Raw genomic sequence first — 72,089 nt, forward strand, 5'->3', positions numbered from 1 at the left:
TCCTCCCCCTCCTCCTGGAGCTGATGGTGTCACTGTCTCTCCTCCTCCTCCTCCTGTAGCTGATGATGTCACTGTCTCCTCCTCCTCCTCCTGTAGCTGATGATGTCACTGTCTCTCCTCCTCCTCCTGGAGCTGATGATGTCACTGTCTCTCCTCCTCCTCCTGGAGCTGATGATGTCACTGTCTCTCCTCCTCCTCCTGGAGCTGATGATGTCACTGTCTCCTCCTCCTCCTCCTCCTGGAGCTGATGATGTCACTGTCTCCTCCTCCTCCTCCTGGAGCTGATGATGTCACTGTCTCTCCTCCTCCTCCTGGAGCTGATGATGTCACTGTCTCCTCCTCCTCCTCCTGGAGCTGATGATGTCACTGTCTCCTCCTCCTCCTCCTGGAGCTGATGATGTCACTGTCTCTCCTCCTCCTCCTCCTGGAGCTGATGATGTCACTGTCTCCTCCTACTCCTCCTGTAGCTGATGATGTCACTGTCTCTCCTCCTCCTCCTGGAGCTGATGGTGTCACTGTCTCTCCTCCTGTAGCTGATGATGTCACTGTCTCTCCTCCCCCTCCTCCTGGAGCTGATGGTGTCACTGTCTCTCCTCCTGTAGCTGATGATGTCACTGTCTCTCCTCCTCCTGTAGCTGATGATGTCACTGTCTCTCCTCCTCTTCCTCCTCCTGTAGCTGATGGTGTCACTGTCTCTCCTCCTCCTCCTCCTGGAGCTGATGATGTCACTGTCTCTCCTCCTCTTCCTGTAGCTGATGATGTCACTGTCTCTCCTCCTCCTCCTGTAGCTGATGATGTCACTGTCTCTCCTCCTCCTCCTGTAGCTGATGATGTCACTGTCTCTCCTCCTCCTGTAGCTGATGATGTCACTGTCTCTCCTCCTCCTCCTCCTCCTGTAGCTGATGATGTCACTGTCTCTCCTCCTCCTCCTGTAGCTGATGATGTCACTGTCTCTCCTCCTCCTCCTCCTGTAGCTGATGATGTCACTGTCTCTCCTCCTCCTGTAGCTGATGATGTCACTGTCTCTCCTCCTCCTGTAGCTGATGATGTCACTGTCTCTCCTCCTCCTGTAGCTGATGATGTCACTGTCTCTCCTCCTCCTCCTGTAGCTGATGATGTCACTGTCTCTCCTCCTCCTCCTCCTCCTGTAGCTGATGATGTCACTGTCTCTCCTCCTCCTCCTGTAGCTGATGATGTCACTGTCTTTCCTCCTCCTCCTGTAGCTGATGATGTCACTGTCTCTCCTCCTCCTCCTCCTGTAGCTGATGATGTCACTGTCTCTCCTCCTCCTCCTCCTGTAGCTGATGATGTCACTGTCTCTCCTCCTCCTCCTCCTGTAGCTGATGTCACTGTCTCTCCTCCTCCTCCTCCTGTAGCTGATGATGTCACTGTCTCTCCTCCTCCTGTAGCTGATGATGTCACTGTCTCTCCTCCTCCTGTAGCTGATGATGTCACTGTCTCTCCTCCTCCTCCTCCTGTAGCTGATGATGTCACTGTCTCTCCTCCTCCTCCTCCTCCTGTAGCTGATGATGTCACTGTCTCTCCTCCTCGTCCTCCTGTAGCTGATGATGTCACTGTCTCTCCTCCTCCTCCTCCTGTAGCTGATGATGTCACTGTCTCTCCTCCTCCTCCTCCTGTAGCTGATGATGTCACTGTCTCTCCTCCTCCTGTAGCTGATGATGTCACTGTCTCTCCTCCTCTTCCTCCTCCTGGAGCTGATGGTGTCACTGTCTCTCCTCCTCCTCCTCCTGGAGCTGATGATGTCACTGTCTCTCCTCCTCTTCCTGTAGCTGATGATGTCACTGTCTCTCCTCCTTCTCCTGGAGCTGATGATGTCACTGTCTCCTCCTCCTCCTCCTGGAGCTGATGATGTCACTGTCTCCTCCTCCTCCTCCTGTAGCTGATGATGTCACTGTCTCTCCTCCTCCTCCTCCTGTAGCTGATGATGTCACTGTCTCCTCCTCCTCCTCCTGTAGCTGATGATGTCACTGTCTCCTCCTCCTCCTCCTGTAGCTGATGATGTCACTGTCTCTCCTCCTCCTGTAGCTGATGATGTCACTGTCTCTCCTCCTCCTCCTGGAGCTGATGGTGTCACTGTCTCTCCTCCCCCTCCTCCTGGAGCTGATGGTGTCACTGTCTCTCCTCCCCCTCCTCCTGGAGCTGATGGTGTCACTGTCTCTCCTCCTCCTCCTCCTGTAGCTGATGATGTCACTGTCTCTCCTCCTCCTCCTGGAGCTGATGGTGTCACTGTCTCTCCTCCTCCTCCTCCTGTAGCTGATGATGTCACTGTCTCTCCTCCTCCTCCTGGAGCTGATGGTGTCACTGTCTCTCCTCCTCCTCCTGTAGCTGATGGTGTCACTGTCTCTCCTCCTCCTCCTCCTGTAGCTGATGATGTCACTGTCTCTCCTCCTCCTCCTCCTCCTCCTGTAGCTGATGATGTCACTGTCTCTCCTCCTCCTGTAGCTGATGATGTCACTGTCTCTCCTCCTCCTGTAGCTGATGATGTCACTGTCTCTCCTCCTCCTGTAGCTGATGATGTCACTGTCTCTCCTCCTCCTCCTCCTGTAGCTGATGATGTCACTGTCTCTCCTCCTCCTCCTCCTGTAGCTGATGATGTCACTGTCTCTCCTCCTCCTGTAGCTGATGATGTCACTGTCTCTCCTCCTCTTCCTCCTCCTGTAGCTGATGGTGTCACTGTCTCTCCTCCTCCTCCTCCTGGAGCTAATGATGTCAATGTCTCTCCTCCTCTTCCTGTAGCTGATGATGTCACTGTCTCTCCTCCTCCTCTTGGAGCTGATGATGTCATTGTCTCTCCTCCTCCTCCTGGAGCTGATGATGTCACTGTCTCTCCTCCTCCTCCTCCTGTAGCTGATGATGTCACTGTCTCTCCTCCTCCTCCTGTAGCTGATGGTGTCACTGTCTCTCCTCCTGTAGCTGATGATGTCACTGTCTCTCCTCCCCCTCCTCCTGGAGCTGATGGTGTCACTGTCTCTCCTCCTCCTCCTCCTGTAGCTGATGATGTCACTGTCTCCTCCTCCTCCTCCTGTAGCTGATGATGTCACTGTCTCTCCTCCTCCTCCTGGAGCTGATGATGTCACTGTCTCTCCTCCAACTCCTGGAGCTGATGATGTCACTGTCTCTCCTCCTCCTCCTGGAGCTGATGATGTCACTGTCTCCTCCTCCTCCTCCTCCTGGAGCTGATGATGTCACTGTCTCCTCCTCCTCCTCCTGGAGCTGATGATGTCACTGTCTCTCCTCCTCCTCCTGGAGCTGATGATGTCACTGTCTCTCCTCCTCCTCCTGGAGCTGATGATGTCACTGTCTCCTCCTCCTCCTCCTGGAGCTGATGATGTCACTGTCTCCTCCTCCTCCTCCTGGAGCTGATGATGTCACTGTCTCTCCTCCTCCTCCTCCTGTAGCTGATGATGTCACTGTCTCCTCCTACTCCTCCTGTAGCTGATGATGTCACTGTCTCTCCTCCTCCTCCTGGAGCTGATGGTGTCACTGTCTCTCCTCCTGTAGCTGATGATGTCACTGTCTCTCCTCCCCCTCCTCCTGGAGCTGATGGTGTCACTGTCTCTCCTCCTGTAGCTGATGATGTCACTGTCTCTCCTCCTCCTGTAGCTGATGATGTCACTGTCACTCCTCCTCTTCCTCCTCCTGTAGCTGATGGTGTCACTGTCTCTCCTCCTCCTCCTCCTGGAGCTGATGATGTCACTGTCTCTCCTCCTCTTCCTGTAGCTGATGATGTCACTGTCTCTCCTCCTCCTCCTGTAGCTGATGATGTCACTGTCTCTCCTCCTCCTCCTGTAGCTGATGATGTCACTGTCTCTCCTCCTCCTCCTGTAGCTGATGATGTCACTGTCTCTCCTCCTCCTCCTCCTCCTGTAGCTGATGATGTCACTGTCTCTCCTCCTCCTCCTGTAGCTGATGATGTCACTGTCTCTCCTCCTCCTCCTCCTGTAGCTGATGATGTCACTGTCTCTCCTCCTCCTGTAGCTGATGATGTCACTGTCTCTCCTCCTCCTGTAGCTGATGATGTCACTGTCTCTCCTCCTCCTCCTCCTGTAGCTGATGATGTCACTGTCTCTCCTCCTCCTCCTGTAGCTGATGATGTCACTGTCTCTCCTCCTCCTCCTCCTGTAGCTGATGATGTCACTGTCTCTCCTCCTCCTCCTGTAGCTGATGATGTCACTGTCTTTCCTCCTCCTCCTGTAGCTGATGATGTCACTGTCTCTCCTCCTCCTCCTCCTCCTGTAGCTGATGTCACTGTCTCTCCTCCTCCTCCTCCTGTAGCTGATGATGTCACTGTCTCTCCTCCTCCTCCTCCTGTAGCTGATGATGTCACTGTCTCTCCTCCTCCTCCTCCTGTAGCTGATGATGTCACTGTCTCTCCTCCTCCTGTAGCTGATGATGTCACTGTCTCTCCTCCTCCTCCTCCTGTAGCTGATGATGTCACTGTCTCTCCTCCTCCTCCTCCTCCTGTAGCTGATGATGTCACTGTCTCTCCTCCTCCTCCTCCTCCTGTAGCTGATGATGTCACTGTCTCTCCTCCTCCTCCTCCTCCTGTAGCTGATGATGTCACTGTCTCTCCTCCTCCTCCTCCTCCTGTAGCTGATGATGTCACTGTCTCTCCTCCTCCTGTAGCTGATGATGTCACTGTCTCTCCTCCTCCTCCTCCTGTAGCTGATGATGTCACTGTCTCTCCTCCTCCTGTAGCTGATGATGTCACTGTCTCTCCTCCTCGTCCTCCTGTAGCTGATGATGTCACTGTCTCTCCTCCTCCTCCTCCTGTAGCTGATGATGTCACTGTCTCTCCTCCTCCTCCTCCTGTAGCTGATGATGTCACTGTCTCTCCTCCTCCTGTAGCTGATGATGTCACTGTCTCTCCTCCTCTTCCTCCTCCTGTAGCTGATGGTGTCACTGTCTCTCCTCCTCCTCCTCCTGGAGCTGATGATGTCACTGTCTCTCCTCCTCTTCCTGTAGCTGATGATGTCACTGTCTCTCCTCCTTCTCCTGGAGCTGATGATGTCACTGTCTCCTCCTCCTCCTCCTGGAGCTGATGATGTCACTGTCTCCTCCTCCTCCTCCTGTAGCTGATGATGTCACTGTCTCTCCTCCTCCTCCTCCTGTAGCTGATGATGTCACTGTCTCCTCCTCCTCCTCCTGTAGCTGATGATGTCACTGTCTCCTCCTCCTCCTCCTGTAGCTGATGATGTCACTGTCTCTCCTCCTCCTGTAGCTGATGATGTCACTGTCTCTCCTCCTCCTCCTGGAGCTGATGGTGTCACTGTCTCTCCTCCCTCTCCTCCTGAAGCTGATGGTGTCACTGTCTCTCCTCCTCCTCCTCCTGTAGCTGATGATGTCACTGTCTCTCCTCCTCCTCCTGGAGCTGATGGTGTCACTGTCTCTCCTCCTCCTCCTCCTGTAGCTGATGATGTCACTGTCTCTCCTCCTCCTCCTGGAGCTGATGGTGTCACTGTCTCTCCTCCTCCTGTAGCTGATGATGTCACTGTCTCTCCTCCTCCTCCTGGAGCTGATGGTGTCACTGTCTCTCCTCCCCCTCCTCCTGGAGCTGATGGTGTCACTGTCTCTCCTCCTCCTCCTCCTGTAGCTGATGATGTCACTGTCTCTCCTCCTCCTGTTGCTGATGGTGTCACTGTCTCTCCTCCTGTAGCTGATGATGTCACTGTCTCTCCTCCTCTTCCTCCTCCTGTAGCTGATGGTGTCACTGTCTCTCCTCCTCCTCCTCCTGGAGCTGATGATGTCACTGTCTCTCCTCCTCTTCCTGTAGCTGATGATGTCACTGTCTCTCCTCCTCCTCCTGTAGCTGATGATGTCACTGTCTCTCCTCCTCCTCCTGTAGCTGATGATGTCACTGTCTCTCCTCCTCCTGTAGCTGATGATGTCACTGTCTCTCCTCCTCCTCCTCCTCCTCCTGTAGCTGATGATGTCACTGTCTCTCCTCCTCCTGTAGCTGATGATGTCACTGTCTCTCCTCCTCCTCCTCCTGTAGCTGATGATGTCACTGTCTCTCCTCCTCCTCCTGTAGCTGATGATGTCACTGTCTCTCCTCCTCCTCCTCCTCCTGTAGCTGATGATGTCACTGTCTCTCCTCCTCCTCCTGTAGCTGATGATGTCACTGTCTCTCCTCCTCCTCCTCCTGTAGCTGATGATGTCACTGTCTCTCCTCCTCCTGTAGCTGATGATGTCACTGTCTCTCCTCCTCCTGTAGCTGATGATGTCACTGTCTCTCCTCCTCCTCCTCCTGTAGCTGATGATGTCACTGTCTCTCCTCCTCCTCCTCCTGTAGCTGATGTCACTGTCTCTCCTCCTCCTCCTCCTGTAGCTGATATCACTGTCTCTCCTCCTCCTCCTCCTGTAGCTGATGTCACTGTCTCTCCTCCTCCTCCTGTAGCTGATGATGTCACTGTCTCTCCTCCTCCTCCTCCTGTAGCTGATGATGTCACTGTCTTTCCTCCTCCTCCTGTAGCTGATGATGTCACTGTCTCTCCTCCTCCTCCTCCTGTAGCTGATGATGTCACTGTCTCTCCTCCTCCTCCTCCTGTAGCTGATGATGTCACTGTCTCTCCTCCTCCTCCTCCTGTAGCTGATGATGTCACTGTCTCTCCTCCTCCTGTAGCTGATGATGTCACTGTCTCTCCTCCTCCTGTAGCTGATGATGTCACTGTCTCTCCTCCTCCTGTAGCTGATGATGTCACTGTCTCTCCTCCTCCTCCTCCTGTAGCTGATGATGTCACTGTCTCTCCTCCTCCTCCTCCTGTAGCTGATGATGTCACTGTCTCTCCTCCTCGTCCTCCTGTAGCTGATGATGTCACTGTCTCTCCTCCTCCTCCTCCTGTAGCTGATGATGTCACTGTCTCTCCTCCTCCTCCTCCTGTAGCTGATGATGTCACTGTCTCTCCTCCTCCTGTAGCTGATGATGTCACTGTCTCTCCTCCTCTTCCTCCTCCTGTAGCTGATGGTGTCACTGTCTCTCCTCCTCCTGGAGCTGATGATGTCACTGTCTCTCCTCCTCTTCCTGTAGCTGATGATGTCACTGTCTCTCCTCCTCCTCCTCCTGTAGCTGATGATGTCACTGTCTCTCCTCCTCCTCCTCCTGTAGCTGATGATGTCACTGTCTCCTCCTCCTCCTCCTGTAGCTGATGATGTCACTGTCTCTCCTCGTCCTCCTGTAGCTGATGATGTCACTGTCTCTCCTCCTCCTCCTGGAGCTGATGGTGTCACTGTCTCTCCTCCCACTCCTCCTGGAGCTGATGGTGTCACTGTCTCTCCTCCTCCTCCTCCTGTAGCTGATGATGTCACTGTCTCTCCTCCTCCTGTAGCTGATGGTGTCACTGTCTCTCCTCCTGTAGCTGATGATGTCACTGTCTCTCCTCCCCCTCCTCCTGGAGCTGATGGTGTCACTATCTCTCCTCCTCCTCCTCCTGTAGCTGATGATGTCACTGTCTCCTCCTCCTCCTCCTGTAGCTGATGATGTCACTGTCTCTCCTCCTCCTCCTGTAGCTGATGATGTCACTGTCTCTCCTCCTCCTCCTGGAGCTGATGATGTCACTGTCTCTCCTCCTCCTCCTGGAGCTGATGATGTCACTGTCTCTCCTCCTCCTCCTGGAGCTGAAGATGTCACTGTCTCCTCCTCCTCCTCCTGGAGCTGATGGTGTCACTGTCTCTCCCCCTCCTCCTCCTGTAGCTGATGATGTCACTGTCTCTCCTCCTCCTGTAGCTGATGATGTCACTGTCTCTCCTCCTCCTGTAGCTGATGAGGTCACTGTCTCTCCTCCTCCTGTAGCTGATGATGTCACTGTCTCTCCTCCTGTAGCTGATGATGTCACTGTCTCTCCTCCTGTAGCTGATGATGTCACTGTCTCTCCTCCTCCTCCTCCTGTAGCTGATGATGTCACTGTCTCTCCTCCTCCTCCTCCTGTAGCTGATGATGTCACTGTCTCTCCTCCTCCTCCTCCTCCTGTAGCTGATGATGTCACTGTCTCTCCTCCTCCTCCTCCTGTAGCTGATGATGTCACTGTCTCTCCTCCTCCTCCTGTAGCTGATGATGTCACTGTCTCTCCTCCTCCTCCTGTAGCTGATGATGTCACTGTCTCTCCTCCTCCTCCTGTAGCTGATGATGTCACTGTCTCTCCTCCTCCTCCTCCTGTAGCTGATGATGTCACTGTCTCTCCTCCTCCTCTTCCTGTAGCTGATGATGTCACTGTCTCTCCTCCTCCTCTTCCTGTAGCTGATGATGTCACTGTCTCTCCTCCTCCTGTAGCTGATGATGTCACTGTCTCTCCTCCTCCTCCTCCTGTAGCTGATGATGTCACTGTCTCTCCTCCTCCTCCTCCTGTAGCTGATGATGTCACTGTCTCTCCTCCTCCTCCTCCTCCTGTAGCTGATGATGTCACTGTCTCTCCTCCTCCTCCTCCTCCTGTAGCTGATGATGTCACTGTCTCTCCTCCTCCTCCTCCTGTAGCTGATGATGTCACTGTCTCTCCTCCTCCTCCTCCTCCTGTAGCTGATGATGTCACTGTCTCTCCTCCTCCTCCTGTAGCTGATGATGTCACTGTCTCTCCTCCTCCTGTAGCTGATGATGTCACTGTCTCTCCTCCTCTTCCTCCTCCTGTAGCTGATGGTGTCACTGTCTCTCCTCCTCCTCCTCCTGGAGCTGATGATGTCACTGTCTCTCCTCCTCCTCCTCCTGGAGCTGATGATGTCACTGTCTCTCCTCCTCTTCCTGTAGCTGATGATGTCACTGTCTCTCCTCCTCCTCCTGGAGCTGATGATGTCACTGTCTCTCCTCCTCCTCCTCCTGTAGCTGATGATGTCACTGTCTCTCCTCCTCCTGTAGCTGATGATGTCACTGTCTCTCCTCCTCCTCCTCCTGTAGCTGATGATGTCACTGTCTCTCCTCCTCCTCCTGTAGCTGATGATGTCACTGTCTCTCCTCCTCCTCCTCCTGTAGCTGATGATGTCACTGTCTCTCCTCCTCCTCCTCCTGTAGCTGATGATGTCACTGTCTCTCCTCCTCCTCCTCCTGTAGCTGATGATGTCACTGTCTCTCCTCCTCCTGTAGCTGATGATGTCACTGTCTCTCCTCCTCTTCCTCCTCCTGTAGCTGATGGTGTCACTGTCTCTCCTCCTCCTCCTCCTGGAGCTGATGATGTCACTGTCTCTCCTCCTCCTCCTCCTGGAGCTGATGATGTCACTGTCTCTCCTCCTCTTCCTGTAGCTGATGATGTCACTGTCTCTCCTCCTCCTCCTGGAGCTGATGATGTCACTGTCTCTCCTCCTCCTCCTGGAGCTGATGATGTCACTGTCTCTCCTCCTCCTGGAGCTGATGATGTCACTGTCTCTCCTCCTCCTCCTGGAGCTGATGATGTCACTGTCTCTCCTCCTCCTCCTGGAGCTGATGATGTCACTGTCTCTCCTCCTGTAGCTGATGATGTCACTGTCTCTCCTCCCCCTCCTCCTGGAGCTGATGGTGTCACTGTCTCTCCTCCTCCTGCTCCTGTAGCTGATGATGTCACTGTCTCTCCTCCTGTAGCTGATGATGTCACTGTCTCTCCTCCCCCTCCTCCTGGAGCTGATGGTGTCACTGTCTCTCCTCCTCCTGCTCCTGTAGCTGATGATGTCACTGTCTCCTCCTCCTCCTCCTGGAGCTGATGATGTCACTGTCTCTCCTCCTCCTCCTGGAGCTGATGATGTCACTGTCTCTCCTCCTCCTCCTGTAGCTGATGATGTCACTGTCTCTCCTCCTCCTCCTGTAGCTGATGATGTCACTGTCTCTCCTCCTCCTCCTGTAGCTGATGATTTCACTGTCTCTCCTCCTCCTCCTCCTCCTGTAGCTGATGATGTCACTGTCTCTCCTCCTCCTCCTCCTCCTGTAGCTGATGATGTCACTGTCTCTCCTCCTCCTCCTCCTGTAGCTGATGTCACTGTCTCTCCTCCTCCTCCTGTAGCTGATGATGTCACTGTCTCTCCTCCTCCTGTAGCTGATGATGTCACTGTCTCTCCTCCTCCTCCTCCTGTAGCTGATGATGTCACTGTCTCTCCTCCTCCTCCTGTAGCTGATGATGTCACTGTCTCTCCTCCTCCTCCTCCTGTAGCTGATGATGTCACTGTCTCTCCTCCTCCTCCTCCTGTAGCTGATGATGTCACTGTCTCTCCTCCTCCTCCTCCTGTAGCTGATGATGTCACTGTCTCTCCTCCTCCTGTAGCTGATGATGTCACTGTCTCTCCTCCTCTTCCTCCTCCTGTAGCTGATGGTGTCACTGTCTCTCCTCCTCCTCCTCCTGGAGCTGATGATGTCACTGTCTCTCCTCCTCCTCCTCCTGGAGCTGATGATGTCACTGTCTCTCCTCCTCTTCCTGTAGCTGATGATGTCACTGTCTCTCCTCCTCCTCCTGGAGCTGATGATGTCACTGTCTCTCCTCCTCCTCCTGGAGCTGATGATGTCACTGTCTCTCCTCCTCCTGGAGCTGATGATGTCACTGTCTCTCCTCCTCCTCCTGGAGCTGATGATGTCACTGTCTCTCCTCCTGTAGCTGATGATGTCACTGTCTCTCCTCCCCCTCCTCCTGGAGCTGATGGTGTCACTGTCTCTCCTCCTCCTGCTCCTGTAGCTGATGATGTCACTGTCTCCTCCTCCTCCTCCTGGAGCTGATGATGTCACTGTCTCTCCTCCTCCTCCTGGAGCTGATGATGTCACTGTCTCTCCTCCTCCTCCTGGAGCTGATGATGTCACTGTCTCCTCCTCCTCCTCCTGGAGCTGATGATGTCACTGTCTCTCCTCCTCCTCCTGGAGCTGATGATGTCACTGTCTCCTCCTCCTCCTCCTGGACCTGATGATGTCACTGTCTCCTCCTCCTCCTCCTGGAGCTGATGATGTCACTGTCTCTCCTCCTCCTCCTCCTGTAGCTGATGTCACTGTCTCCTCCTCCTCCTCCTGGACCTGATGATGTCACTGTCTCTCCTCCTCCTCCTGGAGCTGATGGTGTCACTGTCTCTCCTCCTGTAGCTGATGATGTCACTGTCTCTCCTCCCCCTCCTCCTGGAGCTGATGGTGTCACTGTCTCTCCTCCTCCTCCTCCTGTAGCTGATGAAGTCACTGTCTCTCCTCCTCCTGTAGCTGATGATGTCACTGTCTCTCCTCCTCCTGTAGCTGATGAGGTCACTGTCTCTCCTCCTCTTCCTCCTCCTGTAGCTGATGATGTCACTGTCTCTCCTCCTCCTCCTCCTGGAGCTGATGATGTCACTGTCTCTCCTCCTCTTCCTGTAGCTGATGATGTCACTGTCTCTCCTCCTCCTCCTGTAGCTGATGATGTCACTGTCTCTCCTCCTCCTCCTGTAGCTGATGATGTCACTGTCTCTCCTCCTCCTGTAGCTGATGATGTCTCCGTCTCTCCTCCTCCTGTAGCTGATGATGTCACTGTCTCTCCTCCTCCTCCTGTAGCTGATGATGTCACTGTCTCTCCTCCTCCTCCTGTAGCTGATGATGTCACTGTCTCTCCTCCTCCTCCTGTAGCTGATGATGTCACTGTCTCTCCTCCTCCTCCTGTAGCTGATGATGTCACTGTCTCTCCTCCTCCTCCTGTAGCTGATGATGTCACTGTCTCTCCTCCTCCTCCTATAGCTGATGATGTCACTCTCTCTCCTCCTCCTCCTGTAGCTGATGATGTCACTCTCTCTCCTCCTCCTCCTGTAGCTGATGATGTCACTCTCTCTCCTCCTCCTCCTGTAGCTGATGATGTCACTCTCTCTCCTCCTCCTCCTGTAGCTGATGATGTCACTCTCTCTCCTCCTCCTCCTGTAGCTGATGATGTCACTCTCTCTCCTCCTCCTCCTGTAGCTGATGATGTCACTCTCTCTCCTCCTCCTCCTGTAGCTGATGATGTCACTGTCTCTCCTCCTCCTCCTCCTGTAGCTGATGATGTCACTGTCTTTCCTCCCCCTCCTGTAGCTGATGATGTCATTGTCTCCTCCTCCTCCTGTAGCTGATGTCACTGTCTCTCCTCCTCCTCCTGTAGCTGATGATGTCACTGTCTCCTCCTCCTCCTCCTGTAGCTGATGGTGTCACTGTCTCTCCTCCTGTAGCTGATGATGTCACTGTCTCTCCTCCTCCTGTAGCTGATGATGTCACTGTCTCTCCTCCTCTTCCTCCTCCTGTAGCTGATGGTGTCACTGTCTCTCCTCCTCCTCCTCCTGGAGCTGATGATGTCACTGTCTCTCCTCCTCTTCCTGTAGCTGATGATGTCACTGTCTCTCCTCCTCCTCCTGGAGCGGATGATGTCACTGTCTCTCCTCCTCCTCCTCCTGTAGCTGATGATGTCACTGTCTCTCCTCCTCCTCCTGTAGCTGATGATGTCACTGTCTCTCCTCCTCCTCCTGTAGCTGATGATGTCACTGTCTCTCCTCCTGTAGCTGATGATGTCACTGTCTCTCCTCCTCCTCCTCCTGTAGCTGATGATGTCACTGTCTCTCCTCCTCCTCCTGTAGCTGATGATGTCACTGTCTCTCCTCCTCCTCCTGTAGCTGATGATGTCACTGTCTCTCCTCCTCCTGTAGCTGATGATGTCTCCGTCTCTCCTCCTCCTGTAGCTGATGATGTCACTGTCTCTCCTCCTCCTCCTGTAGCTGATGTCACTGTCTCTCCTCCTCCTCCTGTAGCTGATGATGTCACTCTCTCTCCTCCTCCTCCTCCTCCTGTAGCTGATGATGTCACTGTCTCTCCTCCTCCTCCTCCTGTAGCTGATGATGTCACTGTCTCTCCTCCTCCTCCTGTAGCTGATGATGTCACTGTCTCTCCTCCTCCTCCTGTAGCTGATGATGTCACTGTCTCTCCTCCTCCTCCTCCTGTAGCTGATGATGTCACTGTCTCTCCTCCTCCTCCTCCTCCTGTAGCTGATGATGTCACTGTCTCTCCTCCTCCTCCTCCTGTAGCTGATGATGTCACTGTCTCTTCTCCTCCTCCTGTAGCTGATGATGTCACTGTCTCTCCTCCTCCTGTAGCTGATTATGTCACTGTCTCTCCTCCTCCTGTAGCTGATGATGTCACTGTCTCTCCTCCTCCTCCTCCTGTAGCTGATGATGTCACTGTCTCTCCTCCTCCTCCTCCTGTAGCTGATGATGTCACTGTCTCTCCTCCTCCTCCTCCTGTAGCTGATGATGTCACTGTCTCTCCTCCTCCTCCTCCTGTAGCTGATGATGTCACTGTCTCTCCTCCTCCTGTAGCTGATGATGTCACTGTCTCTCCTCCTCTTCCTCCTCCTGTAGCTGATGGTGTCACTGTCTCTCCTCCTCCTCCTCCTGGAGCTGATGATGTCACTGTCTCTCCTCCTCTTCCTGTAGCTGATGATGTCACTGTCTCTCCTCCTTCTCCTGGAGCTGATGATGTCACTGTCTCCTCCTCCTCCTCCTGTAGCTGATGATGTCACTGTCTCTCCTCCTCCTCCTGTAGCTGATGATGTCACTGTCTCTCCTCCTCCTCCTGGAGCTGATGATGTCACTGTCTCTCCTCCTCCTCCTGGAGCTGATGGTGTCACTGTCTCTCCTCCTGTAGCTGATGATGTCACTGTCTCTCCTCCCCCTCCTCCTGGAGCTGATGGTGTCACTGTCTCTCCTCCTCCTCCTCCTGTAGCTGATGTCACTGTCTCTCCTCCTCCTGTAGCTGATGGTGTCACTGTCTCTCCTCCTGTAGCTGATGATGTCACTGTCTCTCCTCCCCCTCCTCCTGGAGCTGATGGTGTCACTGTCTCTCCTCCTCCTCCTCCTGTAGCTGATGATGTCACTGTCTCCTCCTCCTCCTCCTGTAGCTGATGATGTCACTGTCTCTCCTCCTCCTCCTGTAGCTGATGATGTCACTGTCTCTCCTCCTCCTCCTGGAGCTGATGATGTCACTGTCTCTCCTCCTCCTCCTGGAGCTGATGATGTCACTGTCTCTCCTCCTCCTCCTGGAGCTGATGATGTCACTGTCTCCTCCTCCTCCTCCTGTAGCTGATGATGTCACTGTCTCTCCTCCTCCTCCTGTAGCTGATGATGTCACTGTCTCTCCTCCTCCTCCTGGAGCTGATGATGTCACTGTCTCTCCTCCTCCTCCTGTAGCTGATGATGTCACTGTCTCCTCCTCCTCCTCATGTAGCTGATGATGTCACTGTCTCTCCTCCTCCTCCTGGAGCTGATGGTGTCACTGTCTCTCCTCCTGTAGCTGATGATGTCACTGTCTCTCCTCCCCCTCCTCCTGGAGCTGATGGTGTCACTGTCTCTCCTCCTCCTGTAGCTGATGATGTCACTGTCTCTTTTCCTCCTGTAGCTGATGATGTCACTGTCTCTCCTCCTCCTGTAGCTGATGAGGTCACTGTCTCTCCTCCTCTTCCTCCTCCTGTAGCTGATGGTGTCACTGTCTCTCCTCCTCCTCCTCCTGGAGCTGATGATGTCACTGTCTCTCCTCCTCTTCCTGTAGCTGATGATGTCACTGTCTCTCCTCCTCCTCCTGTAGCTGATGATGTCACTGTCTCTCCTCCTCCTCCTCCTCCTGTAGCTGATGATGTCACCATCTCTCCTCCTCCTGTAGCTGATGATGTCACTGTCTCTCTTCCTCCTCCTGTAGCTGATGTCACTGTCTCTCCTCCTCCTCCTGTAGCTGATGATGTCACTGTCTCTCCTCCTCCTCCTGTAGCTGATGATGTCACTGTCTCTCCTCCTCCTCCTGTAGCTGATGATGTCACTGTCTCTCCTCCTCCTCCTGTAGCTGATGATGTCACTGTCTCTCCTCCTCCTCCTGTAGCTGATGATGTCACTTTCTCTCCTCCTCCTGTAGCTGATGATGTCACTCTCTCCTCCTCCTCCTGTAGCTGATGATGTCACTGTCTCTCCTCCTCCTCCTGTAGCTGATGATGTCACTGTCTCCTCCTCCTCCTCCTGTAGCTGATGATGTCACTGTCTCTCCTCCTCCTCCTGTAGCTGATGGTGTCACTGTCTCTCCTCCTGTAGCTGATGATGTCACTGTCTCTCCTCCTCCTGTAGCTGATGATGTCACTGTCTCTCCTCCTCTTCCTCCTCCTGTAGCTGATGGTGTCACTGTCTCTCCTCCTCCTCCTCCTGGAGCTGATGATGTCACTGTCTCTCCTCCTCTTCCTGTAGCTGATGATGTCACTGTCTCTCCTCCTCCTCCTCCTGTAGCTGATGATGTCACTGTCTCTCCTCCTCCTCCTGTAGCTGATGATGTCACTGTCTCTCCTCCTCCTCCTCCTGTAGCTGATGTCACCGTCTCTCCTCCTGTAGCTGATGATGTCTCTGTCTCTCCTCCTCCTGTAGCTGATGATGTCACTGTCTCTCCTCCTCCTCCTCCTGTAGCTGATGATGTCACTGTCTCTCCTCCTCCTGTAGCTGATGATGTCACTGTCTCTCCTCCTCCTGTAGCTGATGATGTCACTGTCTCTCCTCCTCCTCCTGTAGCTGATGATGTCACTGTCTCTCCTCCTCCTGTAGCTGATGATGTCACTGTCTCTCCTCCTCCTCCTCCTGGAGCTGATGATGTCACTGTCTCTCCTCCTCCTCCTCCTGTAGCTGATGATGTCACTGTCTCTCCTCCTCCTCCTGTAGCTGATGATGTCACTGTCTCCTCCTCCTCCTCCTGTAGCTGATGATGTCACTGTCTCTCCTCCTCCTGTAGCTGATGATGTCACTGTCTCTCCTCCTCCTCCTCCTGTAGCTGATGATGTCACTGTCTCTCCTCCTCCTCCTCCTGTAGCTGATGATGTCACTGTCTCTCCTCCTCCTCCTGTAGCTGATGATGTCACTGTCTCTCCTCCTCCTCCTCCTGTAGCTGATGATGTCACGGTCTCCTCCTCCTGTAGCTGATGATGTCACTGTCTCTCCTCCTCCTCCTGTAGCTGATGATGTCACTGTCTCTCCTCCTCCTCCTGTAGCTGATGATGTCACTGTCTTTCCTCCTCCTCCTGTAGCTGATGATGTCACTGTCTCTCCTCCTCCTGTAGCTGATGATGTCACTGTCTCTTCCTCCTCCTCCTGTAGCTGATGATGTCACTGTCTCTCCTCCTCCTCCTGTGGCTGATGATGTCACTGTCTCTCCTCCTCCTCCTGTGGCTGATGATGTCACTGTCTCTCCTCCTCCTCCTGTGGCTGATGATGTCACTGTCTCTCCTCCTCCTCCTGTAGCTGATGGTGTCACTGTCTCTCCTCCTCCTCCTCCTGTAGCTGATGATGTCACTGTCTCTCCTCCTCCTGTAGCTGATGATGTCACTGTCTCTCCTCCTCCTGTAGCTGATGATGTCACTGTCTCTCCTCCTCCTGTAGCTGATGATGTCACTGTCTCTCCTCCTCCTCCTGTAGCTGATGATGTCACTGTCTCTCCTCCTCCTGTAGCTGATGATGTCACTGTCTCTCCTCCTCCTCCTCCTGTAGCTGATGATGTCACTGTCTCTCCTCCTCCTCCTCCTGGAGCTGATGATGTCACTGTCTCTCCTCCTCCTCCTGTAGCTGATGGTGTCACTGTCTCTCCTCCTCCTGTAGCTGATGATGTCACTGTCTCTCCTCCTCCTCCTCCTGGAGCTGATGATGTCACTGTCTCTCCTCCTCCTCCTGTAGCTGATAGTGTCACTGTCTCTCCTCCTCCTCCTCCTGTAGCTGATGATGTCACTGTCTCTCCTCCTCCTCCTGTAGCTGATGATGTCACTGTCTTTCCTCCTCCTGTAGCTGATGATGTCACTGTCTCTCCTCCTCCTCCTCCTGGAGCTGATGATGTCACTGTCTCTCCTCCTCCTCCTGTAGCTGATGGTGTCACTGTCTCTCCTCCTCCTCCTCCTGTAGCTGATGATGTCACTGTCTCTCCTCCTCCTCCTGTAGCTGATGATGTCACTGTCTCTCCTCCTCCTCCTGTAGCTGATGATGTCACTGTCTCTCCTCCTCCTGTAGCTGATGATGTCACTGTCTCCTCCTCCTCCTCCTGTAGCTGATGATGTCACTGTCTCCTCCTCCTCCTCCTGTAGCTGATGGTCTTTCTTGTCTTTTCCCCCAGGCGATCACTGCAGGACGTATCGCTTGCTCCTTTGGGGGGGTTGCTCTCGGGGACTCGTGGATCTCCCCCATCGGTGGGTGGTTGTAGTTTTGCTTCTTTGGTGATGAGTTGGGATTTCTGCAGGTGATGTATGTTCCTGCGGGGGGCGCCAGTGACTCCTGTGCTCTCTTACAGATTCGGTTCTGTCCTGGGGACCTTACCTGTACAGTATTGTGAGTAGGCTTGTGGGTTATCGGGGGGCTGCTTGTGCCTGCTGTGGGGCTGCTGACCATTTGGGGTCTCTTCTAGTCTCTTCTGGATGACACGGGGCTGCAGGAGGTTCAGGCAGCGGCCAGCGCTGTGCAGGACGCCCTCACTAAGGAGCAGTTCACACTGGCCACCGAATTATGGTCCAAGACTGAGGACGTCATTGAAGAGGTGAGACAGATGCAGTACTCAATGTGTCCACCAGAGGCCAGGGGTTCACTGTCACAAGATCATATCAAGATAAAGGGGCGGGGCTGACAACCTCTCACCAGATATACGGGCTGGTTGTCAGTAATAGGGGCGGGGCTGACTACCTCTCACCAGATATACAGGCTGGTTATCAGTAATAGGGGCGGGGCTGATAACCTCCCACCAGATATACAGGCTGGTTATCAGTAATAGGGGCGGGGCTGACTACCTCTCACCAGATATACGGGCTGGTTATCAGTAATAGGGGCGGGGCTGATAACCTCCCACCAGATATACAGGCTGGTTATCAGTAATAGGGGCGGGGCTGATAACCTCTCACCAGATATACAGGCTGGTTATCAGTAATAGGGGCGGGGCTGATAACCTCTCACCAGATATACAGGCTGGTTGTCAGTAATAGGGGCGGGGCTGATAACCAGCCTATATATCTGGCGAGAGGTTATCAGTAATAGGGGCGGGGCTGATAACCACTCACCAGATATACAGGCTGGTTTTCAGTAATAGGGGCGGGGCTGATAACCTCTCACCAGATATACAGGCTGGTTATCAGTAATAGGGGCGGGGCTGATAACCACTCACCAGATATACAGGCTGGTTTTCAGTAATAGGGGCGGGGCTGATAACCTCTCACCAGATATACAGGCTGGTTATCAGTAATAGGGGCGGGGCTGATAACCACTCACCAGATATACAGGCTGGTTTTCAGTAATAGGGGCGGGGCTGATAACCTCTCACCAGATATACAGGCTGGTTATCAGTAATAGGGGCGGGGCTGATAACCTCTCACCAGATATACGGGCTGGTTGTCAGTAATAGGGGCGGGGCTGATAACCTCTCACCAGATATACAGGCTGGTTGTCAGTAATAGGGGCGGGGCTGATAACCTCTCACCAGATATACAGGCTGGTTGTCAGTAATAGGGGCGGGGCTGATAACCTCTCACCAGATATACGGGCTGGTTGTCAGTAATAGGGGCGGGGCTGACAACCTCCCACCAGATATACGGGCTGGTTGTCAGTAATAGGGGCGGGGCTGACAACCTCCCACCAGATATACGGGCTGGTTGTCAGTAATAGGGGCGGGGCTGACAACCTCCCACCAGATATACGGGCTGGTTGTCAGTAATAGGGGCGGGGCTGACAACCTCCCACCAGATATACGGGCTGGTTGTCAGTAATAGGGGCGGGGCTGACAACCTCCCACCAGATATACGGGCTGGTTGTCAGTAATAGGGGCGGGGCTGACAACCTCCCACCGGATATACGGGCTGGTTGTCAGTAATAGGGGCGGGGCTGACAACCTCCCACCAGATATACGGGCTGGTTGTCAGTAATAGGGGCGGGGCTGACAACCTCTCACCAGATATACAGGCTGGTTGTCAGTAATAGGGGCGGGGCTGACAACCTCCCACCAGATATACGGGCTGGTTGTCAGTAATAGGGGCGGGGCTGACAACCTCCCACCAGATATACAGGCTGGTTATCAGTAATAGGGGCGGGGCTGACAACCTCCCACCAGATATACAGGCTGGTTGTCAGTAATAGGGGCGGGGCTGACAACCTCCCACCAGATATACGGGCTGGTTGTCAGTAATAGGGGCGGGGCTGACAACCTCTCACCAGATATACGGGCTGGTTGTCAGTAATAGGGGCGGGGCTGACAACCTCCCACCAGATATACGGGCTGGTTGTCAGTAATAGGGGCGGGGCTGACAACCTCCCACCAGATATACGGGCTGGTTGTCAGTAATAGGGGCGGGGCTGACAACCTCCCACCAGATATACGGGCTGGTTGTCAGTAATAGGGGCGGGGCTGACAACCTCCCACCAGATATACGGGCTGGTTGTCAGTAATAGGGGCGGGGCTGACAACCTCCCACCAGATATACAGGCTGGTTGTCAGTAATAGGGGCGGGGCTGACAACCTCCCACCAGATATAGGGGCTGGTTGTCAGTAATAGGGGCGGGGCTGACAACCTCCCACCAGATATACGGGCTGGTTGTCAGTAATAGGGGCGGGGCTGACAACCTCCCACCAGATATACGGGCTGGTTGTCAGTAATAGGGGCGGGGCTGACAACCTCCCACCAGATATACGGGCTGGTTGTCAGTAATAGGGGCGGGGCTGACAACCTCCCACCGGATATACGGGCTGGTTGTCAGTAATAGGGGCGGGGCTGACAACCTCCCACCAGATATACGGGCTGGTTGTCAGTAATAGGGGCGGGGCTGACAACCTCTCACCAGATATACAGGCTGGTTGTCAGTAATAGGGGCGGGGCTGACAACCTCCCACCAGATATACGGGCTGGTTGTCAGTAATAGGGGCGGGGCTGACAACCTCCCACCAGATATACAGGCTGGTTATCAGTAATAGGGGCGGGGCTGACAACCTCCCACCAGATATACAGGCTGGTTGTCAGTAATAGGGGCGGGGCTGACAACCTCCCACCAGATATACGGGCTGGTTGTCAGTAATAGGGGCGGGGCTGACAACCTCTCACCAGATATACGGGCTGGTTGTCAGTAATAGGGGCGGGGCTGACAACCTCCCACCAGATATACGGGCTGGTTGTCAGTAATAGGGGCGGGGCTGACAACCTCCCACCAGATATACGGGCTGGTTGTCAGTAATAGGGGCGGGGCTGACAACCTCCCACCAGATATACGGGCTGGTTGTCAGTAATAGGGGCGGGGCTGACAACCTCCCACCAGATATACGGGCTGGTTGTCAGTAATAGGGGCGGGGCTGACAACCTCCCACCAGATATACAGGCTGGTTGTCAGTAATAGGGGCGGGGCTGACAACCTCCCACCAGATATAGGGGCGGGGCTGACAACCTCCCACCAGATATACAGGCTGGTTGTCAGTAATAGGGGCGGGGCTGACAACCTCCCACCAGATATACAGGCTGGTTGTCGGTAGTGATAGATGATGATTTGGTACTTTCGTATAAGATGTGTAGACGTAGGCCTCTCCCGTCCCTCCCCCTGCCGGCCCCTGTCCCGTCCCTCCGCCAGCCGGCCTCAGCCCCATGGCCCAGTCCCATATCCCCATCGCCCGACCCTCCGCCCACCGGCCCTTGTCTCGTCCCTCCACCTGCCGGCCCCTGTCCCGTCCCTCTGCCTGCCGGCCCCTGTCCCGTCCCGTCCCGTCCCTCCACCTGCCATTCCTGTACCTCCGCCAGCCTGCCTCGGCCCCATGGCCCAGTCCCATACCCCCAGCGCCCGTCCCTTTGCTCGCCGGCCCCGGTGCTCGTCCCTCCACCTGCCGGCCCCTCTCCCGTCCCTCTGCCTGCCGGCCGGTCCTGTACCTCCGCCAGCCGGCCTTGGCCCCATGGCCCAGTCCCTTACCCCCGGCGCCCGTCCCTTTGCTCGCCGGCCCCGGTGCTCGTCCCTCCACCTGCCGGCCCCTCTCCCGTCCCTCTGCCGGCCGGTCCTGTACCTCCGCCAGCCGGCCTTCGCCCCATGGCCCAGTCCCTTACCCCCGGCGCCCGTCCCTTTGCCCGCCGGCCCCGGTGCTCGTCCCTCCGCCTGCCGGCCCTTGTCCCGTCCCTCCGCCTGCGGATCCTGTCCCTCTGCCAGTCGGCCTCGGCCCCATGGCCCAGTCCCATACCCCCGGCGCCCTTCCCTTTGCCCGCCGGCCCCTATGCTCGTCCCTCCACCCACCATCCCTCTGATCTGGGGATTCCAACCACAGGACATGTTTTCTTATCATTTCAGAATACGGACGGCGTGAACTTCTACAATATCCTGAGCCATGAGTCGCTGATGAGGAGAAGAGCTGCTGAGTTCAGCCGACCGTACATAGGTGAGATCTCACCACTGAAGGGATCAGCTCCACTCCCCTGGACTGGCGGGAGGAGAGGAGTCGCCCCACTTCTGAGACTGGCGGGAGGAGAGGAGTCGCCCCACTTCTGAGACTGGCGGGAGGAGAGGAGTCGCCCCACTTCTGAGACTGACGGGAGGAGAGGAGTCGCCCCACTTCTGAGACTGGTGGGAGGGGAGTCAATTGATCTGGGACTGGCGGGACGTCAGGGGCCACCCCCTTTCTGGAACTGGCGGGAGGGCAGTCAACTGCCCCCCTTCTGGGACTAGCGAGACGTCAGGGGCCACCCCCTTCCTGGACTGGTGGGAGGAGAGTCAACTGCCCCCCATCTGGGACTGGTGGGATGTCAGGGGCCGCCCCCCTCCTGGGACTGGCTTGAGGGCAGTCAAATGCCCCCCTTCTGGGACTGGCGGGAGTAGAGTCTACTGCCCCCCCATCTGGGACTGGCGGGAGTAGAGTCTACTGCCCCCCCATCTGGGACTGGCGGGAGTAGAGTCTACTGCCCCCCCATCTGGGACTGGCGGGAGTAGAGTCTACTGCCCCCCCATCTGGGACTGGCGGGAGTAGAGTCTACTGCCCCCCCATCTGGGACTGGCGGGAGGTGAGAAGTTGTCGCCACCCCCCTTCTGGGATTGGCGCGAGAGGAGGAGCTGCCCCCCTTGTGGACTGGCGGAAGGAGAGGAGTCGCCACCCCCTTCTGGGAGTGGAGGAGCCGCCCCCCTTCTCGAACCGGCGGGAGGACAGGGTCCGCCCCCCTTCTGAGACTGGCGGGAATGCAGGAGTCGTCCCCATTACTCCCTCTACGGCTGTCATGATAAGGGCAGTAGTCATGGACGTGCCATGAGCTCTGCCTCTGCTCGTGCACCAGGCAGCTCAGGATGAACAGCAGTTGGCCTCTTGTAGTCGGGTCACTCTTTTAACCTGAGACTTCTCGCCCACTGTGACAGGCCGCCTCTTCCAGCGCCACGTTCAGCCCCTGCAGAGCAACGTCCTGGATAAGCTGATGAATGGACCAATCAGGAAGCTGCTGAGGATCATCCCGGACGAGGTGCGCTGGGGAGGTAGGTGTCCTCCGCCTGCAGGGTCCTCACTGCGGGGTGGTGGTCCTCACTGCGGGGCGGCGCTCCTCACTGCTGGGCGGCGCTCCTCACTGCTGGGCGGCGCTCCTCACTGCTGGGCGGCGCTCCTCACTGCTGGGCGGCTCTCCTCACTGCTGGGCGGCTCTCCTCACTGCTGGGCGGCTCTCCTCACTGCTGGGCGGCGCTCCTCACTGCTGGGCGGCGCTCCTCACTGCGGGGTGGTGGTCCTCACTGCTGGGCGGCTCTCCTCACTGCTGGGCGGCTCTCCTCACTGCTGGGCGGCGCTCCTCACTGCCGGGCGGCGCTCCTCACTGCCGGGCGGCGCTCCTCACTGCCGGGCGGCGCTCCTCACTGCCGGGCGGCGCTCCTCACTGCCGGGCGGCGCTCCTCACTGCCGGGCGGCTCTCCTCACTGCCGGGCGGCTCTCCTCACTGCCGGGCGGCTCTCCTCACTGCCGGGCGGCTCTCCTCACTGCCGGGCGGCTCTCCTCACTGCCGGGCGGCTCTCCTCACTGCCGGGCGGCGCTCCTCACTGCCGGGCGGCGCTCCTCACTGCCGGGCGGCGCTCCTCACTCTCGGCCTCTCTCCTCTAGGTCAGGCCGCTCTGGTGTTTGAGAACATGGCCGGCGATTTCATGAAACCTGTGGTGGACGTCGTGGATGAGCTGTTGTCCGCTGGTATCAATGTGACTGTGTATAATGGCCAGCTGGACCTGATCGTGGACACTGTCGGTGAGTGGCGCCTCCATAGCCCCCACACTTGCGTGGGAGGTTTCTGCGTGTCCGATGCCTCCACACGTGGGTGTGAGGTTTCTGCTCCTCCGTGGCCTCCACAGGTCGGTGGGAGGTTTCTGCTCCTCCGTGGCCTCCACAGGTCGGTGGGAGGTTTCTGCTCCTCCGTGGCCTCCATAGGTCGGTGGGAGGTTTCTGCTCCTCCGTGGCCTCCATAGGTCGGTGGGAGGTTTCTGCTCCTCCGTGGCCTCCATAGGTCGGTGGGAGGTTTCTGCTCCTCCGTGGCCTCCATAGGTCGGTGGGAGGTTTCTGCTCCTCCGTGGCCTCCATAGGTCGGTGGGAGGTTTCTGCTCCTCCGTGGCCTCCACAGGTCGGTGGGAGGTTTCTGCTCCTCCGTGGCCTCCACTGGTCGGTGGGAGGTTTTTGCTCCTCCGTGGCCTCCACTGGTCGGTGGGAGGTTTCTGCTCCTCCGTGGCCTCCACTGGTCGGTGGGAGGTTTCTGCTCCTCCGTGGCCTCCACTGGTCGGTGGGAGGTTTCTGCTCCTCCGTGGCCTCCACAGGTCGGTGGGAGGTTTCTGCTCCTCCGTGGCCTCCACAGGTCGGTGGGAGGTTTCTGCTCCTCCGTGGCCTCCACAAGTCGGTGGGAGGTTTCTGCTCCTCCGTGGCCTCCACAGGTCGGTGGGTGGTTCCTCCTCCTCTGTGGCCTCCACAGGTCGGTGGGAGGTTTCTGCTCCTCCGTGGCCTCCACAGGTCGGTGGGAGGTTTCTGCTCCTCCGTGGCCTCCACAGGTCGGTGGGAGGTTTCTGCTCCTCCGTGGCCTCCATAGGTCGGTGGGAGGTTTCTGCTCCTCCGTGGCCTCCACAGGTCGGTGGGAGGTTTCTGCTCCTCCGTGGCCTCCACTGGTCGGTGGGAGGTTTTTGCTCCTCCGTGGCCTCCACTGGTCGGTGGGAGGTTTCTGCTCCTCCGTGGCCTCCACTGGTCGGTGGGAGGTTTCTGCTCCTCCGTGGCCTCCACTGGTCGGTGGGAGGTTTCTGCTCCTCCGTGGCCTCCACAGGTCGGTGGGAGGTTTCTGCTCCTCCGTGGCCTCCACAGGTCGGTGGGAGGTTTCTGCTCCTCCGTGGCCTCCACAAGTCGGTGGGAGGTTTCTGCTCCTCCGTGGCCTCCACAGGTCGGTGGGTGGTTCCTCCTCCTCTGTGGCCTCCACAGGTCGGTGGGAGGTTTCTGCTCCTCCGTGGCCTCCACAGGTCGGTGGGAGGTTTCTGCTCCTCCGTGGCCTCCACAGGTCGGTGGGAGGTTTCTGCTCCTCCGTGGCCTCCACAGGTCGGTGGGAGGTTTCTGCTCCTCCGTGGCCTCCACAGGTCGGTGGGAAGTTTCTGCTCCTCCGTGGCCTCCACAGGTCGGTGGGAAGTTTCTGCTCCTCCGTGGCCTCCACAGGTCGGTGGGAGGTTTCTGCTCCTCCGTGGCCTCCACAGGTCGGTGGGAGGTTTCTGCTCCTCCGTGGCCTCCACAGGTCGGTGGGAGGTTTCTGCTCCTCATACCTCTTCTCTCCTTCAGGTCAGGAGTCCTGGGTGAAGCGATTACAATGGAGGAGGCTGGAGGAGTTCAGGAGCTTGCACTGGAGGCCGCTGCACCTGAGCGAGGGAGAGACCGTGGCCTTCTACAAGAGCCTGGACAACTTCAGCTTCTACTGGATCCTGAAGGCCGGTCACATGGTGAGAAATCCAGTGCTTCTGCCATGTCTGCAGTTACACCGTGTGACCCCCGGGGGCAGCGTCCTCTATAGTCTGCAGTTACGCTGTGTGATCCTGGGTGTCACGCATAGTGTGGGAAAGACAAAGTGCAACACGAAGGGATGAGGGGAATGGAGGCCCTTAGGCAGATCTAATAACTCCCTGTCTACCCTACCATCTCTATATTGGTTCCACATCAGTCGCCAAGCAGGAAACCTAAGCCCTGTATATCCCTAGAGCTAGGCCCTAAATAGGGAGAGGAGGGTGAACACTTGTCAGTCCCCACTATAAACTAAAGACAAAAAGGGAGACAAACAAAGGGGGGAAAACTTAGCTTGAGCAGACACCAGAGGGATAACACCAAATGTCCTCCAAGGGCACCACAAAAGAAACTGCTAGAGCTCCCAGCCTTCATAAGGGAAAATGAGAATATCACCAGCGACTGCCTGAAGCAGACTGAGAGTTTATAAATACCCTGACCAGAGTGTGTCAATCAAAGCAGGAGGGAGGTTGTCGCTGGGTCCAAAAGTCAGAAGGATTAAGAAGGCGTCTGCAATGCCAATCGCAGTGACCTTCTGCAGCCAGATGCAGAGCGACTGTCTATTACACCTGACACACCCGTGACAGTACCCTCCTTCTACGAGTGGCCCCCGGACACTCAGGACCGGGTTTCTCAGGATAAGAGGTGTGGAATGAACGAACCAACCTGGGAGCGTTCACCTCTGACGCTGAAACCCATATCCTCTCCTCTGGACCATAACCCTTCCATAACTAGTATTGTAGAGAACGACGTTGGAGACGAGAATCTACAATCCTCGAAATCTGGAACTCCAGATTACCATCAACCATTACTGGGGGCGGCGGTAGGGGTGAGGGCTCAAGAGGTTCTTCTCTGATTCTAACCAGATTGTAGGCTCCCCTTAAATCCAACTTGGAGAACACCTTAGCTCCTACAACCTGGCTGAACAAATCAGGAATCGGAGGAAGAGGGTATGGATCACGAAATGGTAATTTGATTTAATTACCGGAAATCTAAACAGGGACGTAGACCACCATCTTTTTCCTTCACGAAGAAGAACCCTGCCGCCACGGGCGAAGATGAGGGTCTGATATGTCCCTTCTCCAGACTTTCCACAATGAAATCCTTCATGGTTTGTCTCTCAGGGCCAGAAAGATTATACAGTCTGGACTTCGGTAGTTTAGCTCCGGGGGTCAGGTTAATAGGACAGTCATAAACACGATGAGGAGGCAAATCCTGACACCCCCTCTCAGAAAAAACATCCTCAAAATCAGACAGAAAAGCAGGTAATATTTCCGTAGAGACAGTAGCAAGGGAAATATCTAAACAGTTCTCATGGCAGTAATCTCCCCATTCAATAATCTCTCCAATCCACCAACGGATTATGTTTCACCAACCAGGGTAGACCCAAAACAATTGGGGTGGGCCCAGTACAATTAGGGTGGGAAGGCCGTCCAGGACATAGCAAGGAATTCACACACAATGATCCAACCCCATCCTCCGTTTTACATTATGTACCATCTGCGTAAATGCTTTCTGTGCAAGTGGCGCTGAGTCGATGGCGAAGATGGGAATACGCTTAGCTAAAGTACAGCAAGCAAGATCATGAGTTCTCACAAACTCACCATCAACCACGCTGACTCCAGCTCCACTATCAACAAACACAGACATTTTCTCGGTTTTGCTCTCTAGCACCACCTCTGCTGTCAGAACAAACCGGGAACTGCAGGTTGGTGATAAATGCACCCCTTGATTATCAAACTCCAGACTACCAAGGGTTAATCGAGTTTCCTTTTGCTTAGGAATTGAAGGACAGGTCCCAATAAAATGTCCCTTTTTTCCACAAAAAAACACACGCCCCTGTTTTTGCCGATCTCCGGGGAAATGTACGATGCAGAGGCACCCCCTAACTGCATCGGTTCTTCCACCCCCCACATACTGGTTCACCGCCAGACCACCTCCCACCCGGCAAAGGAGCATTACCCCGAAAAGAAGGCTCTGGAGAAGGTGGTCTCACCCACCTATCCCAAAGGCATCTATCTATTATTATTATTTATTATTATAGCGCCATTTATTCCATGGCGCTTTACATGTGAAAAAGGGGTATAATACAAGAACAATTACAATAATCTTGAACACAATGTGTCAGCGACTGGTACAGGCGGAGCGAGGACCCTGCCCGCGAGGGCTCACAATCTACAAGGGATGGGTGAGGATACAGTAGGTGAGGGTAGAGTTGGTCGTGCTGCGCTATGGTGGGGCGAGGACCCTGCCCGCGAGGGCTCACAGTCTACAAGGGATGGGTGAGGATACAGTATGTGAGGGTAGAGCTGGTCGTGCAGTGGTATGGTGGAGCGAGGACCCTGCCCGCGAGGGCTCACAGTCTACAAGGGATGGGTGAGGATACAGTAGGTGAGGGTATAGCTGGTCGTGCAGCGGTATGGTGGAGCGAGGACCCTGCCCGCGAGGGCTCACAGTCTACAGGAGATGGGTGAGGATACAGTAGGTGAGGGTATAGCTGGTCGTGGAGCGGTATGGTGGAGCGAGGACCCTGCCCGCGAGGGTTCACAGTCTACAAGGGGTGGGTGAGGATACAGTAGGTGAGGGTATAGCTGGTCGTGCAGCGGTATGGTGGAGCGAGGACCCTGCCCGCGAGAGCTCACAGTCTACAGGGGATGGGTGAGGATACAGTAGGTGAGGGTAGAGCTGGTCGTACAGCGGTATGGTGGGGCGAGGACCCTGCCCGCGAGGACTCACAGTCTACAGGGGATGGGTGAGGATACAGTAGGTGAGGGTAGAGCTGGTCGTGCAGCGGTATGGTGGAGCTAGGACCCTGCCCGCGAGGGCTCACAGTCTACAAGGGATGGGTGAGGATACAGTAGGTGAGGGTAGAGCTGGTCGTGCAGCGGTATGGTGGAGCTAGGACCCTGCCCGCGAGGGCTCACAGTCTACAAGGGATGGGTGGGGATACAGTAGGTGAGGGTAGAGCTGGTCGTACAGCGGTATGGTGGAGCGAGGACCCTGCCCACGAGGGCTCACAGTCTACAAGGGATGGGTGAGGATACAGTAGGTGAGGGTAGAGCTGGTCGTGGAGCGGTATGGTGGAGCGAGGACCCTGCCCACGAGGGCTCACAGTCTACAAGGGATGGGTGAGGATACAGTAGGTGAGGGTATAGCTGGTCGTGGAGCGGTATGGTGGAGTGAGGACCCTGCCCGCGAGGGCTCACAGTCTACAAGGGATGGATGAGGATACAGTAGGTGAGGGTAGAGCTGGTCGTACAGCGGTATGGTGGGGCGAGGACCCTGCCCGCGAGGGCTCACAGTCTACAAGGGATGGGTGAGGATACAGTAGGTGAGGGTAGAGCTGGTCGTGGAGCGGTATGGTGGAGCGAGGACCCTGCCCGCGAGGGCTCACAGTCTACAGGGGATGGGTGAGGATACAGTAGGTGAGGGTAGAGCTGGTCGTACAGCGGTATGGTGGAGCGAGGACCCTGCCCGCGAGCGCTCACAATCTACAGGGGATGGGTGAGGATACAGTAGGTGAGGGTAGAGCTGGTCGTGCAGCGGTATGGTGGAGCGAGGACCCTGCCTGCGAGGGCTCACAGTCTACAAGGGATGGGTGAGGATACAGTAGGTGAGGGTAGAGCTGGTCGTGCAGAGGTATGGTGGAGCGAGGACCCTGCCTGCGAGGACTCACAGTCTACAAGGGATGGGTGAGGATACAGTAGGTGGGGGTAGAGCTGGTCGTACAGCGGTATGGTGGAGCGAGGACCCTGCCCGCGTGGGCTCACAGTTTACAAGGGGTGGGTGAGGATAGAGTAGGTGAGGGTATAGCTGGTCGTGGAGCGGTATGGTGGAGCGAGGACCCTGCCCGCGAGGGCTCACAGTCTACAAGGGGTGGGTGAGGATACAGTAGGTGAGGGTATAGCTGGTCGTGCAGCGGTATGGTGGAGCGAGGACCCTGCCCGCGAGGGCTCACAGTCTACAGGGGATGGGTGAGGATACAGTAGGTGAGGGTAGAGCTGGTCGTGGAGCGGTATGGTGGAGCGAGGACCCTGCCCGCGAGGGCTCACAGTCTACAGGGGATGGGTGAGGATACAGTAGGTGGGGGTAGAGCTGGTCGTACAGCAGTATGGTGGAGCGAGGACCCTGCCCACGAGGGCTCACAGTCTACAAGGGATGGGTGAGGATACAGTAGGTGAGGGTATAGCTGGTCGTGGAGCGGTATGGTGGAGCGAGGACCCTGCCCGCGAGGGCTCACAGTCTACAGGGGATGGGTGAGGATACAGTAGGTGAGGGTAGAGCTGGTCGTGCAGCGGTATGGTGGAGCGAGGACCCTGCCTGCGAGGGCTCACAGTCTACAAGGGATGGGTGAGGATACAGTAGGTGAGGGTAGAGCTGGTCGTGCAGAGGTATGGTGGAGCGAGGACCCTGCCTGCGAGGGCTCACAGTCTACAAGGGATGGGTGAGGATACAGTAGGGTGGTAGGGCTGGTCGTGCAGCGGTATGGTGGAGCGAGGACCCTGCCCACGAGGGCTCAGTCTACAAGGGATGGGTGAGGATACAGTAGGTGAGGGTAGAGGAGGTTGTGCAGCGGTATGGTGGAGCGAGGACCCTGCCTGCGAGGGCTCACAATCTACAGGGGATGGGTGAGGATACAGTAGGTGAGGGTAGAGCTGGTCATGCGGCGGTGGTTACTGCAGGATGTAGGCTTGTCGGAAGAGGTGGGTCTTCAGGTTCCTTTTGATGGTTTCCACGGTGGGCGAGAGTCTGATATGTTGGGGTAGAGAGTTCCAGAGTAGGGCGGAAGCACGGGAGAAATCTTGTATACGGTTGTGGGAGGAGGAGATAAGAGGGGAGTAGAGAAGGAGATCTTGTGAGGATCGGAGGTTGCGTGCGGGTATGTAGCAGAAGACTAGGTCGGAGATATATGGAGGAGACAGGTTGTGGATGGCTTTGTATGCCATGGTTAGGGTTTTGAACTGGAGTCTCTGAGCAATGGGGAGCCAGTGAAGAGATTGACAGAGAGGAGAGGCCGGGGAATAGCGGGGGGACAGGTGGATTAGTCGGGCAGCAGAGTTTAGGATAGATTGGAGGGGTGCGAGAGTGTTAGAGGGAGGCCACAGAGCAGGAGGTTGCAGTAGTCAAGGCGGGAGATGATGAGGGCGTGCACTAGTGTTTTTGCAGATTCATGGTTGAGGAATGTGCGGATCCGGGAGATATTTTTGAGTTGGAGTCGGCAGGAAGTGGAAAGGGCTTGGATATGTGGTGTGACCGAGAGATCAGAGTCCAGGGTTACTCCAAGGCAGCGAGCTTGAGGGACTGGGGAGAGTGGGCAGCCATTGACGTTGATAGATAGGTCAGTTGGGGGGGTTGAGTGAGACGGTGGAAAGATGATGAATTCTGTTTTGTCCATGGTAAGTTTTAGAAATCTGGCAGAGAAGAAGGATGAAATAGCAGACAGACATTGTGGGATTTTGGTTAGTAAGGAGGAGATATCAGGTCCAGAGAGGTAGATCTGTGTGTCGTCAGCATAGAGGTGATAATGAAAGCCATGAGACTCTATGAGCTGTCCCAGGCCGAAGGTGTAGATGGAGAAGAGAAGGGACCCTAGAACTGAACCTTGGGGGACACCGACAGATAGGGGGCGAGATGAGGAGGTGGTGCGTGAGTGGGAGACACTGAATGTCCGGTCTGTTAGGTATGGAGATCCAGGATAGGGCCAAGTCTGTGATGCCGAGAGATGAGAGGGTCTGGAGTAAGAGGGAATGGTCCACTGTGTCAAAGGCAGATGACAGGTCTAGGAGGAGGAGGACAGCGTAGTGTCGCTTAGATTTGGCGGTTAGTAGGTCGTTGGTGACTTTAGTCAGGGTAGTTTCAGTAGAATGGTGTGGTCGGAAACCTGATTGTAGGCGGTCAAAGAGGGAACAGGAGGAGAGGTGGGAGGACAGCTCAGAATGGACGTGTTGTTCCAGTAGTTTTGAGGCATAGGGGAGAAGTGATATGGGGCGATAGCTAGACAGAGAGGATGGGTCAAGGGAGGGCTTTTTGAGGATGGGTGTGATTGAGGCATGTTTGAAGCATGAGGGGAAGACACCAGTTGTTAGTGACAGGTTGAAGAGGTGGGCTAGGGCTGGGATGAAGATAGTGGTAAGGTTTGGGATGAGGTGGGACGGGATTGGGTCAAGTTTACAGGTGGTGAGGCGTGATTTGGAGAGTAAGGAGGAAAGTTGATCTTCAGAAATGGTGGAGAATGTGGTTTTGGAGGAGGAGGGTTGAGTAGCTGTGGGGAGGGGCTGTGGGGGCTTTAGGCAAAAACTTTGTCTGATGGTGTCAATCTTCTGCTTGAAGAATGAGGCAAAGTCTTCAGCTGAAATAAGGGAGGGGGCACTGGGGGACGGAGGAGAGAATTGAAGGTGTTGAATAGTTGTTTAGGGTTGTGAGACAGGGAGGATATGAGAGATGCAAAGTATGTTTGTTTTGCTGCAGTGAGTGTGGACTTGAAGGTAGTGAGGGACTGTTTGAATGCGATGAAGTGCTCATGGGAGTGGGACCTTTTCCATCTACGTTCAGCAACCCTGGAGGCCCGTCGCAGTTCTTTAGTTAGGCTGGTGTGCCAGGGTTGCCTGTTGATTGTGCGAGCTTTGGTATGTGTGAGGGGGGCGACCGAATCGAGAGCTGCAGCTGTTGTGGTGTTGTATAAAGTGGCAGCAACATCTGCATAATGTAAGGAGCTTATGTCTGTAAGAGGGAGGAGGGATTCAGAGAGAGAGTGTAGGACAAGGTGTTTGAGATTTCTACGAGGGTGTGCAAGTTTGTGGAGTGGGGATTGTTGCCCCAGGGAGGAGAGTGAAGAGAATGTAAGTAGGTTGTGGTCAGAGAGAGGGAGAGGAGAGTTAGAGAGGTTAGATAGGGAACAGAGGCGGGTGAAGATGAGGTCCAGTGTGTGGCCGTCTTTGTGGGTGGGTGTGGAAGACCACTGAGTAAGACCAAAGGAGGAAGTGAGGGATAGAAGGTTAGAGACAGATGAGAGGGAAGTGTCAATGGGGATGTTAAAGTCGCCCATGAGGATAGTGGGGATGTCAACCGAGAGGAAATGAAGTAGCCAGGTGGTGAAGTGGTCAAAGAAAGTGTTGGTTGATCCTGGGGGGCGGTAGATGACGGCCAGTTGGAGGTTTGAGGGGGAGTAGATGCGCACACAGTGCACTTCAAAAGAGAGGAGAGTAATTGCGGGTGGCAGTGGGATATGGGTGAAGGAGCAGTTATCTGAGAGGAGGAAACCTATTCCTCCACCGTGCTTGTCGGTGGGTCGGGGGGTATGGGAGAGGTGGAATCCGCCATACGAAAGTGCAGCAGGAGAGGCCGTGTCGGAGGGGGTGAGCCAGGCTTCAGTGATGCCGAGAAGGAGAGTTTGTTAGTGATGAAGAGATCGTGAATGTAGGAAAGTTTATTGCAGACGGAGCGAGCATTCCATAGAGCTCCTGTTAGTGGGACTGGGGAAGCAGGGGCTGGGCGTATAGGTCTAAGGTTAGAAGGGTTACGAGAGTAACCCTTGGCCAACGACATGGCAGCCTCCAAGGACTGAGGGGTATCATATACTGCCAAGGCATCTTTCAACCTTTCAGTAAGGGTGGGTCCTTCCATTTAGTATCTGTCGCCCATCGACTGAATTCCGAACTGTACGTCTCCACTGACCGATTCCCCTGCTGAAGGGAACATAGCCTAGACTCAGCCAAGGCGACTCGGTCAGGGTCATCATAGATGAGGGCCAGAGCCCCTAAAAAACCCTCCACAGACTGGAGACAAACCAAACCCTGCCGAAAGCCCACAACTGAGGATCTCCCTGCAGTAGAGAGATCAGAATCCCCACTCGCTGCTCCTCATTACCGCAGGAGTAAGGACGAAGTTTAAAGTACAGTTTGCAGGTCTCCTTGAACACAAAAATCTTGTTCTTACCTCCTGAAAACCTGTCTGGGAGGGCAACCTTGGGTTAAAGCTGGACCGGCCTACCTATAGAGACCCCCACATTAGGAACCTGCTGCTGCTGCTGCTGACCCTCCAGTTTTTTTTTTTTTTTTTATATGCACGGCCGATGATAGTGTCACGCACAGTGTAAGAAAGACTAAGTGCAACACGAAGGGACAGCGTCCTCCTCCATAGTCTGCAGTTACACCGTGTGACCCCCAGGGGCAGCGTCCTCTATAGTCTGCAGTTACACTGTGTGACCCCCAGGGACAGCGTCCTCCTCCATAGTCTGCAGTTACACCGTGTGACCCCCGGGGCAGCGTCTCACTCTATAGTCTGCAGTTACACCGTGTGACCCCCGGGGCAGCGTCTCACTCTATAGTCTGCAGTTACACTGTGTGACCCCCGGGGACAGCCTCCTCCTCCATAGTCTGCAGTTACACCGTGTGACCCCCGGGGCAGCGTCTCACTCTATAGTCTGCAGTTAGACCGTGTCACCCCCGGGGACAGCGTCCTCCTCCATAATCTGCAGTTACACTGTGTGACCCCTGGGGCAGCGTCCTCCTCCATAGTCTGCAGTGACACAGTGCGACCCCCGGGGACAGCGTCCTCCTCCATAGTCTGCAGTTACACTGTGTGACCCCCGGGGACAGCGTCCTCCTCCATAGTCTGCAGTTACACTGTGTGACCCCCGGGGACAGCGACCTCCTCCATAGTCTGCAGTTACACTGTGTGACCCCCGGGGACAGCGTCCTCCTCTATAGTCTGCAGTTACACTGTGTGACCCCCGGGGACAGCGTCCTCCTCCATAGTCTGCAGTTACACTGTGTGACCCCCGGGGACAACGTCCTCCTCCATAGTCTGCAGTTACACCGTGTGACCCCCGGGGCAGCGTCTCACTCTATAGTCTGCAGTTACACAGTGTGACCCCCGGGGACAGCGTCCTCCTCTATAGTCTGCAGTGACACTGTGTGACCCCCGGGGACAGCGTCCTCCTCCATAGTCTGCAGTTACACCGTGTGACCCCCCGGGGACAGCGTCCTCCTCTATAGTCTGCAGTTACACAGTGCGACCCCCGGGGCAGCGTCCTCCTCCATAGTCTGCAGTTACACTGTGTGACCCCCGGGGACAGCGTCTCACTCTATAGTCTGCAGTTACACTGTGTGACCCCCGGGGACAGCGTCCTCCTCCATAGTCTGCAGTTACACAGTGCGACCCCCGGGGACAGCGTCCTCCTCCATAGTCTGCAGTTACACCGTGTGACCCCCGGGGACAGCGTCCTCCTCCATAGTCTGCAGTGACACTGTGTGACCCCCGGGGACATTGTCCTCCTCTATAGTCTGCAGTGACACTGTGTGACCCCCGGGGACAGCGTCCTCCTCCATAGTCTGCAGTTACACTGTGTGACCCCCGGGGACAGCGTCCTCCTCCATAGTCTGCAGTTACACGGTGTGACCCCCGGGGATAGCGTCCTCCTCCATAGTCTGCAGTGACACTGTGTGACCCCCGGGGACAGCGTCCTCCTCTATAGTCTGCAGTTACACAGTGCGACCCCCGGGGACAGCGTCCTCCTCCATAGTCTGCAGTTACACAGTGCGACCCCCGGGGACAGCGTCCTCCTCCATAGTCTGCAGTGACACTGTGTGACCCCCGGGGACAGCGTCTCACTCTATAGTCTGCAGTTACACTGTGTGACCCCCGGGGACAGCGTCCTCCTCTATAGTCTGCAGTTACACCGTGTGACCCCCGGGGACAGCGTCCTCCTCCATAGTCTGCAGTGACACTGTGTGACCCCCGGGGACAGCGTCCTCCTCTATAGTCTGCAGTTACACTGTGCGACCCCCGGGGACAGCGTCCTCCTCCATAGTCTACAGTTACACTGTGCGACCCCTGGGGACAACGTCCTCCTCCATAGTCTGCAGTTACACCGTGTGACCCCCGGGGACAGCGTCCTCCTCCATAGTCTGCAGTTACACTGTGTGACCCCCGGGGCAGCGTCTCACTCTATAGTCTGCAGTTACACTGTGTGACCCCCGGGGACAGCGTCCTCCTCCATAGTCTGCAGTTACACCGTGTGACCCCCCGGGGACAGCGTCCTCCTCTATAGTCTGCAGTTACACAGTGCGACCCCCGGGGCAGCGTCTCACTCTATAGTCTGCAGTTACACTGTGTGACCCCCGGGGACAGCATCCTCCTCCATAGTCTGCAGTTACACCGTGTGACCCCCGGGGCAGCGTCTCACTCTATAGTCTGCAGTTACACTGTGTGACCCCCGGGGACAGCGTCCTCCTCCATAGTCTGCAGTGACACTGTGTGACCCCCGGGGACAGCGTCCTCCTCCATAGTCTGCAGTTACACTGTGCGACCCCCGGGGACAGCGTCCTCCTCCATAGTCTGCAGTGACACTGTGTGACCCCCGGGGACAGCGTCCTCCTCCATAGTCTGCAGTTACACTGTGCGACCCCCGGGGACAGCGTCCTCCTCCATAGTCTGCAGTGACACTGTGTGACCCCCGGGGACAGCGTCCTCCTCCATAGTCTGCAGTTACACTGTGTGACCCCCGGGGACAGCGTCCTTACTCTATAGTCTGCAGTGACACTGTGTGACCCCCGGGGACAGCGTCCTCCTCTATAGTCTGCAGTTACAGCGTGTGACCCCCGGGGCAGCGTCCTCCTCCATAGTCTGCAGTTACACAGTGTGACCCCCGGGGACAGCGTCCTCCTCCATAGTCTGCAGTTACACGGTGTGACCCCTGGGGACAGCGTCCTCCTCCATAGTCTGCAGTTACACTGTGTGACCCCCGGGGACAGCGTCCTCCTCCATAGTCTGCAGTTACACAGTGTGACCCCCGGGGCAGCGTCCTCCTCCATAGTCTGCAGTGACACAGGGCGACCCCCGGGGACAGCGTCCTCCTCCATAGTCTGCAGTTACACCGTGTGACCCCCGGGGCAGCGTCTCACTCTATAGTCTGCAGTTACACTGTGTGACCCCCGGGGACAGCGTCCTCCTCCATAGTCTATAGTTTATATAGTCTGCAGTTACACAGTGTGACCCCCGGGGACAGCGTTCTCCTCCATAGTCTGCAGTGACACAGGGCGACCCCCGGGGACAGCGTCCTCCTCCATAGTCTGCAGTTACACCGTGTGACCCCCGGGGCAGCGTCCTCCTCCATAGTCTGCAGTTACACCGTGTGACCCCCGGGGCAGCGTCCTCCTCCATAGTCTGCAGTTACACCGTGTGACCCCCGGGGCAGCGTCCTCTTCCATAGTCTGCAGTTACACCGTGTGACCCCCGGGGCAGCGTCCTCCTCCATAGTCTGCAGTTACACCGTGTGACCCCCGGGGCAGCGTCCTCTTCCATAGTCTGCAGTTACACCGTGTGACCCCCGGGGACAGCGTCCTCCTCCATAGTCTGCAGTTACACAGTGCGACCCCCGGGGCAGCGTCTCACTCTATAGTCTGTAGTTACACTGTGTGACCCCCGGGGACAGCGTCCTCCTCCATAGTCTGCAGTTACACCGTGTGACCCCCGGGGACAGCGTCCTCCTCTATAGTCTGCAGTTACACAGTGCGACCCCAGGGGACAGCGTCCTCCTCCATAGTCTGCAGTTGCACTGTGTGACCCCCGGGGACAGCGTCCTCCTCCATAGTCTGCAGTTACACCGTGTGACCCCCGGGGCAGCGTCTCACTCTATAGTCTGCAGTTACACTGTATGACCCCCGGGGACAGCGTCCTCCTCCATAGTCTGCAGTTACACCGTGTGACCCCCGGGGCAGCGTCTCACTCTATAGTCTGCAGTTAGACCGTGTCACCCCCGGGGACAGCGTCCTCCTCTATGCTCTGCAGTTACACTGTGTGACCCCTGGGGCAGCGTCCTCCTCCATAGTCTGCAGTGACACAGTGCGACCCCCGGGGACAGCGTCCTCCTCCATAGTCTGCAGTTACACTGTGTGACCCCCGGGGACAGCGTCCTCCTCCATAGTCTGCAGTTACACTGTGTGACCCCCGGGGACAGCGACCTCCTCCATAGTCTGCAGTTACACTGTGTGACCCCCGGGGACAGCGTCCTCCTCTATAGTCTGCAGTTACACTGTGTGACCCCCGGGGACAGCGTCCTCCTCCATAGTCTGCAGTTACACTGTGTGACCCCCGGGGACAACGTCCTCCTCCATAGTCTGCAGTTACACCGTGTGACCCCCGGGGCAGCGTCTCACTCTATAGTCTGCAGTTACACTGTGTGACCCCCGGGGACAGCGTCCTCCTCCATAGTCTGCAGTTACACCGTGTGACCCCCCGGGGACAGCGTCCTCCTCTATAGTCTGCAGTTACACAGTGCGACCCCCGGGGCAGCGTCCTCCTCCATAGTCTGCAGTTACACTGTGTGACCCCCGGGGACAGCGTCTCACTCTATAGTCTGCAGTTACACTGTGTGACCCCCGGGGACAGCGTCCTCCTCCATAGTCTGCAGTTACACAGTGCGACCCCCGGGGACAGCGTCCTCCTCCATAGTCTGCAGTTACACCGTGTGACCCCCGGGGACAGCGTCCTCCTCCATAGTCTGCAGTGACACTGTGTGACCCCCGGGGACATTGTCCTCCTCTATAGTCTGCAGTGACACTGTGTGACCCCCGGGGACAGCGTCCTCCTCTATAGTCTGCAGTTACACCGTGTGACCCCCGGGGACAGCGTCCTCCTCCATAGTCTGCAGTGACACTGTGTGACCCCCGGGGACAGCGTCCTCCTCTATAGTCTGCAGTTACACAGTGCGACCCCCGGGGACAGCGTCCTCCTCCATAGTCTACAGTTACACTGTGCGACCCCTGGGGACAACGTCCTCCTCCATAGTCTGCAGTTACACCGTGTGACCCCCGGGGCAGCGTCTCACTCTATAGTCTGCAGTTACACTGTGTGACCCCCGGGGACAGCGTCCTCCTCCATAGTCTGCAGTTACACCGTGTGACCCCCCGGGGACAGCGTCCTCCTCTATAGTCTGCAGTTACACAGTGCGACCCCCGGGGCAGCGTCTCACTCTATAGTCTGCAGTTACACTGTGTGACCCCCGGGGACAGCATCCTCCTCCATAGTCTGCAGTTACACCGTGTGACCCCCGGGGCAGCGTCTCACTCTATAGTCTGCAGTTACACTGTGTGACCCCCGGGGACAGCGTCCTCCTCCATAGTCTGCAGTGACACTGTGTGACCCCCGGGGACAGCGTCCTCCTCCATAGTCTGCAGTTACACTGTGCGACCCCCGGGGACAGCGTCCTCCTCCATAGTCTGCAGTGACACTGTGTGACCCCCGGGGACAGCGTCCTCCTCCATAGTCTGCAGTTACACTGTGCGACCCCCGGGGACAGCGTCCTCCTCCATAGTCTGCAGTGACACTGTGTGACCCCCGGGGACAGCGTCCTCCTCCATAGTCTGCAGTTACACTGTGTGACCCCCGGGGACAGCGTCCTTACTCTATAGTCTGCAGTGACACTGTGTGACCCCCGGGGACAGCGTCCTCCTCTATAGTCTGCAGTTACACGGTGTGACCCCTGGGGACAGCGTCCTCCTCCATAGTCTGCAGTGACACTGTGTGACCCCCGGGGACAGCGTCCTCCTCCATAGTCTGCAGTGACACTGTGTGACCCCCGGGGACAGCGTCCTCCTCCATAGTCTGCAGTGACACTGTGTGACCCCCGGGGACAGCGTCCTCCTCCATAGTCTGCAGTGACACTGTGTGACCCCCGGGGATAGCGTCCTCCTCTATAGTCTGCAGTTACACTGTGTGACCCCCGGGGACAACGTCCTCCTCTATAGTCTGCAGTTACACAGTGCGACCCCCGGGGACAGCGTCCTCCTCCATAGTCTGCAGTTACACTGTGTGACCCCCGGGGATAGCGTCCTCCTCCATAGTCTGCAGTTACACTGTGTGACCCCCGGGGATAGCGTCCTCCTCCATAGTCTGCAGTGACACAGTGCGACCCCCGGGGACAGCGTCCTCCTCTATAGTCTGCAGTGACACTGTGTGACCCCCGGGGACAGTGTCCTCCTCCATAGTCTGCAGTGACACTGTGTGACCCCCGGGGACAGTGTCCTCCTCCATAGTCTGCAGTGACACTGTGTGACCCCCGGGGACAGCGTCCTCCTCTATAGTCTGCAGTTACACTGTGTGACCCCCGGGGACAGCGTCCTCCTCTATAGTCTGCAGTTACACTGTGTGACCCCCGGGGACAGCGTCCTCCTCCATAGTCTGCAGTGACACTGTGTGACCCCCGGGGACAGCGTCCTCCTCTATAGTCTGCAGTGACACTGTGTGACCCCAGGGGACAGCGTCCTCCTCCATATTCTGCAGTTACACCGTGTGACCAGCAGGGCGCTCTCCTCCTCCAGGTTCCTGCTGACCAGCCATGGACCTCTCTGCAGATGTTAAGGATGATCATGGACCAGCTGTGATTACAGGACGACTCCTGGCTCCTGTTGCTATTATACGGGTCCCAGAATGCTTTGCAGCTGATCGCTTTGTAACCTGCTTCTGATCACGCAGCTGCTGCATGTCATATGATGGAGGACTGGAGACCGGGAGGAGGTGGTGTTGAAAGCTGGGCCGGATCCAGCCCCTGGTTTGTGATGTGAAAAACATTTTTTATTACAAATTATAGAATAAAGATTCGTCTTTTTGCTGTATTGCGATGCTTCCGCACATGTACTGAGCCGTGTAGCTGTACATCCAGCGCTGTGACCTCTGGTACCGCACACATGTACTGAGCAGTGTAGCTGCACATCCAGCGCTGTGACCTCTGGTACCGCACACATGTACTGAGCCGTGTAGCTGTACATCCAGCGCTGTGACCTCTGGTACCGCACACATGTACTGAGCCGTGTAGCTGCACATCCAGCGCTGTGACCTCCGGTACCACACACACATGTACTGAGCCGTGTAGCTGCACATCCAGCGCTGTGACCTCCTGTACCACACACACATGTACTGAGCCGTGTAGCTGCACATCCAGCGCTGTGACCTCTGGTACCGCACACATGTACTGAGCCGTGTAGCTGCACATCCAGCGCTGTGACCTCCGGTACCGCACACACATGTACTGAGCCGTGTAGCTGCACATCCAGCGCTGTGATCTCTGGTACCGCACACATGTACTGAGCCGTGTAGCTGCACATCCAGCGCTGTGATCTCCGTTACCACACACATGTACTGAGCCGTGTAGCTGCACATCCAGCGCTGTGACCTCCGGTACCACACACATGTACTGAGCAATGTAGCTGCACATCCAGCGCTGTGACCTCCGGTACCGCACACATGTACTGAGCCGTGTAGCTGCACATCCAGCGCTGTGATCTCCGGTACCGCACACATGTACTGAGCCGTGTAGCTGCACATCCAGCGCTGTGACCTCCGGTACTGCACACATGTACTGAGCCGTGTAGCTGCACATCCAGCGCTGTGACCTCCGGTACCACACACACATGTACTGAGCCGTGTAGCTGCACATCCAGCGCTGTGACCTCCGGTACTACACACACATGTACTGAGCCGTGTAGCTGCACATCCGGCGCTGTGACCTCCGGTACCGCACACATGTACTGAGCCGTGTAGCTGCACATCCGGCGCTGTGATCTCCGGTACCGCACACATGTACTGAGCCGTGTAGCTGCACATCCAAGGCTGTGACCTCTGGTACCGCACACATGTACTGAGCCGTGTAGCTGCACATCCAGCGCTGTGACCTCCGGTACCGCACACATGTACTGAGCCGTGTAGCTGCACATCCAGCGCTGTGACCTCCGGTACCGCACACATGTACTGAGCCGTGTAGCTGCACATCCAGCGCTGTGATCTCTGGTACTGCACACATGTACTGAGCCGTGTAGCTGCACATCCAGCGCTGTGACCTCTGGTACCGCACACATGTACTGAGCCGTGTAGCTGCACATCCAGCGCTGTGACCTCCGGTACCGCACACATGTACTGAGCCGTGTAGCTGCACATCCAGCGCTGTGACCTCCGGTACCGCACACATGTACTGAGCCGTGTAGCTGCACATCCAGCGCTGTGACCTCCGGTACCGCACACATGTACTGAGCCGTGTAGCTGCACATCCAGCGCTGTGACCTCCGGTACCGCACACATGTACTGAGCCGTGTAGCTGCACATCCAGCGCTGTGACCTCTGGTACCGCACACAGGTACTGAGCCGTGTAGCTGCACATCCAGCGCTGTGATCTCCGGTATCGCACACAGGTACTGAGCCGTGTAGCTGCACATCCAGCGCTGTGACCTCCGGTACCGCACACATGTACTGAGCCGTGTAGCTGCACATCCAGCGCTGTGACCTCCGGTACCGCACACATGTACTGAGCCGTGTAGCTGCACATCCAGCGCTGTGACCTCCGGTACCGCACACATGTACTGAGCCGTGTAGCTGCACATCCAGCGCTGTGACCTCTGGTACCGCACACATGTACTGAGCCGTGTAGCTGCACATCCAGCGCTGTGACCTCCGGTACCGCACACATGTACTGAGCCGTGTAGCTGCACATCCAGCGCTGTGACCTCCGGTACCGCACACATGTACTGAGCCGTGTAGCTGCACATCCAGCGCTGTGACCTCCGGTACCGCACACATGTACTGAGCCGTGTAGCTGCACATCCAGCGCTGTGACCTCCGGTACCGCACACATGTACTGAGCCGTGTAGCTGCACATCCAGCGCTGTGACCTCCGGTACCGCACACATGTACTGAGCCGTGTAGCTGCACATCCAGCGTTGTGACCTCCGGTACCGCACACATGTACTGAGCCGTGTAGCTGCACATCCAGCGCTGTGATCTCCGGTACCGCACACATGTACTGAGCCGTGTAGCTGCACATCCAGCGCTGTGACCTCCGGTACCGCACACATGTACTGAGCCGTGTAGCTGCACATCCAGCGCTGTGACCTCTGGTACCGCACACATGTACTGAGCTGTGTAGCTGCACATCCAGCGCTGTGACCTCTGGTACCGCTCACATGTACTGAGCAGTGTAGCTGCACATCCAGCGCTGTGACCTCTGGTACCGCACACATGTACTGAGCCGTGTAGCTGCACATCCAGCGCTGTGACCTCTGGTACCGCACACATGTACTGAGCCGTGTAGCTGCACATCCAGCGCTGTGACCTCTGGTACCGCACACATGTACTGAGCAGTGTAGCTGCACATCCAGCGCTGTGACCTCTGGTACCGCACACATGTACTGAGCCGTGTAGCTGCACATCCAGCGCTGTAACCTCTGGTACCGCACACATGTACTGAGCCGTGTAGCTGTACATCCAGCGCTGTGACCTCTGGTACCGCTCACATGTACTGAGCAGTGTAGCTGCACATCCAGCGCTGTGACCTCCGGTACCGCTCACATGTACTGAGCCGTGTAGCTGCACATCCAGCGCTGTGACCTCCGGTACCGCACACATGTACTGAGCCGTGTAGCTGCACATCCAGCGCTGTGATCTCTGGTACCGCACACATGTACTGAGCCGTGTAGCTGCACATCCAGCGCTGTGACCTCCGGTACCGCACACATGTACTGAGCCGTGTAGCTGCACATCCAGCGCTGTGACCTCTGGTACCGCACACATGTACTGAGCCGTGTAGCTGCACATCCAGCGCTGTGATCTCTGGTACCGCACACATGTACTGAGCCGTGTAACTGTACATCCAGGGTTGTGACCTCTGGTACCGCACACATGTACTGAGCAGTGTAGCTGCACATCCAGGGCTGTGATCTCCGGTACCGCACACATTTACTGAGCCGTGTAGCTGCATATCCAGCGCTGTGACCTCTGGTACCGCACACATGTACTGAGCCGTGTAGCTGCACATCCAGCGCTGTGATCTACGGTACCGCACACATGTACTGAGCCGTGTAGCTGTACATCCAGCGCTGTGACATCCGGTACCGCACACATTTACTGAGCCGTGTAGCTGCACATCCAGCGCTGTGACCTCTGGTACCGCACACATGTACTGAGCCGTGTAGCTGCACATCCAGCGCTATGACCTCTGGTTCCGCACACATGTACTGAGCCGTGTAGCTGCACATCCAGCGCTGTGACCTCTGGTACCGCACACATGTACTGAGCCGTGTAGCTGTACATCCAGCGCTGTGACCTCTGGTACCGCTCACATGTACTGAGCAGTGTAGCTGCACATCCAGCGCTGTGACCTCTGGTACCGCTCACATGTACTAAGCTGTGTAGCTGCACATCCAGCGCTGTGATCTCCGGTACCGCACACATGTACTGAGCCGTGTAGCTGCACATCCAGCGCTGTGATCTCTGGTACCGCACACATGTACTGAGCCGTGTAGCTGCACATCCAGCGCTGTGACCTCCGGTACCGCACACATGTACTGAGCCGTGTAGCTGCACATCCAGCGCTGTGACCTCTGGTACCGCACACATGTACTGAGCCGTGTAGCTGCACATCCAGCGCTGTGATCTCTGGTACCGCACACATGTACTGAGCCGTGTAGCTGCACATCCAGCGCTGTGACCTCCTGTACCGCACACATGTACTGAGCTGTGTAGCTGCACATCCAGCGCTGTGACCTCTGGTACCGCACACATGTACTGAGCCGTGTAGCTGCACATCCAGCTCTGTGATCTCCGGTACCGCACACATGTACTGAGCAGTGTAGCTGCACATCCAGCGCTGTGACCTCCTGTACCACACACACATGTACTGAGCCGTGTAGCTGCACATCCAGCGCTGTGACCTCTGGTACCGCACACATGTACTGAGCCGTGTAGCTGCACATCCAGCGCTGTGACCTCCGGTACCGCACACACATGTACTGAGCCGTGTAGCTGCACATCCAGCGCTGTGATCTCTGGTACCGCACACATGTACTGAGCCGTGTAGCTGCACATCCAGCGCTGTGATCTCCGTTACCACACACATGTACTGAGCCGTGTAGCTGCACATCCAGCGCTGTGACCTCCGCTACCACACACATGTACTGAGCAATGTAGCTGCACATCCAGCGCTGTGACCTCCGGTACCGCACACATGTACTGAGCCGTGTAGCTGCACATCCAGCGCTGTGATCTCCGGTACCGCACACATGTACTGAGCCGTGTAGCTGCACATCCAGCGCTGTGACCTCCGGTACTGCACACATGTACTGAGCCGTGTAGCTGCACATCCAGCGCTGTGACCTCCGGTACCACACACACATGTACTGAGCCGTGTAGCTGCACATCCAGCGCTGTGACCTCCGGTACTACACACACATGTACTGAGCCGTGTAGCTGCACATCCGGCGCTGTGACCTCCGGTACCGCACACATGTACTGAGCCGTGTAGCTGCACATCCGGCGCTGTGATCTCCGGTACCGCACACATGTACTGAGCCGTGTAGCTGCACATCCAAGGCTGTGACCTCTGGTACCGCACACATGTACTGAGCCGTGTAGCTGCACATCCAGCGCTGTGACCTCCGGTACCGCACACATGTACTGAGCCGTGTAGCTGCACATCCAGCGCTGTGACCTCCGGTACCGCACACATGTACTGAGCCGTGTAGCTGCACATCCAGCGCTGTGATCTCTGGTACTGCACACATGTACTGAGCCGTGTAGCTGCACATCCAGCGCTGTGACCTCTGGTACCGCACACATGTACTGAGCCGTGTAGCTGCACATCCAGCGCTGTGACCTCCGGTACCGCACACATGTACTGAGCCGTGTAGCTGCACATCCAGCGCTGTGACCTCCGGTACCGCACACATGTACTGAGCCGTGTAGCTGCACATCCAGCGCTGTGACCTCCGGTACCGCACACATGTACTGAGCCGTGTAGCTGCACATCCAGCGCTGTGACCTCTGGTACCGCACACAGGTACTGAGCCGTGTAGCTGCACATCCAGCGCTGTGATCTCCGGTATCGCACACAGGTACTGAGCCGTGTAGCTGCACATCCAGCGCTGTGACCTCCGGTACCGCACACATGTACTGAGCCGTGTAGCTGCACATCCAGCGCTGTGACCTCCGGTACCGCACACATGTACTGAGCCGTGTAGCTGCACATCCAGCGCTGTGACCTCCGGTACCGCACACATGTACTGAGCCGTGTAGCTGCACATCCAGCGCTGTGACCTCTGGTACCGCACACATGTACTGAGCCGTGTAGCTGCACATCCAGCGCTGTGACCTCCGGTACCGCACACATGTACTGAGCCGTGTAGCTGCACATCCAGCGCTGTGACCTCCGGTACCGCACACATGTACTGAGCCGTGTAGCTGCACATCCAGCGCTGTGACCTCCGGTACCGCACACATGTACTGAGCCGTGTAGCTGCACATCCAGCGCTGTGACCTCCGGTACCGCACACATGTACTGAGCCGTGTAGCTGCACATCCAGCGCTGTGACCTCCGGTACCGCACACATGTACTGAGCCGTGTAGCTGCACATCCAGCGTTGTGACCTCCGGTACCGCACACATGTACTGAGCCGTGTAGCTGCACATCCAGCGCTGTGATCTCCGGTACCGCACACATGTACTGAGCCGTGTAGCTGCACATCCAGCGCTGTGACCTCCGGTACCGCACACATGTACTGAGCCGTGTAGCTGCACATCCAGCGCTGTGACCTCTGGTACCGCACACATGTACTGAGCCGTGTAGCTGCACATCCAGCGCTGTGACCTCTGGTACCGCTCACATGTACTGAGCAGTGTAGCTGCACATCCAGCGCTGTGACCTCTGGTACCGCACACATGTACTGAGCCGTGTAGCTGCACATCCAGCGCTGTGACCTCTGGTACCGCACACATGTACTGAGCCGTGTAGCTGCACATCCAGCGCTGTGACCTCTGGTACCGCACACATGTACTGAGCAGTGTAGCTGCACATCCAGCGCTGTGACCTCTGGTACCGCACACATGTACTGAGTCGTGTAGCTGCACATCCAGCGCTGTAACCTCTGGTACCGCACACATGTACTGAGCCGTGTAGCTGTACATCCAGCGCTGTGACCTCTGGTACCGCTCACATGTACTGAGCAGTGTAGCTGCACATCCAGCGCTGTGACCTCCGGTACCGCTCACATGTACTGAGCCGTGTAGCTGCACATCCAGCGCTGTGACCTCCGGTACCGCACACATGTACTGAGCCGTGTAGCTGCACATCCAGCGCTGTGATCTCTGGTACCGCACACATGTACTGAGCCGTGTAGCTGCACATCCAGCGCTGTGACCTCCGGTACCGCACACATGTACTGAGCCGTGTAGCTGCACATCCAGCGCTGTGACCTCTGGTACCGCACACATGTACTGAGCCGTGTAGCTGCACATCCAGCGCTGTGATCTCTGGTACCGCACACATGTACTGAGCCGTGTAACTGTACATCCAGGGTTGTGACCTCTGGTACCGCACACATGTACTGAGCAGTGTAGCTGCACATCCAGGGCTGTGATCTCCGGTACCGCACACATTTACTGAGCCGTGTAGCTGCATATCCAGCGCTGTGACCTCTGGTACCGCACACATGTACTGAGCCGTGTAGCTGCACATCCAGCGCTGTGATCTCCGGTACCGCACACATGTACTGAGCCGTGTAGCTGTACATCCAGCGCTGTGACCTCCGGTACCGCACACATTTACTGAGCCGTGTAGCTGCACATCCAGCGCTGTGACCTCTGGTACCGCACACATGTACTGAGCCGTGTAGCTGCACATCCAGCGCTGTGACCTCTGGTTCCGCACACATGTACTGAGCCGTGTAGCTGCACATCCAGCGCTGTGACCTCTGGTACCGCACACATGTACTGAGCCGTGTAGCTGTACATCCAGCGCTGTGACCTCTGGTACCGCTCACATGTACTGAGCAGTGTAGCTGCACATCCAGCGCTGTGACCTCTGGTACCGCTCACATGTACTAAGCTGTGTAGCTGCACATCCAGCGCTGTGATCTCCGGTACCGCACACATGTACTGAGCCGTGTAGCTGCACATCCAGCGCTGTGATCTCTGGTACCGCACACATGTACTGAGCCGTGTAGCTGCACATCCAGCGCTGTGACCTCCGGTACCGCACACATGTACTGAGCCGTGTAGCTGCACATCCAGCGCTGTGACCTCTGGTACCGCACACATGTACTGAGCCGTGTAGCTGCACATCCAGCGCTGTGATCTCTGGTACCGCACACATGTACTGAGCCGTGTAGCTGCACATCCAGCGCTGTGACCTCCTGTACCGCACACATGTACTGAGCTGTGTAGCTGCACATCCAGCGCTGTGACCTCTGGTACCGCACACATGTACTGAGCCGTGTAGCTGCACATCCAGCTCTGTGATCTCCGGTACCGCACACATGTACTGAGCAGTGTAGCTGCACATCCAAAGCTATGACCTCCAATACCGCACACATGTACTGAGCAGTGTAGCTGCACATCCAGCGCTGTGATCTCTGGTACCACACACACATGTACTGAGCAGTGTAGCTGCACATCCAGCGCTGTGATCTCTGGTACCGCACACATGTACTGAGCCGTGTAGCTGCACATCCAGCGCTGTGACCTCCGGTACCGCACACATGTACTGAGCTGTGTAGCTGCACATCCAGCGCTGTGACCTCTGGTACCGCACACATGTACTGAGCCGTGTAGCTGCACATCCAGCGCTGTGATCTCCGGTACCGCACACATGTACTGAGCAGTGTAGCTGCACATCCAAAGCTATGACCTCCAATACCGCACACATGTACTGAGCAGTGTAGCTGCACATCCAGCGCTGTGATCTCTGGTACCACACACATGTACTGAGCAGTGTAGCTGCACATCCAGCGCTGTGATCTCCGGTACCACACACACATGTACTGAGGAGTGTAGCTGCACATCCAGCGCTGTGACCTCTGGTACCGCACACATGTACTGAGCAGTGTAGCTGCACATCCAGCGCTGTAACCTCTGGTACCGCACACATGTACTGAGCCGTGTAGCTGCACATCCAGTGCTGTGATCTCCAATACCTCACACATGTACTGAGCCGTGTAGCTGCACATCCAAAGCTATGACCTCCAATACCGCACACATGTACTGAGCCGTGTAGTTTCACACAGCGCTGTGACCTCTGGTACCACACACACATGTACTGAGCAGTGTAGCTGCACATCCAGCGCTGTTATCTCCGGTACCGCACACATGTACTGAGCAGTGTAGCTGCACATCCAGCGCTGTGACCTCTGGTACCGCTCACATGTACTGAGCCGTGTAGCTGCACATCCAGCGCTGTGACCTCTGGTACCGCACACATGTACTGAGCCGTGTAGCTGCACATCCAGCGCTGTGACCTCTGGTACCGCACACATGTACTGAGCAGTGTAGCTGCACATCCAGCGCTGTGATCTCCGGTACCACACACATGTACTGAGCCGTGTAGCTGTACATCCAGCTCTGTGACCTCTGGTACCGCACACATGTACTGAGCCGTGTAGCTGCACATCCAGCGCTGTGACCTCTGGTACCGCACAAATGTACTAAGCCGTGTAGCTGCTCATCCAGCGCTGTGACCTCTGGTACCGCACACATGTACTGAGCCGTGTAGCTGTACATCCAGCGCTGTGATCTCCGGTACCACACACATGTACTGAGCCGTGTAGCTGCACATCCAGCGCTGTGACCTCCGGTACCGCACACATGTACTGAGCCGTGTAGCTGCACATCCAGCGCTGTGACCTCTGGTACCGCACACATGTACTGAGCCGTGTAGCTGCACATCCAGCGCTGTGATCTCCGGTACCGCACACATGTACTGAGCCGTGTAGCTGCTCATCCAGCGCTGTGACCTCTGGTACCACATACATGTACTGAGCCGTGTAGCTGTACATCCAGCGCTGCGATCTCCGGTACCACACACATGTACTGAGCCGTGTAGCTGCACATCCAGCGCTGTGACCTCCGGTACCGCACACATGTACTGAGCCGTGTAGCTGTACATCCAGCGCTATGATCTCTGGTACCGCACACATGTACTGAGCCGTGTAGCTGCACAGCCAGCGCTGTGACCTCTGGTACCGCACACATGTACTGAGCCGTGTAGCTGCACATCCAGCGCTGTGACCTCTGGTACCGCACACATGTACTGAGCCGTGTAGCTGCACATCCAGCGCTGTGATCTCTGGTACCGCACACATGTACTGAGCCGTGTAACTGTACATCCAGCGCTGTGACCTCTGGTACCGCACACATGTACTGAGCAGTGTAGCTGCACATCCAGGGCTGTGATCTCCGGTACCGCACACATTTACTGAGCTGTGTAGCTGCATATCCAGCGCTGTGACCTCTGGTACTGCACACATGTAGTGAGCCGTGTAGCTGCACATCCAGCGCTGTGATCTCCGGTACCGCACACATGTACTGAGCCGTGTAGCTGCACATCCAGCGCTATGATCTCTAGTACCGCACACATGTACTGAGCCGTGTAGCTGCACAGCCAGCGCTGTGATCTCCGGTACCGCACACATGTACTGAGCCATGTAGCTGCACATCCAGCGCTGTGACCTCCTGTACCACACACATGTACTGAGTCATGTAACTGTACATCCAGCGCTGTGACCTCTGGTACCGCACACATGTACTGAGCCGTGTAGCTGCACATCCAGCGCTGTGATCTCTGGTACCGCACACATGTACTGAGCCGTGTAGCTGCACATCCAGCGCTGTGATCTCTGGTACCGCACACATGTACTGAGCCGTGTAGCTGCACATCCAGCGCTGTGACCTCCGGTACCGCACACATTTACTGAGCCGTGTAGCTGCACATCCAGCGCTGTGACCTCTGGTACCGCACACATGTACTGAGCCGTGTAGCTGCACATCCAGCGCTGTGATCTCTGGTACCGCACACATGTACTGAGCCGTGTAGCTGCACATCCAGCGCTGTGACCTCCGGTACCGCACACATGTACTGAGCCGTGTAGCTGCACATCCAGCGCTGTGACCTCTGGTACCGCACACATGTACTGAGCCATGTAGCTGCACATCCAGCGCTGCACATCCAGCGCTGTGACCTCCGGTACCGCACACATTTACTGAGCCGTGTAGCTGCACATCCAGCGCTGTGACCTCCGGTACCGCACACATGTACTGAGCCGTGTAGCTGCACATCCAGCGCTGTGATCTCTGGTACCGCACACATGTACTGAGCCGTGTAGCTGCACATCCAGCGCTGTGACCTCCGGTACCGCACACATGTACTGAGCCGTGTAGCTGCACATCCAGCGCTGTGACCTCTGGTACCGCACACATGTACTGAGCCGTGTAGCTGCACATCCAGCGCTGTGATCTCTGGTACCGCACACATGTACTGAGCCGTGTAACTGTACATCCAGCGCTGTGACCTCTGGTACCGCACACATGTACTGAGCAGTGTAGCTGCACATCCAGGGCTGTGATCTCCGGTACCACACACATTTACTGAGCCGTGTAGCTGCACATCCAGCGCTGTGACCTCTGGTACCGCACACATGTACTGAGCCGTGTAGCTGCACATCCAGCGCTGTGACCTCTGGTACCGCACACATGTACTGAGCAGTGTAGCTGCACATCCAGCGCTGTGACCTCTGGTACCGCACACATGTACTGAGCCGTGTAGCTGCACATCCAGCGCTGTAACCTCTGGTACCGCACACATGTACTGAGCCGTGTAGCTGTACATCCAGCGCTGTGACCTCTGGTACCGCTCACATGTACTGAGCAGTGTAGCTGCACATCCAGCGCTGTGACCTCCGGTACCGCTCACATGTACTGAGCCGTGTAGCTGCACATCCAGCGCTGTGACCTCCGGTACCGCACACATGTACTGAGCCGTGTAGCTGCACATCCAGCGCTGTGATCTCTGGTACCGCACACATGTACTAAGCCGTGTAGCTGCACATCCAGCGCTGTGACCTCTGGTACCGCACACATGTACTGAGCCGTGTAGCTGCACATCCAGCGCTGTGACCTCTGGTACCGCAAACATGTACTGAGCCGTGTAGCTGCACATCCAGCGCTGTGATCTCTGGTACCGCACACATGTACTGAGCCGTGTAACTGTACATCCAGGGTTGTGACCTCTGGTACTGCACACATGTACTGAGCAGTGTAGCTGCACATCCAGGGCTGTGATCTCCGGTACCGCACACATTTACTGAGCCGTGTAGCTGCATATCCAGCGCTGTGACCTCTGGTACCGCACACATGTACTGAGCCGTGTAGCTGCACATCCAGCGCTGTGATCTCCGGTACCGCACACATGTACTGAGCCGTGTAGCTGTACATCCAGCGCTGTGACCTCCGGTACCGCACACATTTACTGAGCCGTGTAGCTGCACATCCAGCGCTGTGACCTCTGGTACCGCACACATGTACTGAGCCGTGTAGCTGCACATCCAGCGCTGTGACCTCTGGTACCGCACACATGTACTGAGCCGTGTAGCTGCACATCCAGCGCTGTGACCTCTGGTACCGCACACATGTACTGAGCCGTGTAGCTGTACATCCAGCGCTGTGACCTCTGGTACCGCTCACATGTACTGAGCAGTGTAGCTGCACATCCAGCGCTGTGACCTCTGGTACCGCTCACATGTACTAAGCTGTGTAGCTGCACATCCAGCGCTGTGATCTCCGGTACCGCACACATGTACTGAGCCGTGTAGCTGCACATCCAGCGCTGTGATCTCTGGTACCGCACACATGTACTGAGCCGTGTAGCTGCACATCCAGCGCTGTGACCTCCGGTACCGCACACATGTACTGAGCCGTGTAGCTGCACATCCAGCGCTGTGACCTCTGGTACCGCACACATGTACTGAGCCGTGTAGCTGCACATCCAGCGCTGTGATCTCTGGTACCGCACACATGTACTGAGCCGTGTAGCTGCACATCCAGCGCTGTGACCTCCTGTACCGCACACATGTACTGAGCTGTGTAGCTGCACATCCAGCGCTGTGACCTCTGGTACCGCACACATGTACTGAGCCGTGTAGCTGCACATCCAGCTCTGTGATCTCCGGTACCGCACACATGTACTGAGCAGTGTAGCTGCACATCCAAAGCTATGACCTCCAATACCGCACACATGTACTGAGCAGTGTAGCTGCACATCCAGCGCTGTGATCTCTGGTACCACACACACATGTACTGAGCAGTGTAGCTGCACATCCAGCGCTGTGATCTCTGGTACCGCACACATGTACTGAGCCGTGTAGCTGCACATCCAGCGCTGTGACCTCCGGTACCGCACACATGTACTGAGCTGTGTAGCTGCACATCCAGCGCTGTGACCTCTGGTACCGCACACATGTACTGAGCCGTGTAGCTGCACATCCAGCGCTGTGATCTCCGGTACCGCACACATGTACTGAGCAGTGTAGCTGCACATCCAAAGCTATGACCTCCAATACCGCACACATGTACTGAGCAGTGTAGCTGCACATCCAGCGCTGTGATCTCTGGTACCACACACATGTACTGAGCAGTGTAGCTGCACATCCAGCGCTGTGATCTCCGGTACCACACACACATGTACTGAGGAGTGTAGCTGCACATCCAGCGCTGTGACCTCTGGTACCGCACACATGTACTGAGCAGTGTAGCTGCACATCCAGCGCTGTAACCTCTGGTACTGCACACATGTACTGAGCCGTGTAGCTGCACATCCAGTGCTGTGATCTCCAATACCTCACACATGTACTGAGCCGTGTAGCTGCACATCCAAAGCTATGACCTCCAATACCGCACACATGTACTGAGCCGTGTAGTTTCACACAGCGCTGTGACCTCTGGTACCACACACACATGTACTGAGCAGTGTAGCTGCACATCCAGCGCTGTTATCTCCGGTACCGCACACATGTACTGAGCAGTGTAGCTGCACATCCAGCGCTGTGACCTCTGGTACCGCTCACATGTACTGAGCCGTGTAGCTGCACATCCAGCGCTGTGACCTCTGGTACCGCACACATGTACTGAGCCGTGTAGCTGCACATCCAGCGCTGTGACCTCTGGTACCGCACACATGTACTGAGCAGTGTAGCTGCACATCCAGCGCTGTGATCTCCGGTACCACACACATGTACTGAGCCGTGTAGCTGTACATCCAGCTCTGTGACCTCTGGTACCGCACACATGTACTGAGCCGTGTAGCTGCACATCCAGCGCTGTGACCTCTGGTACCGCACAAATGTACTGAGCCGTGTAGCTGCTCATCCAGCGCTGTGATCTCTGGTACCGCACACATGTACTGAGCCGTGTAGCTGCACATCCAGCGCTGTGATCTCTGGTACCGCACACATGTACTGAGCCGTGTAGCTGCACATCCAGCGCTGTGACCTCCTGTACCGCACACATGTACTGAGCTGTGTAGCTGCACATCCAGCGCTGTGACCTCTGGTACCGCACACATGTACTGAGCCGTGTAGCTGCACATCCAGCTCTGTGATCTCCGGTACCGCACACATGTACTGAGCAGTGTAGCTGCACATCCAGCGCTGTGACCTCCTGTACCACACACACATGTACTGAGCCGTGTAGCTGCACATCCAGCGCTGTGACCTCTGGTACCGCACACATGTACTGAGCCGTGTAGCTGCACATCCAGCGCTGTGACCTCCGGTACCGCACACACATGTACTGAGCCGTGTAGCTGCACATCCAGCGCTGTGATCTCTGGTACCGCACACATGTACTGAGCCGTGTAGCTGCACATCCAGCGCTGTGATCTCCGTTACCACACACATGTACTGAGCCGTGTAGCTGCACATCCAGCGCTGTGACCTCCGCTACCACACACATGTACTGAGCAATGTAGCTGCACATCCAGCGCTGTGACCTCCGGTACCGCACACATGTACTGAGCCGTGTAGCTGCACATCCAGCGCTGTGATCTCCGGTACCGCACACATGTACTGAGCCGTGTAGCTGCACATCCAGCGCTGTGACCTCCGGTACTGCACACATGTACTGAGCCGTGTAGCTGCACATCCAGCGCTGTGACCTCCGGTACCACACACACATGTACTGAGCCGTGTAGCTGCACATCCAGCGCTGTGACCTCCGGTACTACACACACATGTACTGAGCCGTGTAGCTGCACATCCGGCGCTGTGACCTCCGGTACCGCACACATGTACTGAGCCGTGTAGCTGCACATCCGGCGCTGTGATCTCCGGTACCGCACACATGTACTGAGCCGTGTAGCTGCACATCCAAGGCTGTGACCTCTGGTACCGCACACATGTACTGAGCCGTGTAGCTGCACATCCAGCGCTGTGACCTCCGGTACCGCACACATGTACTGAGCCGTGTAGCTGCACATCCAGCGCTGTGACCTCCGGTACCGCACACATGTACTGAGCCGTGTAGCTGCACATCCAGCGCTGTGATCTCTGGTACTGCACACATGTACTGAGCCGTGTAGCTGCACATCCAGCGCTGTGACCTCTGGTACCGCACACATGTACTGAGCCGTGTAGCTGCACATCCAGCGCTGTGACCTCCGGTACCGCACACATGTACTGAGCCGTGTAGCTGCACATCCAGCGCTGTGACCTCCGGTACCGCAAACATGTACTGAGCCGTGTAGCTGCACATCCAGCGCTGTGACCTCCGGTACCGCACACATGTACTGAGCCGTGTAGCTGCACATCCAGCGCTGTGACCTCTGGTACCGCACACAGGTACTGAGCCGTGTAGCTGCACATCCAGCGCTGTGATCTCCGGTATCGCACACAGGTACTGAGCCGTGTAGCTGCACATCCAGCGCTGTGACCTCCGGTACCGCACACATGTACTGAGCCGTGTAGCTGCACATCCAGCGCTGTGACCTCCGGTACCGCACACATGTACTGAGCCGTGTAGCTGCACATCCAGCGCTGTGACCTCCGGTACCGCACACATGTACTGAGCCGTGTAGCTGCACATCCAGCGCTGTGACCTCTGGTACCGCACACATGTACTGAGCCGTGTAGCTGCACATCCAGCGCTGTGACCTCCGGTACCGCACACATGTACTGAGCCGTGTAGCTGCACATCCAGCGCTGTGACCTCCGGTACCGCACACATGTACTGAGCCGTGTAGCTGCACATCCAGCGCTGTGACCTCCGGTACCGCACACATGTACTGAGCCGTGTAGCTGCACATCCAGCGCTGTGACCTCCGGTACCGCACACATGTACTGAGCCGTGTAGCTGCACATCCAGCGCTGTGACCTCCGGTACCGCACACATGTACTGAGCCGTGTAGCTGCACATCCAGCGTTGTGACCTCCGGTACCGCACACATGTACTGAGCCGTGTAGCTGCACATCCAGCGCTGTGATCTCCGGTACCGCACACATGTACTGAGCCGTGTAGCTGCACATCCAGCGCTGTGACCTCCGGTACCGCACACATGTACTGAGCCGTGTAGCTGCACATCCAGCGCTGTGACCTCTGGTACCGCACACATGTACTGAGCCGTGTAGCTGCACATCCAGCGCTGTGACCTCTGGTACCGCTCACATGTACTGAGCAGTGTAGCTGCACATCCAGCGCTGTGACCTCTGGTACCGCACACATGTACTGAGCCGTGTAGCTGCACATCCAGCGCTGTGACCTCTGGTACCGCACACATGTACTGAGCCGTGTAGCTGCACATCCAGCGCTGTGACCTCTGGTACCGCACACATGTACTGAGCAGTGTAGCTGCACATCCAGCGCTGTGACCTCTGGTACCGCACACATGTACTGAGTCGTGTAGCTGCACATCCAGCGCTGTAACCTCTGGTACCGCACACATGTACTGAGCCGTGTAGCTGTACATCCAGCGCTGTGACCTCTGGTACCGCTCACATGTACTGAGCAGTGTAGCTGCACATCCAGCGCTGTGACCTCCGGTACCGCTCACATGTACTGAGCCGTGTAGCTGCACATCCAGCGCTGTGACCTCCGGTACCGCACACATGTACTGAGCCGTGTAGCTGCACATCCAGCGCTGTGATCTCTGGTACCGCACACATGTACTGAGCCGTGTAGCTGCACATCCAGCGCTGTGACCTCCGGTACCGCACACATGTACTGAGCCGTGTAGCTGCACATCCAGCGCTGTGACCTCTGGTACCGCACACATGTACTGAGCCGTGTAGCTGCACATCCAGCGCTGTGATCTCTGGTACCGCACACATGTACTGAGCCGTGTAACTGTACATCCAGGGTTGTGACCTCTGGTACCGCACACATGTACTGAGCAGTGTAGCTGCACATCCAGGGCTGTGATCTCCGGTACCGCACACATTTACTGAGCCGTGTAGCTGCATATCCAGCGCTGTGACCTCTGGTACCGCACACATGTACTGAGCCGTGTAGCTGCACATCCAGCGCTGTGATCTCCGGTACCGCACACATGTACTGAGCCGTGTAGCTGTACATCCAGCGCTGTGACCTCCGGTACCGCACACATTTACTGAGCCGTGTAGCTGCACATCCAGCGCTGTGACCTCTGGTACCGCACACATGTACTGAGCCGTGTAGCTGCACATCCAGCGCTGTGACCTCTGGTTCCGCACACATGTACTGAGCCGTGTAGCTGCACATCCAGCGCTGTGACCTCTGGTACCGCACACATGTACTGAGCCGTGTAGCTGTACATCCAGCGCTGTGACCTCTGGTACCGCTCACATGTACTGAGCAGTGTAGCTGCACATCCAGCGCTGTGACCTCTGGTACCGCTCACATGTACTAAGCTGTGTAGCTGCACATCCAGCGCTGTGATCTCCGGTACCGCACACATGTACTGAGCCGTGTAGCTGCACATCCAGCGCTGTGATCTCTGGTACCGCACACATGTACTGAGCCGTGTAGCTGCACATCCAGCGCTGTGACCTCCGGTACCGCACACATGTACTGAGCCGTGTAGCTGCACATCCAGCGCTGTGACCTCTGGTACCGCACACATGTACTGAGCCGTGTAGCTGCACATCCAGCGCTGTGATCTCTGGTACCGCACACATGTACTGAGCCGTGTAGCTGCACATCCAGCGCTGTGACCTCCTGTACCGCACACATGTACTGAGCTGTGTAGCTGCACATCCAGCGCTGTGACCTCTGGTACCGCACACATGTACTGAGCCGTGTAGCTGCACATCCAGCTCTGTGATCTCCGGTACCGCACACATGTACTGAGCAGTGTAGCTGCACATCCAAAGCTATGACCTCCAATACCGCACACATGTACTGAGCAGTGTAGCTGCACATCCAGCGCTGTGATCTCTGGTACCACACACACATGTACTGAGCAGTGTAGCTGCACATCCAGCGCTGTGATCTCTGGTACCGCACACATGTACTGAGCCGTGTAGCTGCACATCCAGCGCTGTGACCTCCGGTACCGCACACATGTACTGAGCTGTGTAGCTGCACATCCAGCGCTGTGACCTCTGGTACCGCACACATGTACTGAGCCGTGTAGCTGCACATCCAGCGCTGTGATCTCCGGTACCGCACACATGTACTGAGCAGTGTAGCTGCACATCCAAAGCTATGACCTCCAATACCGCACACATGTACTGAGCAGTGTAGCTGCACATCCAGCGCTGTGATCTCTGGTACCACACACATGTACTGAGCAGTGTAGCTGCACATCCAGCGCTGTGATCTCCGGTACCACACACACATGTACTGAGGAGTGTAGCTGCACATCCAGCGCTGTGACCTCTGGTACCGCACACATGTACTGAGCAGTGTAGCTGCACATCCAGCGCTGTAACCTCTGGTACCGCACACATGTACTGAGCCGTGTAGCTGCACATCCAGTGCTGTGATCTCCAATACCTCACACATGTACTGAGCCGTGTAGCTGCACATCCAAAGCTATGACCTCCAATACCGCACACATGTACTGAGCCGTGTAGTTTCACACAGCGCTGTGACCTCTGGTACCACACACACATGTACTGAGCAGTGTAGCTGCACATCCAGCGCTGTTATCTCCGGTACCGCACACATGTACTGAGCAGTGTAGCTGCACATCCAGCGCTGTGACCTCTGGTACCGCTCACATGTACTGAGCCGTGTAGCTGCACATCCAGCGCTGTGACCTCTGGTACCGCACACATGTACTGAGCCGTGTAGCTGCACATCCAGCGCTGTGACCTCTGGTACCGCACACATGTACTGAGCAGTGTAGCTGCACATCCAGCGCTGTGATCTCCGGTACCACACACATGTACTGAGCCGTGTAGCTGTACATCCAGCTCTGTGACCTCTGGTACCGCACACATGTACTGAGCCGTGTAGCTGCACATCCAGCGCTGTGACCTCTGGTACCGCACAAATGTACTAAGCCGTGTAGCTGCTCATCCAGCGCTGTGACCTCTGGTACCGCACACATGTACTGAGCCGTGTAGCTGTACATCCAGCGCTGTGATCTCCGGTACCACACACATGTACTGAGCCGTGTAGCTGCACATCCAGCGCTGTGACCTCCGGTACCGCACACATGTACTGAGCCGTGTAGCTGCACATCCAGCGCTGTGACCTCTGGTACCGCACACATGTACTGAGCCGTGTAGCTGCACATCCAGCGCTGTGATCTCCGGTACCGCACACATGTACTGAGCCGTGTAGCTGCTCATCCAGCGCTGTGACCTCTGGTACCACATACATGTACTGAGCCGTGTAGCTGTACATCCAGCGCTGCGATCTCCGGTACCACACACATGTACTGAGCCGTGTAGCTGCACATCCAGCGCTGTGACCTCCGGTACCGCACACATGTACTGAGCCGTGTAGCTGTACATCCAGCGCTATGATCTCTGGTACCGCACACATGTACTGAGCCGTGTAGCTGCACAGCCAGCGCTGTGACCTCTGGTACCGCACACATGTACTGAGCCGTGTAGCTGCACATCCAGCGCTGTGACCTCTGGTACCGCACACATGTACTGAGCCGTGTAGCTGCACATCCAGCGCTGTGATCTCTGGTACCGCACACATGTACTGAGCCGTGTAACTGTACATCCAGCGCTGTGACCTCTGGTACCGCACACATGTACTGAGCAGTGTAGCTGCACATCCAGGGCTGTGATCTCCGGTACCGCACACATTTACTGAGCTGTGTAGCTGCATATCCAGCGCTGTGACCTCTGGTACTGCACACATGTAGTGAGCCGTGTAGCTGCACATCCAGCGCTGTGATCTCCGGTACCGCACACATGTACTGAGCCGTGTAGCTGCACATCCAGCGCTATGATCTCTAGTACCGCACACATGTACTGAGCCGTGTAGCTGCACAGCCAGCGCTGTGATCTCCGGTACCGCACACATGTACTGAGCCATGTAGCTGCACATCCAGCGCTGTGACCTCCTGTACCACACACATGTACTGAGTCATGTAACTGTACATCCAGCGCTGTGACCTCTGGTACCGCACACATGTACTGAGCCGTGTAGCTGCACATCCAGCGCTGTGATCTCTGGTACCGCACACATGTACTGAGCCGTGTAGCTGCACATCCAGCGCTGTGATCTCTGGTACCGCACACATGTACTGAGCCGTGTAGCTGCACATCCAGCGCTGTGACCTCCGGTACCGCACACATTTACTGAGCCGTGTAGCTGCACATCCAGCGCTGTGACCTCTGGTACCGCACACATGTACTGAGCCGTGTAGCTGCACATCCAGCGCTGTGATCTCTGGTACCGCACACATGTACTGAGCCGTGTAGCTGCACATCCAGCGCTGTGACCTCCGGTACCGCACACATGTACTGAGCCGTGTAGCTGCACATCCAGCGCTGTGACCTCTGGTACCGCACACATGTACTGAGCCATGTAGCTGCACATCCAGCGCTGCACATCCAGCGCTGTGACCTCCGGTACCGCACACATTTACTGAGCCGTGTAGCTGCACATCCAGCGCTGTGACCTCCGGTACCGCACACATGTACTGAGCCGTGTAGCTGCACATCCAGCGCTGTGATCTCTGGTACCGCACACATGTACTGAGCCGTGTAGCTGCACATCCAGCGCTGTGACCTCCGGTACCGCACACATGTACTGAGCCGTGTAGCTGCACATCCAGCGCTGTGACCTCTGGTACCGCACACATGTACTGAGCCGTGTAGCTGCACATCCAGCGCTGTGATCTCTGGTACCGCACACATGTACTGAGCCGTGTAACTGTACATCCAGCGCTGTGACCTCTGGTACCGCACACATGTACTGAGCAGTGTAGCTGCACATCCAGGGCTGTGATCTCCGGTACCACACACATTTACTGAGCCGTGTAGCTGCACATCCAGCGCTGTGACCTCTGGTACCGCACACATGTACTGAGCCGTGTAGCTGCACATCCAGCGCTGTGACCTCTGGTACCGCACACATGTACTGAGCAGTGTAGCTGCACATCCAGCGCTGTGACCTCTGGTACCGCACACATGTACTGAGCCGTGTAGCTGCACATCCAGCGCTGTAACCTCTGGTACCGCACACATGTACTGAGCCGTGTAGCTGTACATCCAGCGCTGTGACCTCTGGTACCGCTCACATGTACTGAGCAGTGTAGCTGCACATCCAGCGCTGTGACCTCCGGTACCGCTCACATGTACTGAGCCGTGTAGCTGCACATCCAGCGCTGTGACCTCCGGTACCGCACACATGTACTGAGCCGTGTAGCTGCACATCCAGCGCTGTGATCTCTGGTACCGCACACATGTACTAAGCCGTGTAGCTGCACATCCAGCGCTGTGACCTCTGGTACCGCACACATGTACTGAGCCGTGTAGCTGCACATCCAGCGCTGTGACCTCTGGTACCGCAAACATGTACTGAGCCGTGTAGCTGCACATCCAGCGCTGTGATCTCTGGTACCGCACACATGTACTGAGCCGTGTAACTGTACATCCAGGGTTGTGACCTCTGGTACTGCACACATGTACTGAGCAGTGTAGCTGCACATCCAGGGCTGTGATCTCCGGTACCGCACACATTTACTGAGCCGTGTAGCTGCATATCCAGCGCTGTGACCTCTGGTACCGCACACATGTACTGAGCCGTGTAGCTGCACATCCAGCGCTGTGATCTCCGGTACCGCACACATGTACTGAGCCGTGTAGCTGTACATCCAGCGCTGTGACCTCCGGTACCGCACACATTTACTGAGCCGTGTAGCTGCACATCCAGCGCTGTGACCTCTGGTACCGCACACATGTACTGAGCCGTGTAGCTGCACATCCAGCGCTGTGACCTCTGGTACCGCACACATGTACTGAGCCGTGTAGCTGCACATCCAGCGCTGTGACCTCTGGTACCGCACACATGTACTGAGCCGTGTAGCTGTACATCCAGCGCTGTGACCTCTGGTACCGCTCACATGTACTGAGCAGTGTAGCTGCACATCCAGCGCTGTGACCTCTGGTACCGCTCACATGTACTAAGCTGTGTAGCTGCACATCCAGCGCTGTGATCTCCGGTACCGCACACATGTACTGAGCCGTGTAGCTGCACATCCAGCGCTGTGATCTCTGGTACCGCACACATGTACTGAGCCGTGTAGCTGCACATCCAGCGCTGTGACCTCCGGTACCGCACACATGTACTGAGCCGTGTAGCTGCACATCCAGCGCTGTGACCTCTGGTACCGCACACATGTACTGAGCCGTGTAGCTGCACATCCAGCGCTGTGATCTCTGGTACCGCACACATGTACTGAGCCGTGTAGCTGCACATCCAGCGCTGTGACCTCCTGTACCGCACACATGTACTGAGCTGTGTAGCTGCACATCCAGCGCTGTGACCTCTGGTACCGCACACATGTACTGAGCCGTGTAGCTGCACATCCAGCTCTGTGATCTCCGGTACCGCACACATGTACTGAGCAGTGTAGCTGCACATCCAAAGCTATGACCTCCAATACCGCACACATGTACTGAGCAGTGTAGCTGCACATCCAGCGCTGTGATCTCTGGTACCACACACACATGTACTGAGCAGTGTAGCTGCACATCCAGCGCTGTGATCTCTGGTACCGCACACATGTACTGAGCCGTGTAGCTGCACATCCAGCGCTGTGACCTCCGGTACCGCACACATGTACTGAGCTGTGTAGCTGCACATCCAGCGCTGTGACCTCTGGTACCGCACACATGTACTGAGCCGTGTAGCTGCACATCCAGCGCTGTGATCTCCGGTACCGCACACATGTACTGAGCAGTGTAGCTGCACATCCAAAGCTATGACCTCCAATACCGCACACATGTACTGAGCAGTGTAGCTGCACATCCAGCGCTGTGATCTCTGGTACCACACACATGTACTGAGCAGTGTAGCTGCACATCCAGCGCTGTGATCTCCGGTACCACACACACATGTACTGAGGAGTGTAGCTGCACATCCAGCGCTGTGACCTCTGGTACCGCACACATGTACTGAGCAGTGTAGCTGCACATCCAGCGCTGTAACCTCTGGTACTGCACACATGTACTGAGCCGTGTAGCTGCACATCCAGTGCTGTGATCTCCAATACCTCACACATGTACTGAGCCGTGTAGCTGCACATCCAAAGCTATGACCTCCAATACCGCACACATGTACTGAGCCGTGTAGTTTCACACAGCGCTGTGACCTCTGGTACCACACACACATGTACTGAGCAGTGTAGCTGCACATCCAGCGCTGTTATCTCCGGTACCGCACACATGTACTGAGCAGTGTAGCTGCACATCCAGCGCTGTGACCTCTGGTACCGCTCACATGTACTGAGCCGTGTAGCTGCACATCCAGCGCTGTGACCTCTGGTACCGCACACATGTACTGAGCCGTGTAGCTGCACATCCAGCGCTGTGACCTCTGGTACCGCACACATGTACTGAGCAGTGTAGCTGCACATCCAGCGCTGTGATCTCCGGTACCACACACATGTACTGAGCCGTGTAGCTGTACATCCAGCTCTGTGACCTCTGGTACCGCACACATGTACTGAGCCGTGTAGCTGCACATCCAGCGCTGTGACCTCTGGTACCGCACAAATGTACTGAGCCGTGTAGCTGCTCATCCAGCGCTGTGACCTCTGGTACCGCACACATGTACTGAGCCGTGTAGCTGTACATCCAGCGCTGTGATCTCCGGTACCACACACATGTACTGAGCCGTGTAGCTGCACATCCAGCGCTGTGACCTCCGGTACCGCACACATGTACTGAGCCGTGTAGCTGCACATCCAGCGCTGTGACCTCTGGTACCGCACACATGTACTGAGCCGTGTAGCTGCACATCCAGCGCTGTGATCTCCGGTACCGCACACATGTACTGAGCCGTGTAGCTGCTCATCCAGCGCTGTGACCTCTGGTACCACATACATGTACTGAGCCGTGTAGCTGTACATCCAGCGCTGCGATCTCCGGTACCACACACATGTACTGAGCCGTGTAGCTGCACATCCAGCGCTGTGACCTCCGGTACCGCACACATGTACTGAGCCGTGTAGCTGTACATCCAGCGCTATGATCTCTGGTACCGCACACATGTACTGAGCCGTGTAGCTGCACAGCCAGCGCTGTGACCTCTGGTACCGCACACATGTACTGAGCCGTGTAGCTGCACATCCAGCGCTGTGACCTCTGGTACCGCACACATGTACTGAGCCGTGTAGCTGCACATCCAGCGCTGTGATCTCTGGTACCGCACACATGTACTGAGCCGTGTAACTGTACATCCAGCGCTGTGACCTCTGGTACCGCACACATGTACTGAGCAGTGTAGCTGCACATCCAGGGCTGTGATCTCCGGTACCGCACACATTTACTGAGCTGTGTAGCTGCATATCCAGCGCTGTGACCTCTGGTACTGCACACATGTAGTGAGCCGTGTAGCTGCACATCCAGCGCTGTGATCTCCGGTACCGCACACATGTACTGAGCCGTGTAGCTGCACATCCAGCGCTGTGACCTCTGGTACCGCACACATGTACTGAGCAGTGTAGCTGCACATCCAGCGCTGTGATCTCCGGTACCACACACATGTACTGAGCCGTGTAGCTGTACATCCAGCTCTGTGACCTCTGGTACCGCACACATGTACTGAGCCGTGTAGCTGCACATCCAGCGCTGTGACCTCTGGTACCGCACAAATGTACTAAGCCGTGTAGCTGCTCATCCAGCGCTGTGACCTCTGGTACCGCACACATGTACTGAGCCGTGTAGCTGTACATCCAGCGCTGTGATCTCCGGTACCACACACATGTACTGAGCCGTGTAGCTGCACATCCAGCGCTGTGACCTCCGGTACCGCACACATGTACTGAGCCGTGTAGCTGCACATCCAGCGCTGTGACCTCTGGTACCGCACACATGTACTGAGCCGTGTAGCTGCACATCCAGCGCTGTGATCTCCGGTACCGCACACATGTACTGAGCCGTGTAGCTGCTCATCCAGCGCTGTGACCTCTGGTACCACATACATGTACTGAGCCGTGTAGCTGTACATCCAGGGCTGCGATCTCCGGTACCACACACATGTACTGAGCCGTGTAGCTGCACATCCAGCGCTGTGACCTCCGGTACCGCACACATGTACTGAGCCGTGTAGCTGTACATCCAGCGCTATGATCTCTGGTACCGCACACATGTACTGAGCCGTGTAGCTGCACAGCCAGCGCTGTGACCTCTGGTACCGCACACATGTACTGAGCCGTGTAGCTGCACATCCAGCGCTGTGACCTCTGGTACCGCACACATGTACTGAGCCGTGTAGCTGCACATCCAGCGCTGTGATCTCTGGTACCGCACACATGTACTGAGCCGTGTAACTGTACATCCAGCGCTGTGACCTCTGGTACCGCACACATGTACTGAGCAGTGTAGCTGCACATCCAGGGCTGTGATCTCCGGTACCGCACACATTTACTGAGCTGTGTAGCTGCATATCCAGCGCTGTGACCTCTGGTACTGCACACATGTAGTGAGCCGTGTAGCTGCACATCCAGCGCTGTGATCTCCGGTACCGCACACATGTACTGAGCCGTGTAGCTGCACATCCAGCGCTATGATCTCTAGTACCGCACACATGTACTGAGCCGTGTAGCTGCACAGCCAGCGCTGTGATCTCCGGTACCGCACACATGTACTGAGCCATGTAGCTGCACATCCAGCGCTGTGACCTCCTGTACCACACACATGTACTGAGTCATGTAACTGTACATCCAGCGCTGTGACCTCTGGTACCGCACACATGTACTGAGCCGTGTAGCTGCACATCCAGCGCTGTGATCTCTGGTACCGCACACATGTACTGAGCCGTGTAGCTGCACATCCAGCGCTGTGACCTCCGGTACCGCACACATTTACTGAGCCGTGTAGCTGCACATCCAGCGCTGTGACCTCTGGTACCGCACACATGTACTGAGCCGTGTAGCTGCACATCCAGCGCTGTGATCTCTGGTACCGCACACATGTACTGAGCCGTGTAGCTGCACATCCAGCGCTGTGACCTCCGGTACCGCACACATGTACTGAGCCGTGTAGCTGCACATCCAGCGCTGTGACCTCTGGTACCGCACACATGTACTGAGCCGTGTAGCTGCACATCCAGCGCTGTGATCTCTGGTACTGCACACATGTACTGAGCCGTGTAACTGTACATCCAGCGCTGTGACCTCTGGTACCGCACACATGTACTGAGCAGTGTAGCTGCACATCCAGGGCTGTGATCTCCGGTACCACACACATTTACTGAGCCGTGTAGCTGCACATCCAGCGCTGTGACCTCTGGTACCGCACACATGTACTGAGCCGTGTAGCTGCACATCCAGCGCTGTGATCTCCGGTACCGCACACATGTACTGAGCCGTGTAGCTGTACATCCAGCGCTGTGACCTCTGGTACCGCATACATTTACTGAGCCGTGTAGCTGCACATCCAGCGCTGTGACCTCTGGTACCGCACACATGTACTGAGCCGTGTAGCTGCACATCCAGCGCTGTGATCTCCGGTACCGCACACATGTACTGAGCAGTGTAGCTGCACATCCAAAGCTATGACCTCCAATACCGCACACATGTACTGAGCAGTGTAGCTGCACATCCAGCGCTGTGATCTCTGGTACCACACACACATGTACTGAGCAGTGTAGCTGCACATCCAGCGCTGTGATCTCCGGTACCACACACACATGTACTGAGGAGTGTAGCTGCACATCCAGCGCTGTGACCTCTGGTACCGCACACATGTACTGAGCAGTGTAGCTGCACATCCAGCGCTGTAACCTCTGGTACCGCACACATGTACTGAGCCGTGTAGCTGCACATCCAGTGCTGTGATCTCCAATACCGCACACATGTACTGAGCCGTGTAGCTGCACATCCAAAGCTATGACCTCCAATACCGCACACATGTACTGAGCCGTGTAGTTTCACACAGCGCTGTGACCTCTGGTACCACACACACATGTACTGAGCAGTGTAGCTGCACATCCAGCGCTGTGATCTCCGGTACCGCACACATGTACTGAGCAGTGTAGCTGCACATCCAGCGCTGTGACCTCTGGTACCGCTCACATGTACTGAGCCGTGTAGCTGCACATCCAGCGCTGTGACCTCTGGTACCGCACACATGTACTGAGCCGTGTAGCTGCACATCCAGCGCTGTGACCTCTGGTACCGCACACATGTACTGAGCAGTGTAGCTGCACATCCAGCGCTGTGATCTCCGGTACCACACACATGTACTGAGCCGTGTAGCTGTACATCCAGCGCTGTGACCTCTGGTACCGCACACATGTACTGAGCCGTGTAGCTGTACATCCAGCGCTGTGACCTCTGGTACCGCTCACATGTACTGAGCAGTGTAGCTGCACATCCAGCGCTGTGACCTCTGATACCGCTCACATGTACTGAGCCGTGTAGCTGCACATCCAGCGCTGTGATCTCCGGTACCGCACACATGTACTGAGCCGTGTAGCTGCACATCCAGCGCTGTGATCTCCGGTACCGCACACATGTACTGAGCCGTGTAGCTGCACATCCAGCGCTGTGACCTCCGGTACCGCACACATGTACTGAGCCGTGTAGCTCCACATCCAGCGCTGTGACCTCCGGTACCGCACACATGTACTGAGCCGTGTAGCTCCACATCCAGCGCTGTGACCTCCGGTACCGCACACATGTACTGAGCCGTGTAGCTGCACATCCAGCGCTGTGACCTCCGGTACCGCACACATGTACTGAGCCGTGTAGCTCCACATCCAGCGCTGTGACCTCCGGTACCGCACACATGTACTGAGCCGTGTAGCTGTACATCCAGCGCTTTGACCTCTGGTACCGCTCACATGTACTGAGCCGTGTAGCTGCACATCCCGCGCTGTGATCTCCGGTACCGCACAAATGTACTGAGCCGTGTAGCTGCACATCCAGCGCTGTGATCTCCGGTACCGCACACATGTACTGAGCCGTGTAGCTGCACATCCAGCACTGTGATCTCTGGTACCGCACACATGTACTGAGCCGTGTAGCTGCACATCCAGCGCTGTGACCTCCAGTACCGCACACATGTACTGAGCCGTGTAGCTGCACATCCAGCGCTGTGACCTCCGGTACCGCACACATGTACTGAGCCGTGTAGCTGCACATCCAGCGCTGTGATCTCTGGTACCGCACACATGTACTGAGCCGTGTAGCTGCACATCCAGCGCTGTGACCTCCGGTACCGCACACATGTACTGAGCCGTGTAGCTGCACATCCAGCGCTGTGACCTCTGGTACCGCACACATGTACTGAGCCGTGTAGCTGCACATCCAGCGCTGTGATCTCTGGTACCGCACACATGTACTGAGCCGTGTAACTGTACATCCAGCGCTGTGACCTCTGGTACCGCACACATGTACTGAGCAGTGTAGCTGCACATCCAGGGCTGTGATCTCCGGTACCACACACATTTACTGAGCCGTGTAGCTGCATATCCAGCGCTGTGACCTCTGGTACCGCACACATGTACTGAGCCATGTAGCTGCACATCCAGCGCTGTGATCTCCGGTACCGCACACATGTACTGAGCCGTGTAGCTGTACATCCAGCGCTGTGACCTCTGGTACCGCACACATGTACTGAGCCGTGTAGCTGCACATCCAGCGCTGTGATCTCCGGTACCGCACACATGTACTGAGCAGTGTAGCTGCACATCCAAAGCTATGACCTCCAATACCGCACACATGTACTGAGCAGTGTAGCTGCACATCCAGCGCTGTGATCTCTGGTACCACACACACATGTACTGAGCAGTGTGGCTGCACATCCAGCGCTGTGATCTCCGGTACCACACACACATGTACTGAGGAGTGTAGCTGCACATCCAGCGCTGTGATCTCCGGTACCACACACACATGTACTGAGGAGTGTAGCTGCACATCCAGCGCTGTGACCTCTGGTACCGCACACATGTACTGAGCAGTGTAGCTGCACATCCAGCGCTGTAACCTCTGGTACCGCACACATGTACTGAGCCGTGTAGCTGCACATCCAGTGCTGTGATCTCCAATACCGCACACATGTACTGAGCCGTGTAGCTGCACATCCAAAGCTATGACCTCCAATACCGCACACATGTACTGAGCCGTGTAGTTTCACACAGCGCTGTGACCTCTGGTACCACACACACATGTACTGAGCAGTGTAGCTGCACATCCAGCGCTGTGATCTCCGGTACCGCACACATGTACTGAGCAGTGTAGCTGCACATCCAGCGCTGTGACCTCTGGTACCGCTCACATGTACTGAGCCGTGTAGCTGCACATCCAGCGCTGTGACCTCTGGTACCGCACACATGTACTGAGCAGTGTAGCTGCACATCCAGCGCTGTGATCTCCGGTACCACACACATGTACTGAGCCGTGTAGCTGTACATCCAGCGCTGTGACCTCTGGTACCGCACACATGTACTGAGCCGTGTAGCTGCACATCCAGCGCTGTGACCTCTGGTACCGCACATATGTACTGAGCTGTGTAGCTGCTCATCCAGCGCTGTGACCTCCGGTACCGCACACATGTACTGAGCCGTGTAGCTGCACATCCAGCGCTGTGACCTCCGGTATCGCACACATGTACTGAGCCGTGTAGCTGCACATCCAGCGCTGAGATCTCCGGTACCGCACACATGTACTGAGCCGTGTAGCTGCACATCCAGCGCTGTGATCTCTGGTACCGCACACATGTACTGAGCCGTGTAGCTGCACATCCAGCGCTGTGACCTCCGGTACCGCACACATGTACTGAGCCGTGTAGCTGCACATCCAGCGCTGTGACCTCTGGTACCGCACACATGTACTGAGCCGTGTAGCTGCACATCCAGCGCTGTGATCTCTGGTACCGCACACATGTACTGAGCCGTGTAACTGTACATCCAGCGCTGTGACCTCTGGTACCGCACACATGTACTGAGCAGTGTAGCTGCACATCCAGCGCTGTGATCTCCGGTACCACACACACATGTACTGAGCCGTGTAGCTGTACATCCAGCGCTGTGACCTATGATACCACACACACATGTACTGAGCAGTGTAGCTGTACATCCAGCGCTGTGACCTCTGGTACTGCGCACACATGTACTGAGCCATGTAGCTGCACATTCAGCGATGTGATCTCTGGTACCGCACACATGTACTGAGCCGTGTAGCTGCACATCCAGCGCTGTGATCTCCGGTACCGCACACATGTACTGAGCCGTGTAGCTGCACATCCGGCGCTGTGATTTCCGGTACCGCACACATGTACTGAGCCGTGTAGCTGCACATCCGGCGCTGTGACCTCTGGTGCCGCACACATGTACTGAGCCGTGTAGCTGCACATCCAGCGCTGTGACCTCTGGTACCGCACACATATACTGAGCAGTGTAGCTGCACATCCAGCGCTGTGAACTCCGGTACCGCACTCATGTACTGGGCAGTGTAGCTGCACATCCAGCGCTGTGACCTCTGGTACCGCTCACATGTACTGAGCCGTGTAGCTGCACATCCAGCGCTGTGACCTCCGGTACCGCACACATGTACTGAGCCGTGTAGCTGCACATCCAGCGCTGTGACCTCTGGTACCGCACACATGTACTGAGCCGTGTAGCTGCACATCCAGCGCTGTGATCTCTGGTACCGCACACATGTACTGAGCCGTGTAGCTGCACATCCGGCGCTGTGATCTCCGGTACCGCACACATGTACTGAGCCGTGTAGCTGCACATCCGGCGCTGTGACCTCTGGTGCCGCACACATGTACTGAGCCGTGTAGCTGCACATCCAGCGCTGTGACCTCTGGTATCGCACACATATACTGAGCAGTGTAGCTGCACATCCAGCGCTGTGAACTCCGGTACCGCACTCATGTACTGAGCAGTGTAGCTGCACATCCAGCGCTGTGACCTCTGGTACCGCTCACATGTACTGAGCCGTGTAGCTGCACATCCAGCGCTGTGACCTCCGGTACCGCACACATGTACTGAGCCGTGTAGCTGCACATCCAGCGCTGTGACCTCTGGTACCGCACACATGTACTGAGCCGTGTAGCTGCACATCCAGCGCTGTGATCTCTGGTACCGCACACATGTACTGAGCCGTGTAACTGTACATCCAGCGCTGTGACCTCTGGTACCGCACACATGTACTGAGCAGTGTAGCTGCACATCCAGCGCTGTGATCTCCGGTACCACACACACATGTACTGAGCAGTGTAGCTGTACATCCAGCGCTGTGACCTATGATACCACACACACATGTACTGACCAGTGTAGCTGTACATCCAGCGCTGTGACCTCTGGTACCGCACACATGTACTGAGCAGTGTAGCTGCACATCCAGCGCTGTAACCTCTGGTACCGCACACATGTACTGAGCCGTGTAGCTGCACATCCAGTGCTGTGATCTCCAATACCGCACACATGTACTGAGCCGTGTAGCTGCACATCCAAAGCTATGACCTCCAATACCGCACACATGTACTGAGCCGTGTAGTTTCACACAGCGCTGTGACCTCTGGTAACACACACACATGTACTGAGCAGTGTAGCTGCACATCCAGCGCTGTGATCTCCGGTACCGCACATATGTACTGAGCAGTGTAGCTGCACATCCAGCGCTGTGACCTCTGGTACCGCTAACATGTACTGACCCGTGTAGCTGCACATCCAGCGCTGTGACCTCTGGTACCGCACACATGTACTGAGCCGTGTAGCTGCACATCCAGCGCTGTGATCTCTGGTACCGCACACATGTACTGAGCCGTGTAACTGTACATCCAGCGCTGTGACCTCTGGTACCGCACACATGTACTGAGCAGTGTAGCTGCACATCCAGCGCTGTGATCTCCGGTACCACACACACATGTACTGAGCAGTGTAGCTGTACATCCAGCGCTGTGACCTATGATACCACACACACATGTACTGAGCAGTGTAGCTGTACATCCAGCGCTGTGACCTCTGGTACTGCGCACACATGTACTGAGCCATGTAGCTGCACATTCAGCGATGTGATCTCTGGTACCGCACACATGTACTGAGCCGTGTAGCTGCACATCCAGCGCTGTGACCTCTGGTACCGCACACATGTACTGAGCCGTGTAGCTGCACATCCAGCGCTGTGATCTCCGGTACCGCACACATGTACTGAGCCCTGTAGCTGCACATCCGGCGCTGTGATCTCCGGTACCCCACACATGTACTGAGCTGTGTAGCTGCACATCCGGCGCTGTGACCTCTGGTGCCGCACACATGTACTGAGCCATGTAGCTGCACATCCAGCGCTGTGACCTCTGGTACCGCACACATATACTGAGCAGTGTAGCTGCACATCCAGCGCTGTGATCTCCGGTACCGCACTCATGTACTGAGCAGTGTAGCTGCACATCCAGCGCTGTGACCTCTGGTACCGCTCACATGTACTGAGCAGTGTAGCTGCACATCCAGCGCTGTGACCTCTGGTACCGCTCACATGTACTGAGCCGTGTAGCTGCACATCCAGCGCTGTGATCTCCGGTACCGCACACATGTACTGAGCCGTGTAGCTGCACATCCATCGCTGTGATCTCCGGTACCGCACACATGTACTGAGCCGTGTAGCTGCACATCCAGCGCTGTGACCTCCGGTACCGCACACATGTACTGAGCCGTGTAGCTGCACATCCAGCGCTGTGACCTCTGGTACCGCACACATGTACTGAGCCGTGTAGCTGCACATCCAGCGCTGTGATCTCTGGTACCGCAC

The 72,089-nt window shown here is 56.4% G+C and overlaps 1 protein-coding gene across 1 annotated transcript; it reads left to right on the top strand.

The window, feature by feature from the left end:
* Positions 1 to 16,990: 16,990 nt before the first annotated feature.
* On the top strand, positions 16,991 to 39,528 carry SCPEP1 (serine carboxypeptidase 1). Its single transcript, XM_073660396.1, has 8 exons — positions 16,991 to 17,123; positions 17,225 to 17,262; positions 17,339 to 17,467; positions 21,229 to 21,316; positions 22,282 to 22,395; positions 23,006 to 23,143; positions 24,698 to 24,855; positions 39,235 to 39,528. The coding sequence occupies exons 1-8, from the start codon at positions 16,991 to 16,993 to the stop codon at positions 39,295 to 39,297; spliced, it is 861 nt and encodes a 286-aa protein (XP_073516497.1). The 3' UTR covers positions 39,298 to 39,528.
* The last annotated feature ends 32,561 nt before the right edge of the window (positions 39,529 to 72,089 follow it).

Source organism: Phyllobates terribilis, unplaced genomic scaffold, assembly GCF_046119375.1.
Source record: "Phyllobates terribilis strain yellow unplaced genomic scaffold, ASM4611937v1 Scaffold_25__1_contigs__length_18738178, whole genome shotgun sequence".
Taxonomy (NCBI): Eukaryota; Metazoa; Chordata; class Amphibia; order Anura; family Dendrobatidae; genus Phyllobates; species Phyllobates terribilis.

What these genes read in the sequence shown, in the direction of transcription:
- SCPEP1 (XM_073660396.1), top strand. Translation starts at nt 16,991, where the DNA reads ATGTCACTGTCTCCTCCTCCTCCTCCTGTAGCTGATGGTCTTTCTTGT. An exon ending in GGACGAGGTGCGCTGGGGAG is followed by an intron (nt 22,396 to 23,005) that starts GTAGGTGTCCTC and finishes TCTCTCCTCTAG; the next exon opens with GTCAGGCCGCTCTGGTGTTT. An exon ending in CCTGATCGTGGACACTGTCG is followed by an intron (nt 23,144 to 24,697) that starts GTGAGTGGCGCC and finishes TCTCTCCTTCAG; the next exon opens with GTCAGGAGTCCTGGGTGAAG.